This window comes from Nanorana parkeri, unplaced genomic scaffold (genome assembly GCF_000935625.1).
Source record: "Nanorana parkeri isolate BGI_ZX_2015 unplaced genomic scaffold, ASM93562v1 scaffold363, whole genome shotgun sequence".
Taxonomy (NCBI): Eukaryota; Metazoa; Chordata; class Amphibia; order Anura; family Dicroglossidae; genus Nanorana; species Nanorana parkeri.
The window spans coordinates 711,111-783,199 of NW_017306631.1; the positions used below are offsets into that span (position 1 = coordinate 711,111).

The 72,089-nt window shown below is 41.6% G+C and overlaps 1 protein-coding gene across 1 annotated transcript; it reads left to right on the forward strand.

The window, feature by feature from the left end:
- Positions 1-5,359: 5,359 nt before the first annotated feature.
- CUNH14orf169 (chromosome unknown C14orf169 homolog) lies at positions 5,360-41,296 on the forward strand. Its single transcript, XM_018558847.1, has 15 exons — positions 5,360-5,422; positions 9,129-9,332; positions 14,262-14,407; positions 17,380-17,479; positions 18,705-18,818; positions 19,860-19,966; positions 23,014-23,121; positions 23,747-23,781; positions 24,621-24,799; positions 25,483-25,587; positions 26,842-26,983; positions 35,759-35,879; positions 37,118-37,217; positions 40,117-40,203; positions 41,217-41,296. The coding sequence occupies exons 1-15, from the start codon at positions 5,360-5,362 to the stop codon at positions 41,283-41,285; spliced, it is 1,680 nt and encodes a 559-aa protein (XP_018414349.1). The 3' UTR covers positions 41,286-41,296.
- Positions 41,297-72,089: the final 30,793 nt, after the last annotated feature.

Genomic DNA, 72,089 nt, shown 5'->3' on the forward strand with positions numbered 1-72,089 from the left:
AACAAACGTTACAATGCTCCTGTTCGGCCAGAGGAAACAAAAAAACTGAGGTGGGTTTGTAGGAGAGTCTTTTTTATCTAAAGTGGATGATGTATTTCCTGTTTCAGGCCAGCGGGGCCCTCTCTAATTGGCTGTCCTGGAAGATGACTGGGGAAAAATTGTCTAGAGTTTAATACTGGAATATTCTGATACACACAGGTGTTGCAGAACAATAAAATTAACAACTGTGTGATAGATATGATATGGACTGCTGTATCTGCTTGACAATATTCTGTAAGGTATACCGTGATGCCATATATGCATACAACAAAACCTCAATAAAAACTTAAGTTTAAAAAAAAAAAAAAATTAACAACTTTGACATACAGTCAAATCTGACTTTTCCAGGGATGCAAGTTCACAGTATACTAGATAAAATAACAAAAAGCTGTATCTGTTCTTATCAGTTGCCGAAGGGGAAAGGATGCTGCCGTCTATTGGAGTGGCGGATATGTCCTAGTACCCTCTGGCGTAATTGGTGGGTGTCGGATGGGGTTCGGTCCACTGCTGGTTGCGTCAGGCCCGAGGTACAGGTAGACTCCAGACAGTGGGAGGGCCCCTGAAGGTGCTACCTTCTGATGGGAATGGAGAATCGCTTGGTCTGGCTGGAGGGTTGGGAGGCGGCAGAGCCCGTGGTGCTGTGCCCCCTGGGGGTGGCGTCCCAGATAATTACTTTGGGTGTGGGACCCCAACACTGATTCACTGACACGGCACTCATTGCATTCTGCACAACGCCTCTTGGACAGGCCTTCTCGCTAGTCCGGGGCAATGTTTTTGCACTCCGGCCCCTAAGGCCTGTCAGCGTGGTGCACTGGCACTTTAGCTTCATTTATTGCACTCTATGCCGATTGGCACTTTTTGATTGAAAATTTTGACCCACCAGATGACTGAGGGTGCAGGTACCTTCGGGGCCTTTTCCCGACGTTGGGGAGGAGATTCTGTGCCCTTATATAGGGTTCTCTGTCTTCTCCCACCAGTGGGGGGGTGTCTCTTCGGGAGATCCCCCCAACCTAGTACTATGTGGGACCTGTTTCGGCAGGTGCCCAGAGGATCGGGGTCAACTGGCCTTCGGGTTGGTGGACCATAGTCGTCTCAACCCGTCAGGAGCCTTGCGCCCCGGGGGGTCGGAAAATTGTGGCCCCTTCTTTATTGAAGGGCCAAGCACCCCTGTGCACGTTTTTGTGTGTTGTGATTTCACGGTTCACTTTTTTGTTCACAAAGGATTCGTTTTCGAGCACGCTCCATGGGCTTTAAAAAAAAATAAAAATATTATAGAAGAGAGAATAAAGCTATATCAATATAAGCAAAAAACATGGTATAAGGAAATACAGCAAAAAAAAAACCTTTATTCTAGATTCAGTTTATACAGCTTGAATTTGAATCCCACAATGTAATGTCCTACGACGTACATTACAACACTGATGCCCAACCCCAACACTCCTACACATATCTGCATTCATCAGTGAGAAAAAAATTGGAACAGCCCTGCTGTAAGATGGATTCTGATAGGACTAATTCAGGTCTGTAAGATCAAAAGTCAAACAATCTATCAGTCCTCAACTATACACTATATTACCAAAAGTATTGGGACACCCCTCCAAATCATTGGATTCAGGTGTTCCTTTAAATTTTCTTGATACTAAGTATTCCACGGTCACCTGTTAGTGGTATTATAACAAAGTGGAAGCAACTGGGAACAACAGCAACTCAGCCACAAAGTGGTAGGCCACATAAAAAGACAGAGCGGGGTCAGCGCATGCTGAAGTCCACAGAAGTCGCCAACTGTCTCCAGAGTCAATAGCTACAGACCTCCAAACTTCGTGTGGCCTTCAGATTGGCACAACAACAGTGCGTAGAGAGCTTCATGGAATGGGTCTCCACAGCCGAGCAGCTGCATCCAAGCCTTACATCATCAAGTGCAATGCAAAGTGTCGGATGCAGTGGTGTAAAGCACGGGACCACTGGATTCTAGAGAGGTGGAGACGTGTTTTCTGGAGTGACGAATCACGCTTCTCTGTCTGGGAATATATGCATGAGCTCAAGTTATGGCATACAGGGCATCTTTCAGTCTCTTCAAGCACTGGTAAGGATGTATTATGTGTGGGTAATATCTGTGTACCCTGTATGGAGATTCACAAGTTCAACTAGTGGGCAATCCCAGCAAACCTCACACTGCTACTCCCAGCACATCTCCCACCGCACCCCGCTACTCCCAGCACATCTCCCACCGCACCCCGCTACTCCCAGCACATCTCACACTATACCCCACTAATCCCAGCATATCACACACTGCACCCTGGCAATCCCAGCAAACCTCACACTGCTACAGGCTACTCCCAGCTCATCTCCAACTGCACCCAGCTACCCCCAGCAAATCTCATACTGCATTTGGCAACTCCCAGCACATCACATTACACCCCACTAATCCCAGCAAAGCTCACACTGCACCCCTCTACTCCCAGCAAATCTCACACTGCACTACGCTACTCTCAGCAAATCTCACACTGCATTCCGCTACTCCCAGCAAAGCTCACACTAAACACTGCTGCTGCCAGCACATCTTATACTGTACCCCTCTACTCCCAGCAAATCTCACACTGCATTCCGCTACTCCCAGCAAATACCACACTGCACCTGGTATATTTTCCACTACTCCCAGTGTGACAGAACCCAAGGCATAGTAGTAGAGGATGTCTATATATTTCCCCAACAGTGCTCCACTCCACATTTTGCGTGTAGCACAGCAGGGAGAGAAGCCAGTAGCATCATTATGTGGTGTTTCCAACTGTGAACACTGCGTCCTTAAAGATCCCAGGTCACACACTGCATTCTGCTACTCCCAGCAAATATCCCACTGCACCCCACTAATCCCAGCAAATATGACACTGCACCCCACTAATCCTAGCACAACTCGCACTGCACCAAGCTACTCCCAGCAAATCTCATTGCACCCCGCTACTCCCAGCACATTTCACACTGCACACCACTAATCCCAGCTAATATCACACTGCATTCCGCTAGTCCCAGCAAATTTCACCCTGCACACAATTACTTGCAACAAATCTCACACTGCACCCCGCTAACCCCAGCAAATATCACACTACACCCCACTAATCCCACCAAATCTCACACTGCACCCCACTAATCCCAGCACAACTCGCACTGCACCATGCTACTCCCAGCAAATCTCATTGCACCCCGCTACTCCCAGCACATTTCACACTGCACACCACTAATCCCAGCAAATCTGACACTGCATTCTGCTACTCCCAGCAAATCTCGCACTGCATCCTGCTAGTCCCAGCAGATTTCACCCTGCACACAACTTCTTTGAACAAATCTCACACCGCACCCCGCTAAACCAAGTAAACCTCACTGCAATCCGCTAATCCCAGCAAATCTCACACTGCACGCCGCTAATCCCAGCAAATCTCACTGTATTCCGCTACTCCTAGCAAATCACGTACTGCATCCTCCTACTCCCAGCAAAACTCGCACTGCACCCTGCTACTCCCAGCAAATTTCACTGCACCCCATCATACCTAGCATCTCACACGCTACACCCCACACACTTTATCCCGTTTCCACTGTTTATGGTAAACTTAATTTTGCACCCCACTGTACCTAGCATATTTCGCACTGCACCCAGCAGATCACATCTAGTCTCCATTCTCACAGTCCATCCACTATACCCAGCACAACTCACACTACACCCCTCTACTCTTAGCACATTTCACACCGCACATTACTACACCCCACTAATCCTGAGGATCATACCCTGTGGCGGACTATAGCGAACGTCCGCTGCGTCAAGCTTCCCCTCCTTCCGCTGGCTGTCAGATTTAAATTGTGGGTTTTGAATGGCTCGGCGTCCTGTTATTGTTGCAAGACTGAGCAATTCACCGCTCTAACACCACTGGCTGGCTCCTGGACTTCTCTGTCAGCACGGAGCTGACAGCCATTCTTCCCCTCACTTCAGCTGCTGCAGCCTTCCAAAACCTTAAAGAAGTAGATCCTCGATTACAGTGTGTGGGAAAAGCTTCAAGCCGCACTACATATACTTACCTTGTCTGTACCCAGGATTGGAGTTCTCTTGATCCATTCATAGTCAATCAACCTCTGCTGCAAACTGCAAGTATTCAGGCTTTACACTACTGACTTATGCTTTATGTGATCTTAAAACGATTACATAGACAGCCATAAAAATAAGCCATATACTCTGCTTTATTCCTGTGAAGAGAAAAACAGGATCCTAGGAAACTGTATTGTATAAGGCCAACAGGGTGTATGAAGTAATACATTCTAATTTGCCGGTCGTTACGGACATTCTAAGTTACAATTTAATTTTGCCTGATGCACGAAAAGAAGTTATAACACTTATTTGAAAGACGAATAAGTTAAAGTTATATTTTCATCATAATGAGAGGCATCCTCTACTGCCACATGAGAAGAGTGTTCTGACCTGCAGCTGAGATCCAAAAAAGGTAATAGACATTGCTCATAAAGTTGTTACAAATCCCACTGCACACTACAACTCCAGCAAATCTCCCACTGCACACCGCTTCTCCCAGCACATATCACTGCACACCGCTTCTCCCAGCACATATCACTGCACACCGCTTCTCCCAGCAAATTTCCCACTGCATCCTGCTACTTCCAGCACATCTCACACCGCACCCCGCTGCTTATGGTACACTTCATGTTCTACCCCACTGTATCTGATATATTTTACCCAACACATCTCATCTAACTCCTCCGCTCTCGCAGTCCATCCACTATACCCAGCAACAGCTGAGATCCAAAAAAGGTAATAGACATTGCTCATAAAGTTGTTACAAATCCCACTGCACACTACAACTCCAGCAAATCTCCCACTGCACACCGCTTCTCCCAGCACATATCACTGCACACCGCTTCTCCCAGCAAATTTCCCACTGCATCCTGCTACTTCCAGCACATCTCACACCGCACCCCGCTGCTTATGGTACACTTCATGTTCTACCCCACTGTATCTGATATATTTTACCCAACACATCTCATCTAACTCCTCCGCTCTCGCAGTCCATCCACTATACCCAGCACATCTCACACAGCACCCACATACACCTGCCACAGTACCCCAATACCATTTATGTGCTGCTCCTCCCCACTACACTATGTTTCGCTTTCCTATTTTAGTTTCTATCCCTTACAGCTCTAGCCTCTCGAATTGATCCTACCCACAGTTCAGTGGGCGGTCCCATTGCACGGCTGCTGCCTGGTCTCATGAGTGTGACGTCAGCAAGGTCCTTCTGCTGGTTGGCAGCTACATGTTATCACCATGGCTGCTCCACGTGTGTCTGCGTTTTCTGCCTTTCAGCAATTCCAAGACACTAAAACCCAGGTTAGTAGTTGCTTATAAGGAGAGCCAGATGTGAACAGGAATAAACGGATATTACAAATCATTTTTGGGGACTGTGGGGATGATTAGATAAGAGGTGCAGACTAGTAGTCTATTGGGATTAATACGATTTATGTTTAGTGTAATCAGAGGATTGTTTTTGGCTTTTCTTGTAAGCGCATGTGTAGATGGCAAACAGCAGATTACTTTTAGGTGTGTTCAATTTGTTCTTGATACGGTTTGGGATGATTCTGAGATCCTTAAAGCTGGCATAAAAACTTTCATTGAAATATATTCCTCGATATTCACAAACAATATAAATCCACTTTGTGGGTATGAAATGCCCTTGCAACCCCAGATATTACTTTGTCAAAGTAGTGGTGATATTAGTACTGTGCTGCACATGCATAGCCTTGGCAGAGAGCAGAGCTAAGCCCATCAACTACAGGCTACCTGCAGAAAAATTACAGGAGGGGTGGGTGAAGATGAGACCAGAGACCAGTCACTGTGCGCAAGGAGAGAGCGCAACAGTGGTTGGTCTGTATTACTGTAATCTTCCGCATGGAGTAATGTTTCACACTGGATTACTACAGAGAAATACACAAAACACACCAAGATTCAAGTAAGAATACACATTCTTGTATTTAAGCAATATTTGCTTATCCCAGAGTTCAACTTCGACCGTGGATTCTGGAGTATGTTGAGCTGCTTTTGCATTCTCATTGACCCACTATGGGTAGTAAAGCAGTCTTGAAAACCGCAAAGCTGTGTGCACGGGCCCTAATTCCATATTTAATCTGCACAACACATAAAAAAATGTGAATTGAGTCTTGGTGTGTTTTGTGCATTTCTGTGTAGTAATCCATTGTGAAACTTTGCTCTGTGTGGAAGATTACAGTAATACAGTGCAACCACTTGTGCAATATTGGATATATTGTGAATTGTTTTATTTAGCTAGGCATTATCACTGCATATGTGTTGAGTTGTAGATGAAAAATAAAAATAATAATATATGTATTACACACATGGCCGTATATCCTCCTTAAAGGGCAAAGCGTTTGGTGTGCTAAAATGTGACTATTAGTCTTCATTCTCGCTAATGTAGCAAGGGGAGGCATAGGTGTTCTGTGCAGCCGTAGTCTGTCATTGAGTTTAACAAGTGGCTTTTCCCACTTCTAGTGTTTACATCCATCCCTCTACACAGACAGACTGTGTTCAGAGCTGTGCATCTGTCCCTGTATGGATGTAAACATTGGGATGTGCATAAAAATCCGTGCAACCCCACGCCATCATTACTCTGTGTGCCCAGGTGAATAAGGAAAGCAATAAAGGAGAGTAAAACATACTCTTCCCCAATGCTTGGAGCTGGTTCAGGCTCTAAGACCGGGAGCTGACCAATTAAGTAACCGCTGATCAATCAGCTCTTGGTCCCTGCTCCCATACATACATGCAATCAGTCATTACCCCCTGCAGGGTTTCACCCTTCCATTCTCTGCTCCTTCAGCTCTGGCTGGGACTACAAACGGGGCAGGTGCGGATTGCTCTTGCTCTCAACCATGCAAAGAATGGCAGAGCCATCTGTCATTTAGGTGACTGTCAATATTGTCAGGGTCCTTCTCGTCTGCGGCGCAGCTCTGGCCTGGCAGCCGATAGCAGTCATTAGCCCCCTATTGGCTGATTTAGGTTCACAGGGTATGGCAATACATTTTTTTTTTTTTTTTAAGATACAAAGTCGTCCAGAGCATTGGTGCATGAAAATAATCACACCAAAAAAAATAGATGGAATTATCATGCATGTCCCAATTATTTCCTGGATAGAGCAGGGAAGGGCTGAAATCTCTGTTTATTTTTGTTGTCCTTTTGGGGAGATTTCCCTTCACTAGGCTTCACGTGCCTTTTAAAAAGTCTAACCTGGGGCAAGTATGCAGATTGAAAGTTTTACCTGGACTTGTTGCATGCTTGTTGCTCCTCAGCAACTCTCAAATGCTAAACCAAGCATAGGAATGGCACTTCTAAATTTTACAGCATCAAATACAAGTCAACGGCTGCATCTCCCTTATTTTTACCCCATCATGCTCCTTTTAAGGAGACCGGGTCACCAGAAAGAATACTATTTTTTTTAAATTAAAATAATTACTTTTGCCCCACTGGGCCATTATTTTACTTACAAATTGCAGAGTTTTGGGATGGCAAAACAATATGGTCCCAGCACATCTAAAGAAATTGTTCTGAAGCTGTTTGGAAGCTGCTGCACTGCACATAACCCCAGCAATGTTGTGTTTTTTTTTTTACATAAGCTTAGAGTATGATAAGGAGCCACTCTCCTACACGCATCCATACACTAAATCTGTGTGCAGGAAAGCAGCTCCCGAATACAGCCACAGTGTATGTAAAGCGACATCACTGAGGCTGTTTTCAGAAGAGTTCTACCTCAGCATATATAAACAAAAAACACTAAGTCAGTGCTCGTTAAGTCCATGTTCACATCTAGGCAAACATGCACAAAAATGCACGCCTTGATGCGCGTTCGTGGAATGCATTAAAGAATGAGCAATGTACTTGCAGTGTCATTACTTGTTAATGGCACACCAAACGTGGCCAAGAAAATGTGATTCCCCCTTGCATGTTGGCGCGTGTTAAAACGCACATAAACGTGGAAAAAACACAGAAAGCATGCTGTAGATTTTGCAACATGAGCTACTTTTCGTGCGTTTGATGTCAATGGGTATGCATGTCAAACGTGGGGAAAAATGCATGCGTTCCCAATACACCTAGGTGCCTTATACACAGCCTCTGTGGTGTTTGCTTACATATGCATAGGCTGTGGTCAATGGCTGGAGGAATCAAGCAGCTGAAGAGTGAACAGCCCGACACATGCAGAAGTGTCTGATACCAGTGTTAAAAATCAAACCAATCACTTTTAAACAACACATTTATTTGAAACAAGGGCTTATCCACAGGGAATTAAACTTCAATCTTCAGTGGAGTTGCTGCTCTGTTTGCAAAATGGTAAAAGTGAGTTGCTAGTGCTTAATGGTTGATCAGATGATCTGAGCTTTTTGCGTATGGATGGCTTCAACTGCGTGGCTCATTTCATGCTTTTAAGTTTAAAGTAGGGATGCACAGATACTTTTTGAGTACCAGTGCAGATACTTGGCATTTTCATGAGAACTACCAGGGTTGCAGCGGTTGCAGCTGGGACCTGGCTCTGGCACTCCCCTACTGTCCTGAAATCATTAGTCTGTATTGTTTTAGAAAAACTGTCACATGACAATAAACAAAAATGTATCAGTACTCGTACTTGTAAGTACTCGGCAAGTACCAGTACTCGTACTCGCCAAACTGGTATCTGTGCATCCCTTTATTTATATTTATAAAAACAAAATCGTACATTAAAACAGAGATGTACAAATCCCAGGAGCTCCATGTGCTCCTTACAAATGACAGCTGACTCCTTACTTTTGAATTTTTCTCTAGTGTAGTCTTGGAGCTCAAAAGTATCGGTACATGTACTCGTACTTGTACCGAGTACTGTACTTGGTATCTGTGCAACCCTAGTTTAAAGCATTCTAATATGGTAGAAAAAGCATACTGCTTGAAGAATAATAATCTGATTTTCTAAGTGATAAATTACCTTTTATTCTTTTTGCTTTTTTTTTATGTTGTGGATATAGAACCGATATAGACCTTTTTTTCTGTTGTCTTTTAGACTGGCTTAAAAAAGAAGCGTCATATTATCTCCAAGACAGAATACAGACTGTCAAAGAAAAAAAGAAAGCCTGTCAAGCCTGATCCTAAAGCATGTTTGAAATACACAAATGGAGTAGATGACGACAGGAGTGTGCATGCACCTAGTAACACAAACAGCTCGAACAAGAAAGACAAAAAGTTGTGTACCGAGGCAACAAATAAGGTACTGGGAACTTTGGAACTGACATGTATGTTTCATTACAGCTTAAAATGGATTTCCACCTTTTATGAAGAAATTGGGAACCATTTGTACTAAACCATCCTACTGAAATGTCACTATTTTATGTTATTTTCTTTGTAACACAGCCTACTGTGCCTACTTTAGTAGGATGATTGTGGACAAATTTCTTGTGTAGTGGGCATTATTTGTGCGTTCTTTTATTACCAAATGGCGTATGCACTAGTAAGTGTTTGAGCAGTGATGTGCCAGAATGCACACTACTTTGCATACATATTTATTAGGGATGCACCGATACCGGTATTTTGGTACCAAGTGCGAGAACGATATATTTTTTCCGGTACTCGACGATACCAAACACCGAGTTCCGGAAGTCCCATTCAGGAAGCCAGGCGGCGTGTAATGACTCGCCACCTGGCTTCCCGATTAACAAGGAAGCTGTCCCAAGCTTCTCGTCACTATGTGACGAGAAAGCATGGAGCCTGCTTGCTGGCCAATCATGGAAGCCGGGCGCCGTGTAATGACGCGGCGCCCTGCTTCCTGATTGGCCGGGAAGCCGGCTCCATGCTCCCTCGTCATGAGATGATGAGAGAGCATAGAGCTGGCTTCCCAGCCAATCAGAAAGTTGGCCTGCTGACTTATTCTTATATTTGGATTTACACGGTGCCAGTGGTTAGCTGGGGACCCACCCTTACAAATGGGTGACATGCAGTGCGCTTTGGTTTGATGTACTACAAGCCTGTGTATATCTGTTGTGAATTGTTTACATTATTTCTTTTTGTGGTTTTGTATTTATAAACCTTGCACTAGCTGAACGCTGGGCAATTTTCTGCTTTGCTAATTATCTACCTTGTAGAAAAGTAAACTGATTTTTGTTTTGGCCAGGACTGAATGTATGGGAAAATCTAAAATATTTGTCACCAGAAGATTAACACTTTCATGACTGAGGCCTTTTTTTCATTTTTTGCACCCATGTTATATTCCACATTTTAGGCCTGAAAATTACTTAAAACCCCCAAACATTATATATTTTCTGAAAGCCTAGACCCTATAGAATAAAATGGTGGCAGTTGCAAATTTGCACGCAATGTTGCACGATATTAGCGCAACTCCTTATCAAACCCCACAATTTAGTAAAAAATTTACTTAACTGCCCCAAAACACAATAAAATACCCATTTAAAAAAAATACAATATAAAGATGAGGTTACACCGAGTAAATAGATACCCAGCATGCCCAGGTTAAAAATTGTGTGCGTCCGTGAAACTGCGACAAAATTCAGTACTCCAAAAAGTCCATAGAGGACGCTTTAAAAGGCCCTACAGGTCATCAGTTTAGAGATATCCAAAAATACTGGCCCTAGAATTATTGCTCTCGCTCCAGTGTGCGCGTTCGTCGTTTTCATCCGTAGCCACACCTGATACGTGTTTACGTGAAGCGTACGGGGGCTTTATTTTTTTTATAATTTTGGGATTTATTTTATTTAATGTTAATTATAAAAACGTATTTATTTTTTTTACTTTGATTGCTATCACATAGGGGGCTTACAATCCCCCGTGTGATAGCAAATGGTGGTGAGAGGTACTCTTTAAGCTGATGCTGGGGGTCCAAAAGACCCCCAGTGTCACCTTTACACTCTAAATAAGCTATTGAAGTGCAGATCGCACTTCAATAGCTTATAGCTGGGCTTCAGGAGCCCAGCATGACAGCTATGGGTCCGGAAGTGATGCAATCTGCATAGCTCCCAATCCCATAGAATGGGGAGGGGATTGACGAACGGAGGTCCATCTCCTCTCCAGCTTCCCCCCGACACCAGGGAAGTGTAGTGTAAAACTGCTAGATGATCGTATATTCATAAAAATCAGAACACTTACATTTAAAAGAGTTTTTCAGCGCTGTAAAACTATAAAATCGGCTTGTATGAGCTCAGCTCTGTCTCCTCCACTCCATACACTAGCGTAAGCGTGTAGCTCTTCCCCCTGCGCGTTTCGTCCAATGGACTTTTTCAAGGAACTCTCTCAACTGTCTAATCTACTTGTCCCACTACATTATACAGCAAGTCCAGTTGTCTTGACTTATTTTTTACAGATATACCTTGACCTGGAGAAATGAGAACCTTCACAGACACGTACTAAATAGTGCATCTCATTGGTCAGCATGGTCACATGACCAAGCTAACCAACGAGTGCTCGCAACTTGCGAGCGAAATTCAAAATGCATAGCGCAGGGCTGCACTGGACAGCAGTACGGGGTACAGATTTCTAGGGAAAGGACTGTTCCTTTCTAAAGTATAGCGGGGTGGGGAGGGAAACAGGGCCACATTTGAGCGGGTAATAAATTTTCCCAAATTAACGTTAATGCACATTGTGCGTGTTAGAGAGCGCTGCTTTCTGGTTACCACAATATGGCACACAGTGGAATGGCGGCAGCACTCAACAGACACACACACACACTGTCCTATGTGTGCGTTTATTTACATGCAAATAGTGGAGGGTGGCAGGGTTGGTTTTAGAAAACTTTTTACATATATTTTATTATTTTTACTTCACTTTTTTTTTTTTAATTTTTTTTTTTTCCACGTCATTTTATTCCTATCACACAGGGGCTTAGAATCCCCTATGTGATAGTTTGGAGGTGACAGGTTCTCCTTATGGAACCTGCCCTCCAACACAGAACAGATCTTCTGTGCACTTTCTGACAGCTGAGACAGGTGGTGTGATTACAGTCAGAGAGTCCTTCAGGTGCTTTTTTTGCAAACTCCAAGCGGGCTTTCATGTGTTTTGCATTGAGGAGAAGCTTCCGTCTAGCCACTCTGCCATACAGTCCAGATCAGTGGAGGGCTGCAGTAAATGGTTGTCCTTCCGGTCTACTTTGAGCAGTATTTTTGCAGATGTGTTTGGACCGCAAGGTCATCTGTAAACACCCATCTGCTCTGAAATTTCTGCTTTGGAGAAAGCCTGATGATGTAGAATGATCATTTTGTGTCTATGCTTTTTTTTGCCATGTTTTCTCTTTCAATTAAACCTAAACCCAAAAACAAAAATGTAATATATTGCAGTTTACCAGTCCTTAGCTGTACTGGCTTCATTTTAGTTTTTTTTTTTTTTGTAGCTCATTCCCTTTTTTCAGCAGGTAATACTGTGACAAACACTTCCTGCCTTTGGGTACCTGCGCTCAACCCTTCAGTGTATTTGTGGAAGGAGCCATGGTTGTCACCCATGTTGGACTTAGAAGTATTGGGAGTGTAAAATGTAGCCAGCTGGTTAAATGTAGTCTCTTCAGCTGGTCATTCAGAACTGATAATGCTATTTGCATATTTGTAAATATTATTGGATGCTCCTTAAACCCTTCATGAGTGAAGCCTTTTTTTCATTTTTTGTTTACATGTTATAATTAAGTTGAAGTTTTTTAAAACCCCCAAACATATTTCCTGAAAGCCAAGACCCTATAGAATAAAATGGTGGCAGTTGTAAATGTTTGTTGCACAATATTAGCGCAACTCCTTAATAAACCCCAATTTGAGTGAAAAATGCCCCAAAACACAATAAATTACAACGGCCGGACAGCAGGTGGTTAAGCTGATACTGGGGGTCCGAAAGACCACTAGTATCACCTTTTTATACTTGAAATAAGCTATTGCATTGCTATTGCAGATCGCACTTCAATAGCTTATTGCTTTGCTCCAGGAGCTCAGCAATGACTGGTATGGGCCCAGAAGTGATGTAATCTGCATCAGTCCCATAGAGAGGGGAGGAGATTGGTGAACAGAGGTCTACCGGTCCGTAAAAGCGATCTGGCGATTGCTGAACCACCAGAATCGCTTCTACTGTAAAGCCGACAGTCGGCTTTACAAATGTAAATAGAATCCCGGTGGCTAGTCTGCTTATACGGGCCCAGTGCCAGTGACGTACGCTGTACGTCACTGGTCATGAAGGGGTTAAAGCCCAACTCATCCCGCTCTCCACCCCCGTGACCTCCAATGGCTGTGTTTTTGCTATTTACATTTTAATACTTTTCTGAAGCCTTCTGGCTGATTGTGTGACACTGCATGGTGCCCTTCACAATTTTTCCCGGCTGGGCATTCTCTACTGATGCAGAGAGCCACAGTGATATGACCTTAATGCTGCTCTCTGCACCGGTTTGGTGTGGATAAAGCTGGGTACACATGGAGCGAATTAGGTTTGTGGCTGATCCTATCTCCTCGACAGAAATCGAACAGAGAATGAACATGTTGGAAAACTGTTACTAAATCACATTATAATGTGCATATACACAAATAAGTAACACCTAAGCCAGTAGTAGCACATTTTCAGTACTTTTTATTTTCCTCATTCACATTTTTTTTCCACCATCAGTAAAAAAAAATATGATTGTTACTTGGGTAGGAATGCATGACTCCACTTTATATCAGAAAAAAAACCTAACTGGATTGACCATAGAAAGGAATACATTGTTATTGATGTGTTTCAGAGGTAAGTGTCATGGAAGCTTCTTTTCAACTAACAAGCTTTAAATAGTTTATCTCTAAACAGGTGACTTTACTCTCTGAAGGTATGTTATTTTGTAAAGTAATCGATAGCAACACATCGGCATTTGGCTACATTAAACAGCCATTGATCTCCTAAGTTGGAACTTTTGTTGTTCATGCTTATTCTAGGTCAGTATTATAACTTTTTGAATAGCGTCACAACCAGGCAAAGAGTGTTTCCATAAGTAGAGTTCAGCAGTGGCAGCTTCCATGTTTCTCTTGCACATGTTTGGTGGTTCTTGCACTGCTTATAAAGTAAGCATATCCATCTGTCTATTTTGAATGACTGCAGGGTATTGGCTATTTTGCCCTAGGAAACTGTTAGAATTCCAAGTTTGTTGTATATATCAGCTGCTTATTAGAGCTTTGTTTGAACATTGGTTTAGGATTTGGAAAGAAACATCAAGCAGCATGTTGGGCCTTCACTAGAGTGTGTACTGAAAAATCTGGGGAAGATCCAAAACAGCAAGGAGCGAGCTAAAACTTTATTCAAGTGGCTGATTTCTCCCATTAAGCCCAATGACTTCTTCAGGTAAATCAACCTTACTGTGACCTCCTTATGTTTCATTTAAAATAACCATTATAAAAGCTTCTGCATGTTGAAAGTTGTTGTGGAATCAGGTTGTGATACAGCTTTATTTCATGGTTATACAATACACTTAAACAAGAACTCCAGGCGAATGTAAATAAATTAATATAGAAATAATTGTGTTTACATACCTATGTTTGTACTCTGTGTAACAGCCAATATCCCATCCTTTTTTCTTTCTTTGATCATACCTTACCCATGCTATGTAAACTTATATTTGCACACGATCCAAATCTTTTTGTCCATTGCAGAGAAAAATATATTTTTTCATAGTTGGCTAATAAGGAATACAATAAGAGAGGGAGAATAATTTGTATTTGTATGACAGCTGTATGTGAGCAATTGTGCTTGATCTATTTTATTTTGATATCAATGCACCTAGAGAAGAAAGGATAAGAAGATAAATGGTAAACGTTTAGTTTTAATTTTTCTTTAAATGAGAGTGGACACCTCAATGCTTGTTATTGGCACCAACTTAAATTTATTGCTTGCCGCCTTTTTTTTCTTTTTCTTTTCTAGTTTTAATGAGTCAGCCTTTGTGCAAATTACATAATATACCTATCATTGCAGATGTAAAAGGCAGTATACAGCAGAACAGAAGCAACCTGTAAAAGAATAAGTTAAATACTTAACTATCCAGCATGCTGTGGGTTCTCCCACCGACCCCTATATCACTAGTGTGTTCTGTAGTAACATAGGGGTTGGCAGAAGAAACTGCAGCAAGTTGATAGCGAGCTGGAAAGTTAAAGCTTACTGGTTTTACCTGTGCGTGCAGGAAGTATAGTATCTTAGGCTGGCCATACACCTATAGATTTTCTATAGATTTAATTTTTTCTATCAGCCTATGATCAGATGGAAAAAGTGCAACAGATTCCTCCATCTACACTAAACTGTGTGGGTGGAGGAATCTCCCAATGGGCCAAGCTTCAGTATCTTGCTAGTCGGCCCCACTGGCTCTCAAAATACCTGAACAATGCCTGCATCAAATTAGATTGTTATGGTATTTTAAGCTATATACAGCCAGCTGGGCCGGCTAGCAAGATACTGAAAATCTATGTGTATAGCCAGCTTAAGAGAAGTCTTTTCTTTTGATTTGCTTAGTGTCAATATTTCTTTCGTTAACCGTACGTTAGGCCAGGGGTGCGGAATTTGTATTGCCCGATGCCCAGGACATGCAGTTCTGGGCACCTGGCAGGTGGTTTCTTTTTTGATTTAGCCCTGGTTTAATTTTTGTGCTATATTTAACACTATAGTGAACATAAGAATTGGAGTATTTAATACTGGCCCAGAATGAATGGACAATTTTGTATAACGCTGAATATAAGGATATGTTTTATTGAGAAACAATATTAAAATGATACAGAATTAAATGATAGGAACTGGTTTATTTATCATTATATTCTGTGTGTATCATTTTAATATTATGTCCAGGGGAGCGCAATTACTATCACCCAACACCATGAAGTTCCGGGCACTTAGAGTGAATAACTATTTGCTTACCAAATGTTACATTGGGGGAAAATAATTAGGACAGTATAAGGCTAGCCATACACACATAGATTTCTTGAGAAAAATTAATAAATTCCTCCATCTTGATGGACCCGTGTCTTTATTCAACCTCAAATACCAAGTAACTATGTAACATCTACTGTAAACTAACCAGCATAACTTAGGGACTCTCTTCTGCCAATTATTGTATTCAGGCATCCGGAGCGCCTGTGGCTGCAAATGATAGGATACGGTCACTGTATGGCTGATAGATTTTCCAGCCGGTTTAGCTGATTTTTAAATCCACTTTTGTCAAGCCAAGCGAGTTGCCACAGCTTAAATTTCAGCAGGAATCGGCTAAAATGGCCAGTTGAAGTCCAAATAGTGAGCTTGTTTATAGTAAATGTTGTGTGCTATGTGTAAGTAGGTGTTTTAGGTACAAATAAACAAGGTACTTAAAAGGTTTAGTCCTTTTTAGAATATTTTAGGAGAGAATATACACAATTAATTTGTAGGATCTGGAATGTGGTAGAATTTGTTTAATTTTATTCTATGGAACGGTGTTCACTTGTATTTATAGTTACCTTTTTGTTTAGCTTTTCAGTCTGATCATTTTGTATAATATTAGTAGAGGTGCACCGAAATGGAAATTTACAAAACGAAACCGAAATAAAAAAAATTGTCAGGCCGAAACCACACATTTTTTTTATTTAAATTTTTTTAATATTTTATTTTTATTCATTTTCTATAAAAAAAAATGTTTTTTAACTTTACTTTTAGGGGCTTCGGAGAAATATTAAGGGTCTAAACAGACCCCTGATAATCTCTTTTTCTACTTTAAAAAGGGAAATGAGGACACAATGTCCTCTATCTCTTTTTCTGTATCCCCTGTTATCAATGAACAGGAATCCACTATGAGTATTCCTGTTCATTCATAACTTGAGAACATTGTGTGTTTACTATAACCACAATCATGAATGAACAGGAGGTGATGTAGATCACTTCCATTCATTCATAATTGAGGATATAGTAAACATACCATGTCCTCAATTATCTACAAACACGCAGCGCTCGGCCGGCTGTCACAGTTTTTCTCCTCCCTGCTGGGACACAGAGCAGTGCCCAGCATGGAGGAAAGAAAGCACGGATGCGCCACTGTATCGGCAGGAAAATGGCACTTTCGCCGGCCGCTATATATATGTGCATCCCTAAATATTAGAAATCACCATGTGACCTGGATAAAGGTTACCAATACCATGTGATCATTACCTAGGTCAAATAAGGGAGTTCAGGAGCTGCGATTAATCATGGCAAGATTTTATTTTTTTTCTCTGAATTAAAGTTGGTAATTCAAAAAGTTTCTCGATGTGATGGATTTTGCTTGCTGACTGAAATCCCTAACTTTTTTTTTTTTTTTTTCCTTGCAGGAACATTTGGGAGAACAAACCTGCTCTAATTAGACGACACAACACCAAATATTATGATGGATTTTTTTCTACTTCAGAATTTGACCGCATTCTCAGAGAAGTGAGTGCACAGCAGATTTTATCACTGTTAATATGTAGGATTTTTCAAATAAATAATGGTCATTTGTTAACCAAATGGGGCATTTAAATGGTGCAGTCACATGATACATATGATTAGTTATTTTGTTAAATGGCCATTTAAGTTTACTGGTTTTGAAACATTATTAGTGTATTATTATAGTGTATTTAAAGCCTGACTCCAGTCATTTTTTTTATATCTTGTGGACTGATTCATAGATTTGCATTGTAAAAAGTACACGGTAAAGCATGAGCTTTGTATTGCTTTGCAAAGCAGAACCTGCATAAATAATGAGCAAATATGGCTGTTGCCTGCTGTCAGCCAGCAGAGGAGGACCTGCTGGAGAACTTTCTCCTTCAGTTCCCTCCTCTGCTGATTGACAGCAGGCAGTGAGCTGGTGCAATAGCCAGCCTGCTATTGGCTACTGCAATTCGAAATATTCAATAGCAGGTTGGCTATTGCTCCCAGCAATAAATTAAAAAGTTAAACTAAAATTAAAAAGACTACAAAATTTTAAAAAGTGAAATAAAAATTAAACATGCAAACAAAAAAAGAGTTAAATAAACTAAAATGAAAAAAAAAATGTTGGTGTTTTATTTTAAAAGGATTGTTATTTTAATATATTGGACCTAGAGTTTTACAATTCACATTATTTTAAATCCATGAAACGAATTAAAATGTCTAATATTATACATATAATTATTTTTAAAAAAAAGGCAATTTCCCTTGTTATGAACGTGCTCAGTTCCACGTTGCGGTTGTGTTGAAAAAAAAATGCATGTGGGCCGCAATTGTACTGTGCTGTGCCCGTCGAGCTTTTTTGAAATACGAGTGACATTTTATTCAAGTTCTAACAAAAAATAAATAAACTATGCGATGCGCCGGGATCAGCACTCTGCCTGGGAACACACACCAGCAGCTGTTGTAGTGAGCTGCTGTTGTAAATGCAGCACAAATGGCGGACCTCGGCACGGACACAACTACTGTCCAAATCACAATTCAGACCTCTGCCTGTGGCCGATTTAAATCTTTTTATTGTCTTCTGTAGGAGTGACTATTTTCTGGCTCCTTCAAAATACCCTCTGACTTTTAGACTTTTTAATAGTTGCTCAATAGGTGTGGAGTATTGCTTTTGCCTTGATATCTAATCTGAAGTTTTTGTTCTAGATTACTACCTCATGTTCCCAACCTTATGTTTCAAATCTAGGATAATGTGCAGTTTGGCGTAAACTTGGATGTCACCAGTTATACTGATGGAGTACGGGAAACCCACAATTCCCCTGGCAGGGCCTTGCCGCTGGTTGCATGGGATTATTTCAAGGTAAACAAAAGCAGGTGGTGAAAAAATAATTTTCTGTGCATGATAAAATCATCGGTTTCAGTGCATACATGCCTTCATTCTTCACCCTCACGGCTCTGTTCAACACCAGAAAGTAAAGAGAAATACTGGTACTTCTGGTGTGGAGAGCATGTGACTCAATGCCCTTCCTCACAAATGGCAGTGCTGACACTTGATTAGTTGCATACATACCCAGCACTGTCATATTAGGAGCAAAAAGTGACTCCTAAGTCCTGTGTAAGTTGCAACACCAGAATTCCTCTCATCACTGTGCTGCCAAACAAGCTGTGAGGGAGTGAAAGTAAGGTCGGTATGTTCAGCTGGGGAGGGTTGCCGTTATTTGATCCCTCCATTAAAAAAGAGCAGGTTCACTTTATGGAGGGAAACTTTCAAATCTTGCATTTTTTGATAACTCTCGATCTATTTTGAGGCTTTGCTCCAGTTTTTGCTTTTAATGGCAATTAGGAATGACTATGTCATCTGTTGAGTACCTCTAATTTTTATGTTGCTATTCACCATCTGCAGCAGGCTGCCCCACTCGCTTAATCCCTTTAACTGCCAATGGCCATCGCATGCTGAAATGCTCAGTTTTTAGCTGGTGGCTGGTGCCTGCTGGGTGGCAGCAGTGTCTTGCATTATTGCAACGCATGGCACTGTATCTTTTTCATGTAGGTTTTTGTTCTTTTTAATTCTTTTAACTTTATACTTTAACTTTTGTGCTTAATTTTGTCCATCCATATTGTTAACCATATGCGTTTTAGTAGTCATGGCTTGTTGCTTCTTATATATTGTTTGGTGGTCATGTCCAGTTGCTCTTTAAAATGTTATTGACTTATCCCTTATTATTGTTGGCTAATTACATATAGGCTAGAATACTTCAATGTTTTAAACTGGGACCAACATAGCAAAACAAAAAAACAGATGCCAACATGTTATCCATAAAGATAGAAATAAGACACTGCTTATAACCTTAGAAGTTCTGAAATAATATATTTAAAGAATCCTATGTTCTTTATTGCACAGAATGGATGCTCTTTGAGGTTATTAAATCCCCAGGCCTTCTCTGTCACAGTGTGGAATGTCTTGTCTATCCTGCAGGAGCTCTTTGGAAGCATGGTTGGGGCAAACGCGTATGTATTTTTTATGTTTGTGCAGACTGCATTGTGGCTCAGTTTGATTGACTCTTGGGACTCCGTATTCAGATGAAGAATCAGCCACCCTTCTGATGACTCATTCAGGTTCTGCTATAGAGGGATTTAGTCACTACTTATGAGTTATTAAAGTTGGTGTGTCCATTGTAGCTTGATCACAAAGCATGTAATCAAAAGGATTTTAATGGTAAAGTCCTCCTTTTTGAAAAAAAATAAATGCACACCCATTCATAATAGAAAAAAAATATGCATTTTTTTAAATTTTTTGCAAAGCATTTCAACCACAATCAGCGGATCATGGGTGCAATGCTCTGGCTCCTGCAATTTTTGTCTCTAGTCCCTGTCCGTACTGAGTTTCTGCTAAGGTACAGGAGGAAGAACAAATTGACTACACTTGCGGTGACACCACTCACCACTGCACTTGTACTCCATTGAGAACTACAAGCCCCTCTGCTGCGGTGGCAGATGGAAGTTGTAGTCTCTCCATTCTCATATTCTGTGAATAGATGGTGCAGCTGTGCGGACGGAGCCACGCACATGTGTGCCAAATTCAAATTGCGTCACGAGGAGAGAAGCACCCCACAATTCATTTAAAGGAGAACTATGAGGTGAGTGAAAATCACTCAACCTCATAGTTCGAGCCGATGTGTTACAATGAAACTTGTCACACGTCGGCTCAATAGATCGGGAAGTGAACGAACACATACCGTCGCTCACTTCTCGATTATCTCCCTGCAGTGACTGTCAGTCACTGCTCCATGCAGGGATTCCCCCCCTTCCCGCTCTGATCCTCCAGCGCTGATTGAAGGAACAGACGGGGAAGGGGGCGGGTACAGCTGGCTATGCCTTTTAGATAGGCAGAGCCAGCTGTCACGCAACTGGGTGGATCTCGACCGCATTGTCGGGATCCGTCCCGGCTGCGGCGGTCTCAGTATACCGCGAGCTGTAGCTCGCGATATACTGAGAACACTTACCCCATAGTTCTCTTTTAAGTTCAGGTATGCCAGCCAGCCTATTTAAATGGAGAAAAGTAGTGACTCTGCTGTTTGGTATCATTGGGTGCACCACAATGAACATGGACCAGAGAAAGCAAAGAGTGTTGTCTGAGGAGATCAGAAAGAAGATTATAAACAAGCATTTCATAAGTAAAGGCTATAGGACTATCTTCAAGCAGCCCGATGTTCCTATGACCACAGTTGAAAATATAATTAAGAATGTTAATGTCCATGGGAGTGTAATCAACCTCCCTGGACAAGGATGCAAGAGTAAAATTGAGCCCAGATTGAACAGGAGGGTTGTTCGAATGGTGAACGAAGAGCGAAGGAAAACTTCCAAAGAGAAAGAAGTTGAACACCAAGGTCGAGGTACATCTGTGTCTGATCGCACCATCCATCTCTTCTTGAGTGCCAGTGGGTTCAAAGGAAGAAGACCCAGGAGGACTCCACTGGTAAAAGTGAAACAAAAAAGCCAGACTAGAGTTTTCTAAAATGCAAATTGCATACCTCCTGGTCCTGTTAGTTCCCTTTACTTCCTTTTAGCTTTATGACCCACTTTGGGTCTTTCACTTCCTAACTAGGCCTACAAGGATGTCATGTTGATGCACAAGGTTCTTGTAGTCCAGTACTCAGACTGATGGAGACATCACCTTCCCAGCTCTGCTCTACTGAATTGATTGCAGTTCCTAGAAGAAGCCTCGCTGTCACAAGAGCAGGTGTTATTGAGTTGAAATTTACATCATCCTGCAGCCAGCATCTAGACTTATGTAACCATGCACTCAGAAAGATGGTTGAGAAGGGAGCCGAGAGGTCTGTTATGTAAACGCTGAATAAAACAATTTCTTGGTAATACCAGCTTTGTTTTTCCCCAAAAATATTTTTGACCCAGCAAAAGTGTGCCCGTTCCAAAACCGGAAAGGTGGGGGATATAACAATGCTAAAGAAGTGTCTTAGTGGGCAGTGTGTGCAGGGAGAAGTGTGGAGGGTATAACAGCAGGCAGTAAAGGAGGTGCGACATCGGGTAGTATGTGCAGGAGGGGTGTGAGCGGGGGGTGGGGTTTATGTGCAGAAGAATAGTGCAGTGGATGTTATGGGAGGAAAATATGTTCAGGAGATGAGTGCGGAGGGTATGACTATAGGAGGTGCAGTATAGGAGTTATTTCAGGGGGCGGTATGTGCAGGAGAGAATTGTGAAAGGTATAACAGCAGGTATTATGTGCACAAGAAGAGTGAAGGTTAGGACAGCAGCAAGAGCAGTTCATCTTCTGACTCGCAACTGGTGGTTATGAATTGTTCCATAATCTTGTAATAAATAACTCATAAAACTGAGTAATCGTAGAGCAAGCAACAACATGGAATCCAAACTCTTCACACAGAGAGTGGGATGATATGTGATTGGAGTGGGATACAAGTGAGAGACCATCTTGTGTCCTCACACATAGACAAACAGTCCTGGACTACAAAATGGACAGTAATGAGAAACTGTTGCTGAGCTCAGTGTGCAATGTGTATGGGGAGAATGGGAACAGTTTTCAGTATGCAGCTTGTGTGGCGGAAGTGTATGACTGCAGACTTAGGTGTCTGTGGAGGAGAAACTGGAAGAGTGTGTGTGCTGGAGGTGGGATCTCACTGGGGAAATACCAATCGGTGTCCTAGAAGTGTAATATCACTGTGGATGGACCAGGAAAGGGGTTGATGTTACAATAGAAAAGTAAAATAGTGTGTTTTGTTACTTCATGAGTTCACATAAGCTTTAACTAAATAATTGCAAGTGAGTTCCATTATGATCTGGGGCAAGATATACATGTTCAGTTTTATCTGGGACCCTCATAGCAGCCTTTATTCCTGTGAAATTGTTTTGCCTGCCTGTATTATGCCCAATGTACACATAGGAACTCTTGGAGAAAACAACTCGTCTGTCTTGCATATTGTTACCTGACATTCACATGTCATCTTAAAAAGTTTAGTATACAAAGATATAACTCTATTCGTCTTGACTAACAGTTTGGCATTTCTGATTTCTTGGTCTAGGTATCTGACCCCTCCTGCCACTCAGGGTTTTGCACCACATTATGATGACATTGAAGCCTTTGTAGTTCAGTTAGAAGGCAAGAAGCACTGGCGAGTCTACAGTCCTAGGTTAGTGTTGATGTGTGTAAAAAAAAGTATATTTGTAATGTTACTGCCTGCTTGATTCTGTTATGTTTAATGTTTTATATTTTTTAAATGCTTCAAATATAAGGTTACACATTGTCTATCTTTAAAGGGATTGTGCTGGGAGAACAGTTTATTAAACAAAAAACACTGTGCTCTCTAATATTATAACTCTAAGTGCATATACTTAGTGACAATTATACAAAAATGTTCACTCCAACTTATAAGTAGGAATAAACTGAAATTTCAGCCGCCGAAACATCACGGCCGAAAATTATACATTGGGGAAAATGCCCTGTGTTGCGCAGCGGGGATCCGAGGGGACATAGACTGGTGCCGAACGGGGTAGTGCAGGGCGGGGACAGCTGTCACTGGAGGTCGAGTTCTCCTCCTGCACTGCCCTGTTAGGCTCCTGTGACAGGCAGAGAGTCAAGATGGAGAGCAGTAAGCGGTCAGGAGGTGAACACTTAAATAACTTCTAAACAGTCCAGCAGTAATCTATTTGGGATATTGCAGCATTAATACACCTCTCATAGTGATCCATTTAAGATCTCTATTTTTATACCTATACTTTGTTTGTTACAGAGTTATATTCTCTTTTTGATTGTAGGAATACATCAGAACAGCTTCCTCAGTTCTCAAGTGGTAAGGAGATTGCTGTGTTTGTACAGAAGTAGCTGGTGATTTATAAATTTTCAGAGAGCTGGCCAGTTGTGCAGATGTATGTTTGTCCCAACGAATGTTCTATCTTCCTAAAGCAGTGTGAAGTGCTGTAGCCCAATCACAATTCTTTTTTTTCCCCCTATAGTAGATTAACCTTTAGGGCCCGTTTACACCAGACTGTGCACATTATGCTCTGTATAACACACGTGCGCTGGTGTGCATTGCTTAGAGTAGTGGTGCTTGTCGTTGCAAAGAATTACGTTACAAAGAATTGGAATGTCACAAAATGGCACTTCATTTAACTCTATATACAACAGTGTAACTCTATATACAACAGTGTAACACTGCCCTTACTGTTGATATATAATGTAAAGATAAAGGAATTGGATGTAATTCTTTAACAAGGCTATTTAGCTATTATTCCAACCACAATTGCTTGCGTTTACCTACTACTTACTACTACAAACTCACTCCCGTAATGGACTACAATCTCATGTTTAGTTTACTTATTTGTATTGAAGTTATAGTCCATCATGGGAGCGAGCCTGGATTGGTGGCTTCTTTACAACACACACAGGAACCATGGGGAATAAAAGTAGCCACCCTCTAGAAGTAAGGACACTGTCGGCACGAATTCAGAGATGATTTGAGGATCTATAGACAAATGATACACAAATAAGCTACGTTTTTGTTAATAGGGTGCTTGAATGCATTTTTAGGATTAAACTCCTGAGTTTAGTTTTTCTTTAACAGCCACCTTTTCTTTCACTTTGCTTTGGGTGCACCCAAGTGACAATGTTAATGTGTTTAATTTTGAGCAGCTAATTTCAGGGACTGTGATATTGGAGAGCCTATTCTGGAGACAATTTTGGAAGCTGGAGACCTTCTTTACTTCCCTCGAGGGTTTATTCATCAGGGTGACTGTCTTCCTGATGTCCACTCCTTGCACATAACTATATCTTCTTTCCAGAAGAATAGCTGGATTGACCTACTAGAAAAAGTAAGAAAACGTTTTCTTAGTTTACACTGGGCAAAATGGACTGAGGCTGTTGCATTTTGCATGTTCCATGATAAAAAAATAACATACTACATTTAATTTTCTGCTTCTGACATAAAAGCACATAATTACCCTAATAGTGTTAAAGCATTATAACGCCTGCCCATATCTTTACATGCCTCCTTCTGTGAACTGAGTGCCTTAAATTCAGGCATGCTGTAGTGATGCAAAAAAGTCAACAGCTAGGTGGGATACATTTTGGAAGAGCACTAAGGGGGACTCTTAGCCACATGACTAGATCTAAAATTCAGTGTTGGGAAAGCTTAAACAGCTGGCTGCCATGTCTGTTCATATAGTTATCTGTAAAATGTGTATCATTTATAGGATAGCATCTCTGTTACAATCAGTGAAACAGTGCAGACAGCAAAAGTGATGGGCAACTGTGTTTTAAAATCCATAGAATTTTATTTCAAATCATTGCTTATCCAGAGTGTACTAAATCTGGTTGCTCTGGATAACTGCACTTATGGCTACAGAGTTGGCTTGTTTATATGTGTTGTCCTAGAATCTCCTATTTATTTTACACATTTCCTTTTTTTTTTTTTTTTTTACTGCAGTTTCTTTATTCACAGTGTTAATGTGGAAAAATATCTTATTTTTTTTTAACCTTAACTTTGTATCTTTAGCTCCTGCCAGCATCCCTGCAGATTGCAGCTGAGGAGGATGTTGAGTTTCGAAAGGGGCTTCCTCTAGATTACTTGGAATACATGGGTGTACAAAATGCAGACTCGGTAAGCAAGATTGTGCATTCTATTACCATTGAGTCATATATTCACTGTGTGGGTTTAATTATTTTGTATCTGGTACTTTCTTCAGCAGATCAGCAAGAAATTGATAATCTATTACTCAGATTCCATTAGACAAATAACTTCTAAATGTGAAAATAAAAGTTGCTCTTTAACCCCTTCGTGACTGACGACGTACAGTGTACGTCGCCAGCATCGGGGCTGTTTAAACAGACTCCCGGCGACTTTAGCCGCCGGGACTCTGTTTAAACTTGTAGAGCCGACTGTCACACAACATGGCAAATGTTACCATGGGGTCGCGGCCCTAGAAAGGTTGAGAACCACTGCTCTAATGCTCACAAAGAGTCACCATAAGAAGCAAATAGTAAGTCACCATAAGAAGCCGCAGACAATTGTGTTTTAAGATTTCCACAGATTCTGCTGCATTGCTGGCAAACATTAATAGGTACAGGGTTTAAGTGGAAATCATATAGGTCTACTGATGCCGACCCATTGGTTATTATAGAAATCAATGAAATCATTTAAATGCAAGCTGTGAAAAGGTCCAAGCGGTTAAGGTTCATCTCTCATGTGAATGAATTTTGTGCATGAGGCAATCAGATATGGCTATGATAATATGTTCAGTTATATGGTGTTTGTCTGAATTGTAACACTGTACCTAATGTAGTCATTTCAGTCCTTTTTATAGTGGAAGTAAACCGCTGTGTGTAGGCTACGTTTTTGCCCTAATGTACAAGTTTGCTGTGCACACTTGCTCATTAGGCACACCTTCCTTACAAGTGTGCCCTTCAGTGCTGTTGGTTCGATCTTTCGTCCCCTGCTCTGTCCTCCACTGCAGAGACTTCCGGGTTCCCAAGCATTCTCTTCGACCTTTGGGTGGTCACTGATGGTGTATCTTCTGCGGTTGCGCACAGGAATTTGAGATGCCGTGAATGGGCTGAGTGCATACACTGCACAACACATGCACCATACATTGTACATAGAGAAACAAAATTGCTAGGGGAGAGAGGAAAAAAATTTTAGGAACTACTCGCCACCAAATTTTACATATTTAAGTTAAATGAAGCTGGATTCTTTACCTACCTATACAGTCAGACCTTGTTCAAATAGTTTTGGTGGGACTACCTAATGTTAAGGAGCCATTTTGTAACTGCTATTATGAGATGTCCTGCTTATTAAGTTGGGCTGTATTCTGGTATGTTGTACCAACACAGTTATATCTGTTATGTTACCTTCAAGGAGGATCCACGCAGAAGCACATTTATAGAGAAGGCTCACTCACTGATGAAGAAACTGACTGAGTATACTCCAGTTGATGCAGCTGTAGATCAGAAGGCCAAGGCGTTTCTGCATGACTGTCTGCCTCCTGTACTTACTCCTGGTATGTGGGGGAGCTTTGTGTGCCTTATCAATGTGCATGTACTGTATCTTATCAATGTTTTTTTAAGATTTTTTTTTTTTTTCTGCCTGCAGTATCTTTATGATTCAGTTAAGTAAAGAAAAATGGGGCTTCTCTATTCTGACTGCCAAATGTTCTTGCTAAAGCTGGCAATAACAGCGGTTGTTCATCAGGTTTTTTTTTTTTGGTGAAAGTGTACACTAAACACCAAATAGTAACTATACACACTTGAGCCACCAAGTGGTAATTGGCATCTTCATTTTTAGTTATCCTTTAACCGTTTTCGCTGCGAATGCCTCTTTTTTTTTCTTCAATTTTTGCACATTGTAGGCCTAAAAATTACTACAAACCACCAAACAAAACCAAGACCCTGTAGAATAAAATAGTGGCAGGTGCAAATTTTTATGTTGCACGATATTAGCGCAACTCTTTTTATCAAACCTAAACATTTAGTGAAAAATGCATTTGAGTAACTTTTAGTGCCCCAAAAAAGAATACCACGAGTAAATAGATACCCAACATGCCCAGGTTAAAAATTGCGTGCGTCCATGAAACGGTGACCAAATTCATTACCCCAAAAAGTTCATAGATGATTCTCTAAAAGCCACTACAGGTCATGAGTTTAGTGATGCACATAAATATTGGCACTAGAATTATTGCTCACTGGCATGCGCGGCGATACCCAACATGTGTAGCGCAATCGTACGTTGAGGTACCCAATGCATGTTTATGTGAATGCACGCTCACAGGGGGACTTAAAAAAAAGTTGTTTAATTGCTATCACATGGGGGATTACAAGCCCCCTATATGATGGTATATTGGCAGTGACATGTCCTCTTTAAGGTAATATTGGGGGTCCAAAGGATGTAGATCACTTCCCATTCATTCATAATTGAGGATATAGTAAACATGCTATGTCCTCAATTATTTACAAACACTCAGCGATCGCTGAGTGTTTGTACCCGCTCTTCATCCTGACAGCTGTCACAGGAGGCGGGGCGGTGCGGGAGCAGAGCTCAGCCTCCTGTGACAGCAATAACAGCTGTCTCTGCCCACACCGCCACTCTCCATCCTGGATTGGCTGTCACAGGAGGCTTGTTGGGGCGATGCGGGAGGAGAGCTCAGCCTCCTATGACAGCAATGGCTGTCTCCACCCCCACACAGCTCTTCCGATCTGTGACAGGAGGCTGAGCGGTGCGGGGAGGAGAAACGTCGGCCGCTCACAGCGCTCTCCTCCCGCAGAGCTCAGGCTCCTGTGACAGTTTCTCTCCCCTCTGCTGGGACACAGAGCAGCGCCCAGCGGGGAGTAGAGAAAGAATGGATACACTGCTATTTCGGCCAGAAAATTGCACTTTCTGCATTTTGCCAAAAGTGCCATTTTTGACCAATATGTTCCGGCGCATCCCCATTATTAGGTTGAGAGACCCAATTGCTCCTGATATGACACTGTTACCACTCTGTAGATATCTGAATAAACATACCCTGTTACTGTATGTACTGTAGCAGCCTTTCTTCTTCCATTTCATTTGTATGTGTTTTTAATTAAACTCTAATTTCCACAACCTCTGACACTTCCAGGGGTGTCAATGGCTCTTTGCGCCTGTCAGCTGCATCTTCTCCCCCTCCCAACCCTGACATCACCAGCTGCTAGTAAAGCCTAGTAGGAACTAAAAAAAAAGGGTAGCGTGCCTGCTCAAAATCACTGACAGCCATCTTTCCTTGTTATGCAGCCATAGTACATACAAATACCTTTCAGACAACCCTATTTATTATCCGTATTGTGTCTTTGTTATTTCTCTTTACTATTCAGTCAGTCCAATGATATTTCACTAGGCTTGCGTTTCAAGGTTTTGTCAACCCGATGCGTTTCGCATTTGTGCTTCCTCTGGGGACCTAGGGATTCTAATCTAACATGAATGCATAATTACTTACTATTTCAAGAGTTTTTCCTTTTCTTTTTCAAAGCATTTTTGAATTGAGCATATGGTATTTGCAAACAACGGTGTTCTGCCACTTACCTAACACAATGTGTCAGTGGCAGATAGAGATCTTACTTGTAGAGGAAGGGCATATTCTCGCCTACCCTCCCTCCATCCAAATCACGGCGTGGACATCGGGATCAAAGAGAACGGGGGGCTCAGTTGGCCTGTACTATTCTTATGTTTATATAGTGCTTTGTTGTGGGTGGGGGGATGTTTATTGAATTTGTCTTTAGATATACCCCTTTGGATTTAATAACCTAAAAAGACTAGCCCAAGTAGCTATTTAATTAATGGAGTAGGGCTTTGTATCTATTTTAGTTTTTTAATTGTATATCAATATGTATATATTTATATATGCTCCTCTTTTTGAAAGGAGTGGAAAGAAAAGCACTATAGAAACATAAGAATAGTACAGGCCAACTGAGCTCTCCATCCTCCTTGATCCTGATGTCCCCGCCGTGATTTGGTTGGAGGAGGTGGGGAAGGTAGGTGAGAATATGCCCTTCCTCTACAAGTATGAGCTCTATTTGCCCCTAACACATCGTGTTAGGCAATACAAAAATGCTTTGAAAAATGAAGAAAATAAAAAGTCTTGAAATAGTAAGCAATTATGGATTTATGTTGGATTAGCCTCCCTAGGTCCCCAGAGGAAGCACAGATTCGAAACGTATCGGTACTACAAAACCTAGTGAAATAAGAGAGAAGTAACAGACACAATACTGATAATACATATGGTTGTCCAAATGGTATTTGTATGTACTATGGCTGCATAACAAGGAAAGATGGGGAGTGGATTCCATTAGCGGTTTAATCTGAATATTAGTAACATGTTTTCAAATCTGTATATGTGAAAATAAAATGGTTTTTTTTACCAATTTATGCAATGGGTATGCACCTCATTAAACCCCATGTTTTATATTTTGTATTTATAAAGTGACACTAAACTCGGGAGATTAATCATAAAAATGCCTAACTATTACAAATGTAGCTTATTTGTACATCACTCGGGTGTAGATCTTCAAATCATCTCTAAATTCCTGCTTACACTGTCCTTCCTTCTGGCTACCTTTTGTTCCCCATGGTCCCTGTGTGTGTGTTTGTAAAGCAGCCACCGCTCCAAGCTCACTCCAGTTTGTATTGAGATTGTAGTCTTATCATGGGATCAAGCTTGGAGCGGGGCTACTTTACAAAACACTCGTGGACCATGGGGGAAAAAAAGTTGCCACCCTCCTGAAAGAAAACCGTATCAGCAGGAATTCAGAGATGATTTGAGGATCTACAGCTAAGTAATACACAAATAAGTAGGGATGCACCGATATATTGGCCGCCGAAACATATCGGCCGAAAATTGCACTTTTGGCACAATGCCGAAAGTGCCATTTTCTGTCCTATACAGCGGTGCATCCCTGCTTTCTCTCCTCCACACTGGGCACTGCTCTGTGTCCCAGCGGGGAGGAGAGAAACGGTCACAGGCGCTGCGGGAGGAGAGCTCTGTGAGCGGCCGGCATCTCTTCTCCACACAGCTCAGCCTCCTATCACAGATCGGCAGAGCGATGTGTGGACGGAAACAGCCAGCGCTGTCACAGCAGGCTAATTTCCTCTCGCTCAGCCTCCTGTGACAGCGTTTCAGGAATCAGAGCGAGTACAAACACTCAGCGATCAGTGATTTGTACATAATTGAGGACATAGTATGTTTACTATATCCTCAATTATAAATGAATGGGAAGTGATCTACATCACCTCCTGTTCATTCATGATTGTGGTTATAGTAAATACACAATGTTCTCATGTTATGAATGAACTGGAACACTCGTATAGGATTCCTGTTTATTTATAACGGGGATACAGAAAAAGAGTGAGTACTCTGAGTGTCCTCAATCTATTTTTCTATTTGAAAAAGAAAATATCAGGGGTCTGTTTAGACCCCTATTTCTCCAAAGCCCCTAAAAGTAAAGTAAAAATGTAATCAATAAGTAATAACAAATATAAAAAACTAACAAGTTCATAAATAAAATATTTGAAAAATTAGAAAAAAGTTAAAATAAACATTTTCGGTTTCGGCCTGACATTTTTTTATAATTACGGTTTTGAAATGTTCATTTCGGTGCACCTCTACAAATGAGCTACATTTTTGTTAATAAAGGCGAGGTACTTGAATGCATTTTTAAGATATAACTCCTAAGTTTAGTGTCATTTTAACCTGCTTTGACCGTGTAGTACCTTTTTAAAGAGTCCCTTGTCTATTTATAAATGTAATGCTGAACTTGGAAAGTTCATATGCAAATATAAATATTGTCTAAAGTTCAGAAATGTAATTCACACTCCAATTTTGGCACAGTAATAACTTCAAATGAACCTCCTCTCTTACCACCTCCATCACGCACGCACTTCATAATCATATTCTGTCCACATTTCTTCTGGACAGTGTGGAGAAAACTTCAAACACAAATGTTTTATTTTCCCTGTATAAACAAAATCTTACACTCTCTGCCACCACAGATTGGTCAGGTCAGTATGTCTAAATGTACACTACACTAGCACACATCCATCCCTTTCAAAGCACCCAAACGTGCTCAAACCTCTGCTTGGACACCGAATATTTTGTGATATAGATTATTTTCCCTCACTGTTGCTTTAATGGGTAGCCCAGCTGTGGACTGAAAGACAAACATTTTCAGGCTTGGCACCAGCTGGTCAAGTCCAAATCTCAAAATTTTCTTTTAGCTACCAGGTGTAGGAACCCAGTTGAGATATCTCCATTGTGACTCATGGGCGCAGTCCGAACCCAATGTGCGTCAATCACAGGTGACTATACACAGTTCTGAACCGAGTGAGCCGTCACAAGGACGTGGCAATACCACTCTCAGCCTCACCCTGCACAGAGATTTCCCAGCTCGCGGGACAACAATCTCAGGCAAGCAGACTGAGAGCAATCATCACTAGGGTTGGTTAACTCCACAGTTACACACCAAACGATTGTTGCCACCATGTTCCCAGATTGTTCCCTGCAAATGCTGTGACAATTCAAAACACTTAAACAAAGCCTATGATACTACTGTTCTCTCGGACAGGAATATGACAGGTCTCACTATACAGTAGCACTCTTCACAAAGGCAAGGATACTTTAAGCTCCTAATTAGAGCATAGGGATAAGCTTAACGATTTTTAAGATCATCTTTTAATAAAGAAACAGTGCAGAAAAATATACATAAAACCCCTTAGTGACCGAAGCATTATTTTAATTTTTTTGTACCCATCTTATAATCCACATTTCTCTCCCGTTCATTGAAGGACACAGGCAACAGATCATAGATCCTGAAGCTGCGCCTGCAGGCCCCTCTAGATCCCCTCTTTGCGCGTCCTGTACGCCTGCGCTGTTTTGCCAATCATCCGTGCTTCCCTCCGGTTCTTCAGGGGGGGTGGGTGGTACCGCATTGTCATCTCATTTAAACAAGGCCATGGTTATCCCGGTGGAGTATTCTCCGTTCTTTACGGATCCCTCCGATAGGAAGCTGAGGCGCTTTAGCGGTCCCTTTACTCTGTCTCCGGCGCTCTCATGCGTCTGGTCTTGGCTTCGGCTTTGGTCTCTCGACTCTAACTGAGTGGGCTAAAATGTTACATCGGGGTCTTGCGGAGGAGAACGTCTCCCCCGCCTTTGTGGAATTGGCGGACCAGTTGGTGCTGGGCCTGCGTTATGTCTGTGATTCGGCCTTGGATGCGGCGCCCTTGGTGTCCAGGGTGTCGATGTCAGCGGTGACGCTTCGCCGTTTGCTCTGGCTTCAGTGCTGGTCGGCAGACCAGGCTTCCAAGTAGGCTCTTCAGGAACTGGGGACCGTCTGTTTGGTTCCACCTTGGATGAGATCATTGAGGATCTGACGGGGGGGTAAGAGTACTTTCCTCCCCCAGGCGCGCAAGAAGGAACAGCGCCGGAAGCCTAGTGGTGGTGGCTTCCATCCCCCGTCTTGGATGCGGGGGAAGTCTTTTCTTGCAATTCGCCTATCTCTTCTTTATTGGTCGGCCCGGCTCCTGGGTCTGGAGGTCCGGGTCCAGTCGGACGACGCCACCGCGGTGGCATACATCAACCACCAGGGCGGCACGAGAAGCGTGGCCTGGGTCGAGAGGTGTTCGGGATTCTGTCCTGGGCAGAACATCGAGTTCTGGCTCTCTCGGCGATCTACATCCCGGGAGTGGACAATTGGCAGGCCGCTTGCCTCAGTCGGTGGATCCGGGGGAGTGGTCTCTGCACCCGGAGGTTTTTTAGCAGCTCTGTCGTCGCTGGGGGACCAAATTTAGTGAAAAATTACCTTAAATGCCCCAAAACACAAATACACATTTTTGTAAATCTAAAATAGATACCCAACATGCCCAGGTTAAAAATTGTGTGCATCCATAAGGCTGTGGCAAAATTAATTCTCTGTTTGAAAACCCATTCTTGGTTTTAAGTAGCTGGATCCTGAAATCTATTTATCTTTTTTGAAAGTATATTGGGGGTGTGACCCTACTTCCACTTACTAGTAGATGGAATACCCCCACCACCACCTCATAAGAGGCCAGAGGTGGTTGAAAAAGTCTCTTGAAGGTGATGATGGAGAGGTGACAATCCTAACCCAGTTAGGAAATCTGGAGAGGGAAAAGTCCCCCACATGAAACTCCTGCTGCTTGCATCAGTTCAAGGATTAAGTTTCCCTTATTAAACTTTAAGGTGATAGAGTTTGAGACAAACCTGTCTCATTTCCTGGGCTTTAACCACTACTTCTGTCTTGTTTGCCAAGCTTTTGTGCCACAGAGTGGTATGTGACACAGCTTTAGCAATGTCCAGCTTAATTCTGTTTGAGAGGCCTTAGAGGCAGTGAGTTCAGAAAGGGAGAGAGAGCTCTCCATTAGGTTTCAGCATGATTATAGGGGGAATCTTGATGTCCCTATATTGTCCGATGTTTAAGGACTCGGCCTCATCCTAACAGGAGTAAGGTGAATAAAGCAAGTTATCATCCTGGCAGTATCAAGTTCCAAGTATTGTATGGAGGTACAATACTTGGCTGGCAGGAGTACCCCTATGCTTGGAAGCTCAGAATTCCTGTTAGAAGAAACCTGAAGAAAGGGGCAGGGGTAAGTTTATTTTTTTTTTTTTTTTGGGAGGAAGGAATTTCTATGATCTTTTCTAACCAGAATGTCCTTGCAGGAATTCTGTATCTGAAAGAGAGAAAACCTAAGGGGAAAAAAAACAAATGCTAAAACTTCCATGTCTTAGTATTTTTCCTCCCAATATACTAGGCAAATACTGGATGGGTTGCATTTCAAGTAAGGGGATAAGGTGGGGTGTGACTCTTAGGGGGTGATTTACTAACCTAAACACACGCACGCACTAGGTGCGTGTGATTTTTACACAGCAAAACGTATTTATAGTGTTAACCCCTTTGCTGCCAAGCCCTCCGGAACATTTTGCAACTAAGCTGGCCACACCATTTCTGCAATTTTTCCCATTGATTTGATTTTCAATTGCTGCGTTGCTAGCGATTTGTAAAAGACCACCCGAACCGTATATTTTCTGAAAGCGCAGGCCCGGCAGAATAAAAAGATGGTGCTACTAAATTTGTAGGCCCTTTCGATAATTGCGCAAATGTTTCTCAAATTAATAATAAACCGATAAAAATACACAATTCAATTGATAAAGCCCTAAAATCAGTATCGGTACAGAAAAAAAATATATTTTCTGACTAGATCTAAAAGATAAAACTGTATTGAGTTAATAAATAACAAATATGTTGAAATTGGGCCTTTTTGCGAAAAGGTAAAATGAAGGAACGCAAAATTGTAAATAAGCGATTTATGTCAATTGTTTTTGTGCTGTGTTTGTGTTGTGATAAAATGATACAGGCGTATATTTAATTGCAACGCAAGGTATCGCAACGCACAGCAATGTGTCACAAAGCTTTGCCATGCGCTGCCACAGTTAAAATAATGTTTTTTTTTAAAAAACTAATGTTCTAACATGTTCGCACTGCAGCGCATGGCATGCACCACAATATGGTGCACGTGTATTTTATGTGGAGGGGTTGTGGTTTTTTGTTCTATTAGTTTTGTTTTTTTTTTACAAATGTTTTATTTATCTGTATATTTTTTTTTTTTTATTGTGTGGGGGGAGCATTTTTATTATTTTTATACATGTATGTTATGTGTGTGGGGGGGGGGGGTTTGTTTGTTTTTTACATTTTTTTTATAATTTCTTACTGTTGGGGGCTTCGGGGAAATATTAGGGGTCTAAACAGACCCCGGATATTTCCCTTTTGAAAAAGAAATTGAGGACACAGAGCCCTCAATATATTTTTCTGCAGCCCCAGCACTAAATGAATAGGAAGCACTCAGTAGAGAGGCTTCATTCAGAAACTGCTATGGGGTGCTACTCCCCATTCAGAAAATCATGAATGAACAGGAAGTGATGTATATCACATCCTGTTCATTCAGACTACCGTATGTGTCCCTAGTTACAAACACTGGAGTGATCAGACGATGCATAATGCAGCAGTAAAGAGAAAGAACACAAGAAACAAAAATAGGTTGGAATTGCTCTTTAATTTGGGTTTCAGCATATTTATTGCCATATGACCATTCTGACATTGTTTGAAATCACTGTAATGTAAGCTGCAACCCCAGGACAGGGAAAGTAGTTGCTGAGGAGCCTATAGAGTTGAAACAGTCCTACAGTAAATGTATCATAGCAAGATAAATACTTACATGAGTGGGACTTCATCTGTTCACTTTTTTGTTTTTCTTTCAGCTGAGAAAGCTTGCAGTGTACTTGGCGCCCCAGCAAGATGGGAGAACGGAGGTGTAAAAGACTGCGAAGTGCAGCTAGAAAAGGACTCGCAGATAAGATTTCTGAGAGGCAATATTGCAAGGTTAGTCCTGCTCATGGCTGCTAGCATTAGAACACACACCACTATGGAAACCGAGGTCTAATCAAGGACAGGGACTTGCAGACAAATTTATGTAAGAAACCTTTAAACTCAGAATACAGTTGCTGGAGAAACAAACATTTTATGTGCTGTACAGTTAAAAAAGGCTTTTACTTAATATATGGTAACATAAACAACATGCATCATAGCTGTCCTTAAAGAGATCTACAGGCAGTAGTAGAAAATCTGTGAAGCTAATTTGCATTCACCAGGCCTTGTATAATAATGTAAAACAGTATTGTGCTTTAGCCTGTAACAAAAGGTATGACATATTTATTTTTACAGAATTATTTTTTTCTGTAGTTTTTTTGATCAGATAATGCATAGGGTAACCACAGGAACAACAATCTCACTCCACCAACACCTCTTCAGCCTCCTTAGTCCAGTTTGCCCTGTGAAGTGTTGACACCCCTCTGCTATCTCATTTCCTCTCCAATTATTACCTGTTGTTCTAATGTTGAAGTATGTGTAAGATAGCCTTGCAGTCTTAGAGGTGGGGGGAAAGTCTCACTGCCATAGTGTGAAGATAGAAGCAAGTGTCACTTGGCGTATTCAATCTAGGATGATAATATTTCTGACATATTGGAGTTCTGACTAAAGTAGGTCAGTTTTATAGCACTGTGATGATTTCAATATCTCCTGTGAAGAGAAAAGGGTGCTACATAAAGTTAGAGCAGTGTCTTTTTCTTTTTTTTTCTAGGTTAAATGGTACCTTTTTATTTTTAGATCTACAGGGTTAGTTGTGGAGAAAAAAAACGACAGATATGAATTTTTGTCCAAAAATAAACATTTTTCTTACTGAATAAACACTGGTTTAACGGGGCTAGTCTTCTTTCATAAATGAGGCACTTTAAGGCTAGTAAAACTCTCAACCTTCCTTTTGGTGGTAGTGATATTAGACCGATGAAATATGAACAGTATTTGCTTTTATAATGATCATTGTTACCAGTGATGTATAATTACTCCGTTCAACCCAGGGAGAGTTGCCAGTATAAGAGTACACAAAGGTCCCTTGAGAGAGGTCAATAATGTTATTCAGGTATATTTCTCATTAAGTTTTAACTTGTGAATCCATCTAGTTGCTTGTTTTTTGTATTTGTTGATGCTTTGTGCGCTTGTCCTGTGTTTTCATACAACTGTAAAGCACTGCAGAATGTTGGACAATTATTTTTCTTCTGCAGGTTGTGTAGTGAAGGAGAATCTTGCCTGTTGTATTATTCAACTGACAATTCACGGATATATCATCAGGAGGCGTCAAAGTTCATTGAAATAGATGCTGAGGTAACGCAGTATAACTAAGTACTTGTTTGATGTAAATCATCGACTGATAATTCCTCCACATGTGCTACTACAACAAGCGGATCACTTTGCTTAGCAGTTCACTATTTCAATACTGAGTTTAGTGGGGGGTTTATCGTTGTACATTGAAGCACTTTTGAAATTATGTACCATATTTCCTTTCTTTTGTTCAATATACAAATTTGTAAATTAGCCAGAAGAGCTAGATCATTGCTTTGTTAAAGCCATGGGTGAGTAAATTATTACTAAAAAGCTGTGTTTTATATTGCCCAGCAAAGCATTGCTTTACTTTTAGTGCCCAAATACTTAGTTATGTTTCTGAACAGCTGCTTCCAAGTCTCGCAGCTCAGCTTTCCAGTACAAGATCACAAGGGGCAGAGCAGACTCCAGCAACTGTTTATCTACTAGCTTGGAGGGAGGAGGAGAAGGGGGGCCAGGGGGAGGGAAGTAGCTTGATTTGCTGTGTTTGTGGAGACAGACAAGGGTGACTGCATCTGGGGTGTGGAATTCCTATCGCCCGACGCCCAGGACATGCAGTTTCGGGCGCCGGGCGAGTAGTTTTTATGTACATTTAGCCCGGCTCTGGGCAAGCAGAGCTGAATGTACATTGTGGAGCCACCACTCATTTAGTACAAGTGATCTAATTAGATCACTTGTATCAAATTGAGCAGCGGCGATTGTGTCTGCCCGCACCCCCTGCCGTGGTTTTCGGGGTCCCAGCGCTCTCCTGGGGGACCCCGAAAACTACGGCACAACGGCTCAGCCGTAGAGCAGACGAAGAACTGTCTCGGCTGTCAGGATCTGCACAGAACATCTGTTCTGTGTTGGAGGGCAGGTTCCATAAAGAGAACCTGTCACCTCCAAACTATCACAGGGGGAATTTAATCCCCTATGTGATAGGAATAACATTAAGTGGAAAAAGAAAATAAATTAAAAAAATAAAGTAAAAAAAAAATGAAAATCAATCCCGCTACCCCCGCAATCTGCATGCAAAAAAACGCATGCGTAGGGCATAATGCATGTGCTTTGAGATTGCCGCCGCCATTCCATAGTGGTAGCCAGGCAACAGAATTCTCTTACACACACACACACACACACACACACACACACAAAATGTGCATTAAAGGGTAAGTTCATTTTCCCAGGTAATATGGAAAAATAAAATTACCCGATGAAATCTGGCCCTGTCTCTCTCAAACCTCCATGCCCCTGGCTATACTTACCTTTCGGCGAACAATCCCTCCCCTCCGCCAGTATGGGTGTACTATCTGTCCCCCGTACTGCTGTCCAGCGCAGTCCTCCCCTATGCATTTTGAATTTCGCTCGTAAATTGCAAGCACTCATTGGTCAACGTGGTCAGATGACTGCGCTGACCAGTGAGAAGTGCTATTTAGCACAGTCAAATATGTTTTGATTAGGGATGCACCGATACTAGTATCATTGCGATACCAAGTATTTGGGCGAGTACTCGTACTCACCCAAATGCCCCGATACCTTCCATGATATTGGAACTTACGTTGAGATGAAAATTTCCTCTGACTGGTAGTGTTGGAGGGGAACATGAAGCCAGCTTCCAGTGCAATCAGGAAGCCGTGACGTAAGTAATGAACTGCCTCCTGGTATTCTGATTGGCCGGGAAGCCGGCTCTTTGATTGGCTGGAAAGCCGGCTTCCTGGCTAATCGGCAGCGAACCAGCTTCCCGGTCAATCGGGTCATTACTTGCCGCCCGGCTTCCTGATTGGCCAGGCAGCAGATTTCCCGGCCAATCACAATCAAGCAGGCCAAACAACATGGAGCAGGCTTCCGTGGCAATCAGGAAACCGGGCGGGATGTCATTATCTGCTGCCCGGCTTCCTGATTACCAGGGAAGCCTGCTCTATGTCAGTGGAAGCACCGGTATTAGTATTCAGTGTCTGTGAGATCCGAAAGCAAAATATCGGTACTCGATACTGAAAAACCGGTATTGGTGCATCTCTATTTTTTTTTGTATCAGGACAAGTAGATTGTCATGAAGGACAATTGGATTTGGCCTCCGCTTTAGCCCTTGGACAAGTAGTTTTTTTTTTTTTAAATGTCCACACCCCTGTGCATAGTACTCTGCTTGAGAAAGGAGTCACTCTAAACAGGTAGTCAGGTCCAGTGCTCAGGGGACCAGCTGGTTCTGCAGGAAACTAAAACTTTTAAACATCAAGAAGCATCCATTGTTAGTGATTTAATCAGCATTTGAAATAATTTAAAATCATTTTGACTTTATTACTTTAAAGCTGAACTTCAGGCAACCAGATAAAAAAAATACACATTGTTCTGTCAAAAGATTTTTGTAATTCTGTGAAACCAGTTTTTACCCCTTTTTAGCCAGATCCTAGGCATCCACTTTAGCAATAGCACCCTTTGGTCAAAACACACGCATTTGCTTGTTGATTACAGGAGCAGGAACTTATGTTCACTTGGAAAGTGTATATTCAGTGAATGAAAAGTGTGCTACTTTAGTAAATTGCACCTACTACTACTAAAACAAAAAATGCTAATCTGACAAGTGTGCTAATAGTTTTGCTTGAAATACTAGTAATTCCCAATCTCTTATGGTTTAATACAGATGAGCTAACAAGCTATAATTTCAAACAATTAAAATGTTTATACCAAATGTGGAGAAGTTTTACTGGACACTACACTGCTGTTGAATGAATATACTTTGTACTTAAAGAGAAAGCAGTCTGTGAATTTTTCTACCTGCAATTACAAATTCATTCTGGAATGATTTAGCTTTATGTGTGGGATTAGGGTGAGGGGAATAGTTCTGAGTTATTTCTGGGTTCACTACAGGTTTTTTTATCTGTATTTAATAAACTGCTCATTCTTCCTCTCCCATTCTGATTTTAAGCATGTGGATGCCATAGATTTTCTTCTGCATTCCTACCCAAGTTACGTGAATGTTGACGACCTTCCCTGCGAAACAACTGATGACAAGGTAGGCAGTGTTTTTATATTTCTCCTAGGACATATAATTTAGAAAACGAGAATTAATTTTACATGTATTTTTATATTGTGCCAATTTACACAGCACTTTACATATATTGTACATTCGCGTCAGTCTGAGGTCCCTACCTCACATGGATTCATACACATACCAGGGCCTTTGGAGTGTGGGAGGTAAACCCATGCAAACTCAATGCAGATAGTGTCCTGGTTGGGATCTGCACTGAGCACCCTAATGTTTTTGGGCAGGAGTGCTAACCACTAACCCACTGTGCTGAATTCATGGCAAATATGTCACATTGTTCAAATACTCTAGAGGTATACTCTACAATTTTTAAAACAGATGTTAGTGTCTGCATTATTATTTGAAATAAAATGATTTCACAACACAGTTCCTCTCCTATCCTGTACAACTCAGAAAAGCTGTTACACTCCTTCAGCTGTAAGTGAGTGTTACTCTGCAACACCCACTTAAAAATCTTAGTCACACATTTGTGCAAATTATATACTGCTTATGCCGTGAAACTCTTCTAGTCTACCAAAAGTATACTGCAGTCCAACCACCCTCTATCCTCTACTGACATGAAATAGCTGACAAGTAAAACAAACAATAAGCAACTAAATGTTGCTGTACTTGGTATCCTCTTTGAATCTTGCATTGCCACTCTAAAAGGGCAGCTTTAGGCAGGTTTTTATATTTCATCTAGTACTGCAAAAATATTAAGTCTTAAACTCTTGGAAAGCCTAATTTAGACAGTCTTACCAGAAATGGATTTCTCGTTTGGGTGGAATAGGACAGGGCTCATTTTTACTCTTAGTTCTGTCTACTGTCAAATGCATCGCCTCGCCCTGACCTGCTTGTGTTATGCAGTGAGTCCAGCAGAAAAGCTCTTCCTCACTCTCTTAAGAGTAAAAATTATTTTGGGCAGAGTTGCTTGTTTTTATTTTTGAATTATTAATACTCTATAACTGCCTAACTTGTTACATTGTATTCTCATTGTGCAGGTTGCCTTGATCACTATGTTATTTGAAAAGGGCCTACTGACCACCAAAGAGCAAGTTTCATCTCTCTAGAAGTTCTGTAAAACAAAAACGGACTGTTGAAGATCATTGAGGCAAAGACATTTGTCCTGAGTGCCAGAAAATTGTGATGACACATTTACACTTTAATCTTGGTTCTTTGTGGTAATTTGTGCCTCTGGCCACTTTTAACTCTGCAGCCTACCTGGAGGAAATGAGAAGCATCTTAAATCCATTTCTAAAGACAGTATTTCATCTTGGATGAATTGATATGTAACAGAGACATTTGCCTTGTTTTACTCAATAACTAATAAAATAATAACAAATGCTATATGAGGAAAGAAAAGTGCTTTTACATGAGAACTATGAGGAGTGTTTTTCACTCACCTCATAGTTCTAGCCGACCTGTGACAATGAGACTGTCACAGGTCGGCTCAGTAGATCAGGAGGTGAGCGAACACATACCGGCATTCGCTCACCTCTCGATCCTGTCACAGCCCTCTGCCGTGACAGGGGAGGGGCTGGATGCTCTGATCCGCCAGTTGCTGACTGGCGGATCGGGAGGGGGCGGGTACAGCTGGCTCTGCCTCCTATATAGGCCGAACCAGCTGTCACTCACGCAGCTGGGCGGATCCAGACATAATTGTCGGGATCCGCTTCAGCTGCGGCGTCTCAGTATACCGCGAGCTGTAGCTCGTGGTATACTGAGCTTAGCGTGACGGGAGGGCGCTAGTTTGTGTCCTCCTGTTACCCTAAGGAGAACTATGGGGAAAAGCCTTAACCCCATAGTTCTCCTTTAAGGTCAGATTAGCCATTGTCTCTGTGCTGTAGATTACAGGTTGGTTGATCAATTCATCAACAAACAATTACAGTGCAAAGATGACGGCTAGATTTCTTTGATCCTTTGCTGATTTTTGCTGCTGTACCATGCTCATTATTTTTCTTAAACAATCCACCATTGCTGGAAATTAATTTTAAGTGAGATGTTATTGACTAGGTCATAATGTCCATGTGTCTGTATTTATTTAATTGTTGCTCAGGCTTCATTCACTGATTTGTGTTTTGCCTCTATTTACAAAATGTTAAACTAAAAAAACTGCTTTCAAAAATAATTTGTATTTTCTGAATGAACACGGTATTTTGGTTTTCATATGTTTTTGATATAGATTTTATTTATTCAGATGATCTGATGTAAGAAAATGTGATTGTTGAATTATGGTTAAGGCTGTCTTGGGGGAACCCTGATCCGTCAAACCCATCAGAAGGTGTACCCTGAAGCTGGAAAAAGAATGCAAATTCATTTTAGCAGTGTTAAAAAGCTGAGTAATGAGGAAAATGGGAACCCTCTGGGCTAGAATAGTGAGATTTGCTGCATGAAAGAGGGAGAATTAAGTGGATGCTGACTATAGCAGAGGATCTAGCATTTCAATTTATATCCATGTCACTCTTCCTCTCACTTTGGCCCCAATTTTCAGCAAACCCCAACCATGGTTCCCCAAAGAGAGGTTTGCAGGCACAGGCCCCCAGAACTATATCTCCCAAGAGCCCTTTCACTTCTCACACTGTGTGGGCAGACCCTTGGGTGTCACAGCAGACAAATTGTTTTGCTGGGGAGGAAATTATTGTAAGTATGTGGAATGGTCCAGAAGAGGGTGGGAAAGGTGCGGTTCTGTATTCAGCAGGAAGGGCTGGAAACACTGGTCTAAGCAGCAAGGGCACACTGTATTTTTGACGGAAGATGTACTGAATGACTTATTTAATAATAATAATTATTATTACATAGTTACATAGTATTTGAGGTTGAATAAAGACATTAGTCCATCAAGTCCAACCTATTAGGATGTCATTCTAGGAGTACCCCTGTATATTTCAGTCCCTTAAGAAATCGTCCAAAAGTTTCTTGAACAATTCAGGGGATTGGTAAACATGTCTCATTATTATTCTCTTACATACACTTTAACCCTTTCAATTGCCACTCATATACTGATTACTGCTCAGAACAGTCTCTGTGTATCCAATGTCCTGTGTGCCCTCTGATCTCCCCGCTTCCTGTACAGGTTTGCTCACTGCAGAGGGAATTGTATTGGGGGCAGACGGGAAAGGAGTGGATCTATTCAGGATGGCGAGCAGGGGATTGGTAAACATGTCTCATGTTTACCAATCCCTTCACTTTACTGAATATACTGCTCAATACTGGAAGGATCAGTAAACATGGACTTCATGCCTACTATCCCTTCAGTTTGTGAATGAACATTGAAGTGTTTAGTAGCAAGTGCTGAAAAGCAAAGTAGGACTGCTGAACAGCAAAGTAGGACTATGTGCCCTCAATCTTTCTCTAAATTAAATTGGAAACATTAGACCCCTGATATTTCCCCAAATCCCCAATTCACACCCACACACTTAGTTGCAAACAATAAAATACTGCTTACAACATGAAGACATACTCATTTAATTGTATGTCTGGTAGCGACCAAATGAGTAAAAGGGTAATCCCAAGCATCCTCCCAATCTTCATCAGAAAGCGTATGGACTTACATAAGCCATTTACCTTTACACAAAGAAGATGCACGAAATGGGGCATGATAATCGGATAACGGTTTCCGTAAACATTCACTCCTAAGTAAATTTTTCTAAAGGTGACATCAACAAGGAACAAACATTGCCCTCGAATTGCCACGGAAAGGCATGTCTGACCTGTAGATAGCGAAACAAGTAAAAATTAGGGAGATTATACTTCGCTTGATCAATCGATCAAAATGTATAAGGAAATTAGTTGAAATCCCTTACTATTAGTTGATACCATTACTTTGCCAGATATGATCAGGTATGGTAAGAAAGTGAGCCAAATGTGGGTTCATTCAGAGGGCAGTATGGGGGGGGGACTAAAACATCCCATCTGGATATAAAAATCTTACAGATAGAGGACCATGCCAGAATGGTAGCCTTCTGTGACTCAGTAAGCCGGTAAGGAGCCTTCAATCCCCTAAAAAGCTTTGTAGGAACCCAAAGAGGCAGCCTCAACCACCACAACAGTGTCACTATCATTCCTAGTTAACCATCGATGTATCACCACAATCTGGCCAGCCAGGTAATATTTTTTTAAATCTGGAAGGGCCAACCCCCCAGGTCCAAGGCTCCTGTAAAACACTAAGCTTAAGTCTAGGAACCTCTGATTTCCACAAAAAGGTGCTAATTAATTATCCTTGTAAAAACAGAGTTGAGGAACCCTCATTTCCTAAGGAAGTACAAAAACACTGGCAAAATGTTCATTTTGATAAGGTTAACTTTACCAAGGATGGATAGTGAAAGATGTTTCCACGATTCCAAGCGAAATTTAAGCATTGAGAGCAGAGGGAGGAGGTTCAGCCAGTAAAAGTCCCAAATGGTTTTAGTTGTTTGGATGCCCAGGTAAGTAATGTTGTCCTAAAGAGAGCCCGGTGTAATATAAAAGGGAGTTAAACCACAGTAGTCATAAAGGGTCGGAGTCGCCACTATATTCAGTAAAAAAAACTTTATTACGTTTTGCACATGAAAGAAAACACAGCGTACCCACTTATTGGTGATGCTAAAAACAACAATGTGGACAACGTTGTTTCACTTTCACTCATCAATCATTCATACGAACAAGCTGATACAATTATTTTGTTTGCCAGTGGATCTCAAAAGAAAAAAAGGTATCCAATTAGTTGCCAATTAAAGTGCACAATGTATTATTTTTGAAACGGAGCAAGATTTTTGAGTCAGGATGTATTTGTGGCAATATGATCAACACACAAAATTGCTAAATGTGTGAAATTAGATTAGATCTACTGTACTTCTCCATTTATATAAGGTGTTGAAAGATCCTCTCTCAAGATACTGGAAGGTGCAGAAAATGATCGAAGATTACGTGGATATACTTTCACTTGTGTGTCTCCACATACAGGAAATTATCTATTTCTCCAAATCTGCCTCTCCAAGTGTGAAAATTGTTGAAGGGCTCCCTCACTTAGGAGACCGGAAGGTGTGGAAAAATAAACCGGAACTCTGGACAACCTCCACTTAATATATTCTCACGGGTGCAGGATAGACCTTGTTATATAGCCAAACAGGTGGTAGATGTGTCAGAGAATTCAAAGTTCACTAGATAGTCCAGTTGCACCTTCACAGTCCAGTACTATTCCAAACTCAGAGAATAACTTTAAATAGAAATCCTGTATAGTGAAATAATCGCATAGCATTCAGTGGGCAAATTTTATATTCAAGGAAGTATAGCTCAGAGTGGAGTCCAAGACAGAGTGGGAGGGTACTCACGATTAAGAGTCTCAGATTTACGGCTGGAACCGTCAATAACAGTCTTTTTTTTTTTTTTGTCCATGCTGCAGCTTTCCCTGTAATCCTAGGATTGACATGCCATTTAGACAACCTGAATGCTCCCTTTTTTGTTTTTTTTTTGTTTTAGTTAGTTAGCCAGTTGGTCCTTAAATTTCAAATTTTGTTTTGTATTGCGGCTCCTTCATCTGGCATCGTAGCCTGACAAGCAGGTATATGGTCAGCTGTCTGTCATTTGCTTAACGTGATGCGTTTCGCCCTGCCTCTTTTCCGGGGCTTCGTCAGAACGAGTCAAGAACAAGGGTCTTTATATAGGTAGTAATTATTGCGAATTGTTTAGCCCCTGTTGCTCCAGAGTGCTTAAAGTGAAACAGCTCATTCATTCCTAACAATTATTGAATATGAAAACATTTGTGAAGGTAACAAAATTACAAAATTAAACTAGAGTAAATACATATGAGCACTGGATCTATTCACCTAACACAAACAAATGTTTATTAAGGGGACAACTGCGAATTAGGAGGCGTACCTAAAGAAACACTTGTAAATTACATTCGGTATTTAAACCGTGTAGTACCATAGTGTTAAATTTATAAATCCACATTTTTTCTTTTTGTAAGAGTACTGTGTTATAGTCCCCTCTGTCCATCCACAAACGATCTCTTCTGAATTTCAGCAGAAAAATCCTGAAAACGGCGAACTTGAGCGTTCTCATGAGGTTCACATTTCTGAACCACAGCCAGGACACAGTCACAAGCCCAGTAATTGAGGAGACGGGCCAGAAAAGGGTTCTGGGGCTCCCAGGACAGACTTGCCAGTGGGAACTATGAACCCTTTCCACAATAAACGTCGGAGGGAACTCATCCAAGGCAAGAGCAGACTTAAAAAAGGATTCTGCAAAAAGGAGATTAAGTTCTGTGTCAGTAGTGTCACAGGTGCATTCACTGCAGTTTTCTGCCACTGCTCTCCTCGCAAGGATCACAGGTTTACCTCACTTTGTCCTTGCTGTTGCCTAACAGTGAAATGTTCACCTCTGGCCATATACCCTATCCTACTTCCTATTTGGTGTTTATGGTGTGTATTAATTTGCCTTAGTTGTACCACAGTAAGTTAAATCCTAAGTGCAGAGGGGGTGGTGCCACAACCCCCTCCAGCTCATGATTCTCTAGCAGCCTCGGACAGCTTGCAGCATTTTTCCCAGAGGACCTAATACCAATATCTTGGATTGTTGTCCCCTGCTTGAGTCTACACACCCCTTGGAGTCTTCTGCAACGCCTGCATTACACTATACATAATTATGAAATAGACCATTCAAAACAATGAATAGAACAAGTAGATTGGCAATTGAAATCACCAAAAGAACTTCCTCATGTAAAAGGTATATTTTCAGGCCAAAATAGAATGAAAAACAGACCATGCCTGAATCCCAGTATTGATAATGCACAGCAGGCCCAACTGTAAAAAGTCCCACGACAGCAGAAGGGCCAGAAGGCCAGAAAAGGAAACCTGAACAGATAGAGCCCAGAGAAAAGAAAGTACACAAGAGTATATGAGTATATAAGAAAGACCCTGAGATAAGAAAAGAGGGGCCAGAAGAAAAGAGTAGACATGTGCGATTAGTTTCGGAAATTTTCATATTAAAAGTATTATGACACAGCATTCTGGAGCTCACAAATAGCATTCAGGAGCTCCCGAAAGCTATGTGGTATACTATTTGACAGCTAGCCCCTTGACGTCACGGCTCACTCCGCCCATCTGTTTACTTTCATTTTGCGACGAGTTTTCATCTGGTTCGGACGGTCATTTTTTTATTTCGGCAGGTCGGCGAGCGCCGTGCATCGTGATTGATGCTGGATTACATCGATTGAGCGATTTTTATTTTAATTAAAGAAATAATCAAAAATGTATCCTTTGATTTTTTTTTTTTCAATTAAAGGATTTTTTTAAAAAGTGTGGTTTGTTTATTTATATTCACTTTTAACCCTTTAGTAATTGAGTAGGGGTAAAAGTACCCCTTACCCATTCACAAGGTGGGGCCCCATCTGGTTGCCCCCCTTAATTAAAGGGGTAACCCGATGCAAATAAGCCCCCTTGTCCGCAGACCCCCCCACAACCACCGGGGTCAGGGTTGTGGGTAAGAGGCCCTTGTCCCCATCAGCATGGGGACACCCTTCCAATGCCAAAGACACGTTGGCTGATAAGGCGCAAGGAGGGGGGCCCTCGATCGCCCCCCACCTTTCCTGCCCTGTGCTTGGATCAAGGGTCTGGTAGGAATGTTAGGGGGGACCCCATGTTTTTGGGGGCTGGGGTTCCCCCTTGAAATTCCTACCAGACCTAAAGGGCCTGGTATGGATTTTCGGGGAACCCCAGACACTTTTTTTGTTTACATTTGGGGAGTTCTCTCCTACCAGACCTAAAGGGTCTGGTATGAATTGGGGGAGAACCTCACCCTTTTTTTTCCCCTCTTCTGCAGACTGTAAAAAAAGAAAAGTCACTAATGTCACTTTGCTGCAACGAAAATGTGTCCATAAACAAAAATTTGTACAGACTACCACTAACGAATTTAGTCCGAATCCCGAAACGAGTTGACTTTTGGACTCGAACCCCTAAACGAAATAACGCAAAATCTGAATCGAAACGAAACTGAATGAATTTTTTGCTGGTGCACATGTCTAGAAAAGAGAGAGAGGAAAGGGGATAGGGAAATTCCCATGTTTAAAGACCTAGTTGATAAACATCTAAAAATCTTTTTCAAGGCCTCGTTTTCCTTATCAGGCCCTGCCCTACAGCCTACTATTGCTGTCATGGCAATTTTCCAAACCCGGGGGTGTGGTCTAAAGAAATATCCCAAAAACCTAAAACCATTGTTACTGATCAATTAGTTGCAGCTTATGCCTGCTGGATTGCACTATTGTGTTGATGGGTTAGTGGATATTGTCTGTCTCATTTTCAGAATGAGTCTCCTGTCTATTAACATGCAGAGGTGTCTGGTTAAAATGCTGGTCTGTAGAACAACAATGTAAAAACTGATTGCTCCACATGCCCTTCAATGAAGAACCTCTGTTCATTAATGAAAAGACAACCTGTTTAAAGTTATCACTGGTGAATAATACTCTCTTTTGCCCCAGCAAAAAAAAAACCTAAGCTTCATCCTAGATAAAAATAATTTTGCCCCTAAAGGACAAAAGAGCTCCTTTTGTTTCTTCCAACACTCTAAGTCCAGGCCCAAATCTGGAACTTTGTTCAGTTGTAAATCCTAGCTTACAATGAGGGGACACCCCCACTTCCAAAGTGAGGGATGTTTGTTAGAAGACACAGGTGTGCCAAGCTTGTGCCACATCGGTGGCATACATCAACCGACAGGGAGGAACCAGAAGTCTCGCTGCAGAAAGAGAAGCAAACCAGATTTTCTCTTGGTCAGAACTTAAAGAGTAACTCCACTTTTCAAAGCTAAAAATGAAAAAATCTAAAAAAAATGAGTACAGCATATATGATTATCGCACAAGCCATTTTGTAATCTAATGTTATTAAATACGTTACCATTTAAAACTGCAGCAGCTGTAATGTTCTAAATCTGTCAAAGAAATGAAATGCAAAATGGTTACCTGGAGGTGTTCCGTACGCAGTTGGCATAAGGAACGCCCCCAGAAATTTTACTTCTTGCTTCTGGGATTGGCTGACTGATTTTCTCAGAAAGTATAATTTTTGTCTCTGTCCACCATTCCGACCCAGTTTACTGACATCCTGCTTAGCAAACCGTGACACCTGAATAGAAAATGGGATGTTATGTCCCTTGAGTCATATGTACAAGCGAACATAAAGCATCTCCAGGAGTGAAACAAACCCAGTATCACACAGGTGGCCCGAATGCCAGCCAGAGAGTCACAAGTTGCTAAGAGCTCTTAGCAACTTGGGATGCTTTGGCCAGAAAGAGGACCCAATGAGATCCCATGTGATACCGTCTGGGGCAACCACCTCAGGCTGCCTCATTAGAGTGACAGCCCTGCTACTTGGGATTTAAGACCAAAACAGGTACTGTGTTGTTGGCTCAAACAGGATGATAGGTGCACAAAGAGTTTTTGGCAGATGATGATGGTAATGTTTTTAAAGTATAAAACATGAAATGTGAATGTATTGTAGGAATATGCTAAATATGTTTTTTTGCTTCAATTTATTCTGACATAACTGGAAAATTGTATTTCATACTTACTGACATAATTTTCCAGTTTTCCCATCAGCTCCATGTCAGCACATTAATGGGAAATAACTAGCACACAAACAGGGAGGGAGTGCTCAATTATTATTTTTATTCACCCCTAGAGGCGGAGGCAATAACACTCCTACCAATCTCCACAGTTGTCAAGGCAGTAGGTTCTATACAATAATGAGATACAAAAGTGTGAACAGGAGACCACGTAGCGACCTTGCAGATCGTCTCCAAGGATACCCTGCTGGCGGCTGCCCAGGATGTCAGGACACTCCGCGAAGAATAGGCCGAAACCCCTTCCCAACCCATTTGATTTGTAGGCAAGTGATATGACCTTCACTATCCAGGAGGCTATAAGCCTGCTTGAGGCCTTGAGCCCTTTCCTATTCCCCGATGGAATGACAAAGAAGCTGTCCGCTCGCCTGAGATTGGCGGTAGTGTCAACTTACGCTTTTAGCTTGAATAGTTGAGGGTAATGATGGAGGAAACTCCCTGAGAAGAACCGAAGCTCTGAAATATTTGCCAAACCCTATTATAAGTCTGGTTGGTACTACTTTTCCTAGCTTTCAGAAGACTTTGCTGTTACAGCTGTTCAAGACTATTTTTGTCTAGAATCCTCACAAGCCAGAAACACTTACAAGACTTCACATGAGGAGGCTTCAAGAATCACTAACTCTGAATTATTCTCTGAACTATATATTTAAATTATCTATTTGTTTATACATTTTTTCTATATCCTTGTATACTATTGACTTTACGCTGTATAATTATAGTCACAAGCTTTCATTCAACTGGGCGTTTTTTGATGAAGATTATAATCACCTTAAGACGTAAAGGTCAAAAAAAACATAAGTGTCATTCAAGAAAGAATTTCTTACATGTTAATGTATGCTTTCTGAAATTCCCAATTCGCTCTTAAGGCATCGCATGCCGACGCTTGAGAGCAGGGAAACCTCAAGAAGAACTTCGTCAGTTTCGCATTCTCTGGCGTTGCAAAGAGATCCACCTCCGGGCGAAACGTCTGGTCTATCAACTCTTGAAAAACCAGAGGAGAAAGGGACCACTCGTTGTTGTTCAACTGGGCTCTTGACAAATAGCTTGCCTGGATATTGAGGGAGCCTGGAATGTATACTGCCGACAAGTGTAGAAGATTGGATTGGGCCCAAACCAAAATTGGGGTCAATTCCTTCAAGAGTGAACTCTTGCGGTCCCCCTTGCTTCCTGATATAGGCTACCACTGTAGCATTATCCAGCCTTAAGAGCACTGCTTTGTTCTGCAACAGAGACTGGAATGCTAATAACGCTTGGAATGCTGCCCGTAGTTCCAGGAGATTGGAGATCATTCCCTTCAATGGAAAGGTTCACTGACCCTGAACTATTGGACCTGAACAATTGGCGCCCCATCTAAACTTGCTCGCATCCGTCGTCACCACAAACTAGGATACTGGAAGGACAATGGCAGTGCAGAAGATTTCGATCCACCAGCCACCATCTGATACTTTTCCTCATCGGTATCGTGATCTGAATGGATTAATTCAAGTATTCCGTCCACCATTGATCCAAGAACTCTTCAGGCACTGTGTGGCTGACAGGAACCTCTTCATCAGGCCCGCAGACACCCTTTGTCTGATGACTGGAATCTTTTCGGGGGAAGTGCCACTGTATTCTGTACCGTGTTTATCCTGGCCCCCAAGTATACCAGCTAATGAGTTGGAGTGAGTTGACTTTTCTCTTGGTTGATGATCCAACCAAACCTTTGCAGAGACGCAATCACTACCTCTCGATGGGCTAGTAACGAGTCTAGGCTCTGATGCAGAAGCTGAATGTGATCTAAGTAGTGATAAATGTGCACTCCATCTATGCAAAGCAAAGCTACTAATGCAAGAAGTACTTTGGTGAAGACCCTCGGTTATGTGGTAAGACGGAAGGGGAGACAAACAAACTGGTACTGTAGTTGACTGATAGAAAAGCGCAGAAACCATTGCAAGGTTTGGTGGATTGGAATGTGGATATACGCATCTCTCAAGTCTATAGAAAGCATCCAGTCTGATGGCCGGATGACTTTCAGTATCGTCTGAATAGAATTCATCTTGAAATGTTCTTTCAGTATATACTTGTTTAGACATTTCAGGTCTATGACTGGACGCCAATCCCCCGACCTCTTTTGGACCAGAAAAAGGGGGGAATAAACACCTTTGAAATGTTCCTGGTGTGGTACTGCCACCACCGCACCTTGAGCCAACCGATTGTTTGCATATGAAAAGAGAATTTCCCTCTTTGTAGCACATACTGAGATCTTTGTGGGAAGAAAAAGTGGAGGAGGACTCCTGTGGAATTCCCAAGAATGGCCCCCAAGAAGAGTGTCGAGAATCCATTGATCCAACACCGTGTCCGCCCACACTTGCCAAAATTTGGACAATCTCGCCCCCATTTGGCAAATCTGGGCAGGCGCAGCTTCAAGAAGACTTCTTCGATTCCTGCACTGGACCTGAAGTGTTTTTCTTGGACCTAGGACAGTTAAACAGAGGCCTCCACGACCTCCTAAATTCCCTTCCTGGTCTGTAAGACCTGACTTTCTTGTTTCTATCCTGCGCTGTTCTCCTGAAGAAGGAATTTTTATGTCTTAGCAGCTTTTTATCCTGAGGAAGGAAACCAGACTTGCCACCAGTGGCTTTGGCAATAGCAGTATCAAGTTTATTGCCAAATAACGACTGGCCTTCAAAGTGTATTCTGCACCACCCCTGCTTAGAGGTAGGATCCGCTACCCAGGGCCTAAGCCAAAGGTCCCTCCTGTCAGTAACAGATGCCAGCATCATCCTAGACAGTGAGTTTATCACGTCAATGGATGAAAGTGGCAGACAACCTAATGTTCTTCAGGAGTTCTAATATCTCAGATTTACTGAGATCCCAGTTAAACGCTGATTCTGCGTTATCTACCCAAACCTCCAGGGCCTTTGAACTTGCGGCCATGGCTACTGCTGCTTTTCCCGCACCGCCAGCTAAAAGATAGATCTTCCTGAGATCTAAATCAGCCCTTCTATTCGGAACGCCTTTAAATGTCACTGCATCGTCTAAAGGTAAGGTAACATGTCTGGCCAGCCTCATCACCGCTGCGTCAACCACTGGTGACTCCTCTAGATGTTTACCATCTTCTTTCCTAAACGGGTAGAGTTTTGCAAATCTATTCCGGAAAGATGACTTCCTTTCCACCTGACCGCATTCAATCCATGATGATGCCTCTAATCTCCTCAATAAACGGAAAGGAACATACCTCTTTCCATGTATGTTTGAAGAATTTCCTCTACTTCTCTGGCTGACCATACAGCAAGTCAGGGAAAATCAGTGGATTTAGTGGATTAAAAACGCTTAATAGATATGCACCAATTTTCAAGAAATGCAATATACATGATAGACTACAATAAAAAGCACTGGCTAAATGTGTGAAAATAATTAAGCTTTACTTATATTTTGTATTTAGTATTACAACATTTTGTATATATTTTCATTAACTAGATGATTCATTAAAATATGTGTGTTGGCTTAAAACAGCAGCCAGTGATGAATTGATCATGATTTATGTATTTAATGCACGATAAGCAATTTACAAGGAATATGTCAGGATAGACTCATAGTACATAAGGTCATTTTTTTTTTATATTCTCGGTTTCAACTTTTGGACCCTTTTTCCTTTGCGGTTTTGTCCAAAATTGTGGTTGGACTTGCTGTGCGTTTTTGTGAGTGCATGTACTCAACAAAAGATAAAAATCCATCTTTATCCAGATCATCTTCTTTTAGAACCTCATCTGTCATATCTGCATATAAACAGAAATAAAATGTTTTAGAATATTTGTATGTTCAAGGCACAGTTCTGTTCTTAATGGAAAACAGTCACAGTTAACCTGCCCATACACAGGCATATTCAGCATGTTGGGGATATCTCTTTGTGCTGTCACAATAATTGTATAAAACATCACACAATTCATAGCCATAGTTAATATTCATATTAAAGGAGAACTATGAGGAGTGCTTTTCACTCACCTCATAGTTTTAGCCGACCTGTGACAATGAGACTGTCACAGGTCGGCTCAATAGATCGGGAGGTGAGCGAACACATAACGGCGTTCGCTCACCTCTCGATCCTGTCACAGCTCTCTGCCGTGACAGGGGAGGGGCTGGATTCCCCCCTCCCCGCTCCGATCCGCCAGCGCTGACTGGCGGAATGGATGGGGGAGGGGGCGGGTACAGCTGGCTCTGCCTCTAGATAGGCAGAGCCAGCTGTCACTCACGCAGCTGGGCGGATCCCGGCATAATTGCCGGGATCCGCTTCAGCTGCGGCGTCTCAGTATACCGCGAGCAGCTCGCGGTATACTGAGCCTAGGGCGACGGCAGGACGCTAGTTTGTGTCCTCCCGTTACCCTAAGGAGAACTATGGGGAAAAGCCTTAACCCCATAGTTCTCCTTTAATGTGAAGTGAGAATTCATATAGTTAATTTTCCTTAAGGCCTGGTTCACACCTGGGCGTTTTGTAGCGCCTTCGAACGCTCTGCAAAACGCTCAAACACCGAAATCCCATTATTTCCTATGGGTATGGTTAACACCTGGGCGTATTACAGGCCGTATGAACGCGCTCCAAAACGCCCTACGCACAAAGAAGTACAGGAGCTTCTTTGGGGCATTTTTGCAGTAAAAACGTGCGCCACACACGCATATTCGATACGCCTAGGTGTGAACCCAGCCTAAGCCATTATCTGTGGTGTTAGTATAGCTGATTATTATACTGCCATCTTGTGGTCATTTTGGTTATCGCACCATGTTTTTCTGCATTTCCTCCCCTTGTGCGTAATGTACCGCCCTTCTTCTCCAGTAGTCATTTAGTGTCATGGCTGCCAATGACAGGACCACATGTACATGCTAGCTTGGAAACATTATCACCCTTGACCTTCAAATACCGTCTATTCATTCATCTGCTGTAACCTGCTGCAAGCAAAAAAAGCAATTCGTGGATGAAAAGGTGTTTGGTGAGTTCAGCTATCTGATATGGATTGTCCGCACTGATTATATCTGCTTTTACCAGCCAGGCATAGAAGTCTCAGCAAGGGATAAATCACTAATACAACATTGACCACTTTGCAGTATAGTAGCAATAAAGTTAGGTGAAAAACAAAATAAATAGATTTAAAAAATGATTTAAATAAATCAAAATTTAAAAAAATAATATGAAATAACAAATAAAAAGGTGATTAAAAAGTAAAAAATAATAAGAAACAATAAAAAAATAAACAATAATAAGATAAAAATTATACAAAAGTAAATAAGATAAAAAAAATCTAAAAAAAATGAAATTAAAAAAATAATTAAATAAAAAAAAATAATTACATAAAAAAATAAAAAGTGATAAAAAAGTTTAAAGAAACAGTAAAAAAAAATTAAACTAACCCCGCCGCCATTCTCCATTGATAGGGAGGGGCGGGGTATATTGCAGAACCTGGCCTTGGGGCGACAGGGAGAGTAAATCCGGCCTTGCAAGGGACCATGGTGAACAAATGTAGCCCTGCAGAAGGAAGGACAGTGTCAGCACCGATTCAGAGATGATTTGAGAATCTACAGCCAAGTGATACACATATAAGCTGCATTTTTGTTAATGGGGTACTTAAATTCATATTTAAGGTTTAACTTCTGAGTTTAGTGTCACTTTAACCGCCTCCTGGCTGGCCGTTGTAATTAAACGGCTGGCCGGGAGCTTCTTGGATGTAAGCAGGTGGGTAAATACATTCCGCCCCCCACTCAGGCGCGCCCCTGAGCCGCTACGGACAGTGCGGTTTCCATAACAAGGTATAGAGTCAGTGAAATCTGCTCTATACCTTGTGACGGAGCTGTGACAAATCACAGCTGTCAAAAATGTAAACAATGGCTGCGGTTTGCAGCCTTGTCTCCATCTCCTCTCTCACACACAGTTCGGTTATGAGAGAGGAGATTGAGAGCTTCAGAGATCATCCACAGTAAGCAATTAAATTGACATACACACACATTAGTACACTGTCAGTGCAGATCAGTGTCATCAGTGCGATTCAAACTGTCATTTGATTCAAAGTGTCATCAGTTGGATTTAAAGTGTCAGCAGTACGATTCACAGTATCGTCAGTGTAATTTACAGTCTCAGTACATATCGCAGTGTTATCAGTGCAGATCAGTGTCATCAGAGCGATTCACACTGCCAGTGAGATTCAAAGTGTCAGCAGCGTGCATCACCGTATCATCAGTGAGATTTAAAGTGTCAGTGCGATTCACAGTGATCTCAGATTCTGGATCAGAGTACAAACCTGTGGAGAGCAGGGGTTCAGTATCCTCTGGTTCAGAAGAAGAAGCTGTCCCAGCTAAAAGGTCCAGGCGTGCTGTCCAACATCCAGCTGACATGCAGCAGGCAGCCACCAGTAGTGCAGTGGCAAGCACCAAACATCAACCACAAAGAATTAGGCCCCAAAGAGCACATACTAGTGTACTACTCGAGGCACTTTCAAAACCCTTGTGGCTACCCTCTAATTCTGCAACACCAGTCATATCCCCATTTACTGCCAATCCAGGAATCCAAGTGGAAACAGAGAATTTTACCGCAATCCAATTTTTTTATTAGTTTTCTTTTTACTGATGACCTCTTCAGTTTAATTGTCGACCAAACCAATCTTTATTTTCAACAGTTCATTGTAAGCATTCCCCATTCCTCCTATGCCAGACCATTTCAGTGGAGACCTCTGACTTTCTCGGCCTAACACTGAATATGGGACTCACCAAAAAAATGAGCTGAATGCGTAGTGATCTTCACACCCAATCCATCACACGCCCCTGTATTCTGCAATGATGCCCAGGACAAGATATAAAAAGTATATGAGATTCCTTCATTTCAGCAACAATTCAATTCACCCTCCCAGACGTGACCGCACATATGATAGGCTCCTAAAAATTAAGCCATCAATTTTTTTTTCGGCCAGATTTTCAGATATTTATACTCCAAAGCAAAATATTTGCATCAATGAATCCCTCATTCATTTCATAGGCAGGCTTATTATAAAACAGTATATCCCCAGCAAACGCACCAGGTATGGGGTAAAACTGTACAAGCTTTGTGAAAGAGGCACCGCATACACATATGACTTCCATGTGTATGAAGGCAAGGATAGCCATTTGGAGCTCCCTCGATGCCCATCGTTCATGGGAATCAGTGGAAGAATTGTGTGGGACCTACTGTCACCCCTATTCCAGCAGGGATACCACCTCTATGTGGACAATTTCTACAGCTGCATACTCCTGTTCAAATACCTCTTCCTCCAACAAACCCCAGCCTGTGGTACAGTGCGATCAAATCGGATTGGCTTTCCCCAAAATCTAGTCCATAAGAAGCTGAAAAGGGGGGAGTCAGCAAGTCTGAGGAATGACAAACTTTTGGCCCTCAAATGGGAAGACAAACAGGATGTTTATATGCTTTCATCCATCCACCCTGACACCCCTGTGGAAATCCAAGGAAGATCTGGCCTGTCCCAAAAACCACAACCACGAGTGTCGACAAATACAATCTATATATGGGTGGTGTAGATTTCCAGGTGATGCAGCTCTACTTGGAAACCAGAAGATCCATTCACTGGTATAAAAAAGTTTCCATCTATCTTTTTCAATTGGCTATGTACAATTCATACGCAATTTATAAGTCTACAGGAATAGCTGGCTCCTACCTCCAATATCAAGAAGACATAATTACAGCCCTGATTTACCAGGAAGTCAGCAGGCTGCACGATAGACACTTCCCCGATAAAATTCCTTCCACCCCAGAACACTGGACACCCCAAAGAAAATGTTGTGTGTGTAGCAAAAACGGAATAAGGAGGGACACATGTTACATGTTACATGTGACAGTATCCATACTGTCCCTCAAAACCTGGCCTCTGCATCAAAGACTGCTTCCGCCTCTACCATACCTCACTACAATATTAGTGCAGGTATGGTGAAGATGTTTATGTGCTTGACTAGATGCTATTCACCTGTGCCCGATCTCCCATGTAACGACTTCTGCCTGCTGCCCTAATACTTTGCCTGTATACCGACCACGTCTCTGCATGCTTCCTAGACTGATTCTTGCATGCTTGTCAACTACATCTCTGCCTGCCACATGGATTGATCCTTTGCCTGCATACTCACAACACCTCTGCCTGCCGCCTTAACTTATCGCAGCCTGCTTACTGACCACGCATTTGCCTGCTACCTGAACTGACCTCAGCCTGTTTACTGACACCGTCTCAGCCTTGCGCCTGGACCAACCCATTGCCCACATACTGACCACGTCTGTGTCTGCCGCCTGAAGTAACCTTGGCCTGCATACTGACTACGTCTCTGCCTGCCATCTGAACTGACCTAGGGCTGTTTGTCAACCACTTTTCTTGCTGCCTGTAGTGACCCATCTGCATCTCCAACTGACAATGTTCCAGCCAAAGCACCAGTCCCAGTCATCCTCTGAAGACAGCTGCACTTCTGGAATCACAGGTACTAATTTGTTTACCTTTTTGTCCAGCTTCCTGTACTCCATACCAAATACTATGGAGCACTTTGAAAGCCTCATGGTGCTCCATGGTATTTACACTACTCTCCCTTTGGCTAGGCTGTGAAAAAGTCTCACAGGTGTGGTATCCCCATACTCGGGAGTAGCAGCAGAATGTGTTTTGGGGTGTAATTCTGCGTATGCCCATGCTGCGTGTTAGTAATAGCTTATTAATTTACAACTTTTTCATTTTTTTTCTTCATTTCCCAAAACTCGTGGCAAAAAAATAAATCTGCAAAGCACTCACCATGCCACTTATTAAATACCTTGGAGTGTCTGCTTTACAAAATGGGGTCATTTTGTGGGTGTTTCTATTATCCTGGCACTACAGGGCCTCCACAAATGTAACAGGTAGCCAGGGAATCAGATGATTGATTTATGCCCCTTGAAAGCCTTATGGTACTCCTTGGATGTTTGGTCCCTCTATGCGGCTAGGCTGTGAAAAAGTCTCATATGTGTGGTATCTCCATACTCGGAAGGAATAGCAGAATGTGTTTTAGGATATAAATCTAGCTATGCCTGTGCTATGTATAGGAAATATCTTTTTAACTGACAACTTTGTGTTTACATTTTTTTTTACAAAAAATGTCTTAATTTTCTAAAAACTTGTGCAAAAAATCGACATCTTTAAAACACCCACCATGCATCTTATCAAATACCTTTGGGTATCTGCTTTCCAAAATGGTGTCATGTTGTGGGTGTTTCTACTCTTGTGGTATTTTAGGGCCTCAAGAAATGCGATAGGCAGTCAGGGCACCGGGGTTGATACATTTCAAATATATATACCATAGTTTTGTAGTTTTGTAGACTGTATAACTGTAACACATTCTAATTAATTTACACTTATTTGGATTTTTTTTACCAAAGAAATCTTTCTTCATACATTTAGGCCAAATGTATTCTGCTACATTATTTATTTGCAATGTTTCACTAACATAATACAGTGATACCTTGGTTTACGAGCATAATTCGTTCCGGAAGCATGCTTGTAATCCAAAGCGCTTGTATATCAATAATGGAAATAATGGAAATTCAGATGATTCGTTCCACAACCCAAAAATATTAATATAAAAATGATTACAGTACTGTAATATAATACTGTACAAAATATAAAGAAAAATAAACCAATTACCAGTACCTTCGTGGCTGGTGTGAGGGGGACGAGAGAGGAGGATTATTGTGTAGGACGACTTTCACTATCACTAACGGAATCCCTTGACTCAATGGAATCTTTTTCATTTCGTGAAACCTTAACACGGTATCTATCCAATGTGACATTGCATTGTTGTTAAAAAGACTCATCGCTCGCACTGCTACAGCCTTATTCGGTGGTGCTTTTCTACAAAATTTTGCTCTTATTGCAAGGCATTTTTCAGAAATGTTTGCTTGTCTTGCAAAACACTCTCAAACCAAGTTACTTTTAAACCAAGGTATTACTGTATAAGGAAAACAGTTTTTGTTTTCTAAAATTTCGGTATTGTTTCCCTAATGTAGTAAAAAAATAAAACCCCCAGTGGTGATTAAATACCACCAAAAGAAAGCTCTATCTGTCCCAAAAAAAAGGTATAAAAGTATAAAATTCATTTCAGTACAGTGTTGCATGACGGAATAAATGTCAGTCAAAGTACCTCAGCGCTGAATACTGAAAAATGGCCTGGCCAGGAAAGGGGTGTAAACACCTGGTCAGTAAGTGGTTAAAGTACAACTGAAGGCAAAACTATTTTTTTTTTTATAGATATGGATAGAGTAGACAGGACTTTATTGCTGTCTGTGTCCCACGTCTCCATTATGTAAAAACACTCCCTCTAATTCTCCTGATCACCAAGTGAGGGTAGAGGGTAGATCCAAATTTCTGAGATGCCACTAGAACAGGAATAAAGGAGAAATCTTCCAACGGGGAAACTCCGTGTGACAACTGTCTAGGAGAACATTTCCCTCACATTGGAAAGATATCCTCTCACTTCGTGTCTGCAGGACAGTAAAGAAATGGAAATCTGCCTAAAAGGACACAGATAGCCAAAAGAAAACAAAAATGACAGTGGTTTTAACCCTTGCCTACTCTATCCCAAAAGAAAAAAAAAGTTTGGGGTTTAGATATACACATGAAATTGATTCCATACTAGTTTTCTATTTATAATACTGGTGTGGTAATGCCGGAAACATTTGGAGTATATTTCTCCCAGTCTGTATCAATGTAGTAAGCCCCTTCCTCCACTCTTTACAGTTGACAAGGAGCTCTCATTTTCAGTATGTCTTGTGAGTTGTTGATTAATATGGCTTATTGAAAAGGGAGATGGCCAAAGTTGCAACACCATACTACTTATGTACTGTATAAGTATATCATTGCATCAGTTTCTGTATTCTGTATTTGCATCAGTTTCTGGCTGGTACAAGCAATCTTTTTGCTAGTTGCCCTGCAAAGCTGATAAAAATACATTCAAGTTATATCTTAGAATTAATTATGTTTTTTTCTCAGATGAAATGATGTAATTCTACGAATGATCTCCTGAGCTGACTAAAACTGTAATCCAGAGAGAAGTACAGTGACAGCAGAAACTCTGTAGGAACTGACAATTTGTCTTTGATCTTCTTTATCTAGCACAGCTCCAACCTAGTTTTACATCTCTTTGAACTCCACTTACTTTGCTGTTTGACTTGGATTTTGAAAATCAAGAATTAACTATTAAGAAAAAACTAAATTAAACTTCGGAGTTCAATAAAACCTAAATTTTGTATTAATTAAATGTATGCAAGGACAGTGAAGGCTAGTCATGTCATGTCAGTCAGCTGCCTTTGCTGATATTTCTGTTAGAGAATGCAGGTGACTTGCCAGTTATAGTGGTCCAGTGGTTTGAATATTTTTTTAATTATTGGCCTAGAATATATATGCAGATCAGGAGTTCTGTGTTCACACGGACTTCACTTGCTGTGTACTTGTTACAGGTCAGTGATTCACAAAGTATTCAAGTAAGAGCATCCAGGCAGTTAGCTTTTTCAGGAAATCAGCAATGGCAACCTGCATATTTATTTTGATTCAGATTTTCTTAAAGGTGTGCTTCTGATCAAGATAATTTACTTTATGTAGAAGAAGTGGGAATAACTGTCCCTTTAAAATTAGGTACGACACTGGGCTTCCAGCCGCTCATGTGAGGAGCTACGGCTACGCAAGATGAAAATCTGCATTAAAAACCTGCCAACTCCTTTCATTGGGTCGTTTCTGGGGACAGTACACCCCATACCTTCTCCGCAATGAAATGGACAAATTTGTAGCCCGCTCTCATGGCTGTTCCCGGTCTGCCCACCGCTCAAGGAAAAAAGGCACGCAAAAGTCAGCAGATGCCATGGAGGCCTAGTACCCTGCTTTATCAGACTCGGTCTGGCCAGACTTAGTCAATGACTCAGCCTCAGATGGGGAGTTATCTAGTGACTTCTCGAAGATAGCAGCGGCAGTTGGTAAACTATTCAAGCTGCAGTGGACTCAGCGGTCTTCAAGGGAATACAATTCCTACAAGCACAACGCATCACAGAGGCAGAAAACAACATCACTCTTTGTCCACAAAACTGGATGATTTGGAAAATCGCTTAAGGAGGAATAATCTGCGTATTATGGGCCTACCAGAATCGTAAAGCATGCGGCCCTGTCTGCCATCTGTCGCACCTACTTCTTGACGCACTGGGCATAAATCATGATTGTACAATTGAAAGAGCTCACTGTGCAGTGCCCCCTCTGCCTTCACCACAAGCCTCCCCCCCTCACTGACGCTGACGCTTATCCCAGGCTACGCTGTCCACCACGCGGGCCTGGGACCAGCACAACAGCTGTTTCCAGTGATAACATAGGAGAGATCAGAATTTCTCCACTGCTGATCTCTCCTCCTCTCTCTCTCTAAAGGCAAAAATTTGGTGTGTTACATCACTTCTGCTTTTAGCTGTCATTTCTCTGGCTGCTATAGCCAGAGAAGAAGCTGGTGAAGCAGATCTCTGCTTCATCAGCTTCTTTGAGGGTCCCTAGGTAAGAGGGGTCTCAGAGACCCCTAATGTCTCCATAAAGAGAACCTGTCATTGTATATTGGCTATCACATAGGGGGCCTGTTATCCCCCTATGTGATAGCAATAAAGTTAAGTGTAAAAAAAAAAATATGAAAGTCACATATAAAAAAAAAAGTAAAAAAAACACACAAAAATATTTTAAGTCCCCTGCATGCACGCACACATAAACTTAAATATGTGTCAGGTGCGGCTACATGCAAAAACAAAGATTACACCACACGTTGCATATCACAGTGAACGTTGCCAATAGCCAAATTTAGGTATGATAGTTTTTTGTGATTTCTCACAATTTTAAAGCTTTACATGTTTGGGGTCAATTTACCCGACGTGATCCCATATTTTATATTTTATTAAAAATGTGAGTAAATAAAGTTTTTTTGAAAAAATGTTTGGTACTTTTTTCATTCTATAGTAAAAAAGAACAAACCCCAGTTGTGATTAAATACCACCAAAAGAAAAATCTATCTGTCCTCACAAAATGGTATACAATTCATTTTGGTACAATATTGCATGACTGAAAAAATGTCAGTCAAAGTACTGCAGCGCTGAATAGTGAAAAATGGCCTGGACAGGAAGGGGGTGTAACACCCTGATCAGCAAGTGGTTAATAAAGTGTTAAAAAAAAAAAAAGCTACAACGCTGAAAATTTATTTTGTATGTATTCATTTTGTAAATGGACCTAGCAGAAAGGTTTGTAATCTGACAATTGTCAAGTTATCTTCTAGTGCAGCTCTGTATCTTAAACCAGGGCACCCAAAAATGCAGAAAAATAATTCCGCTAGGATGCTGATGACTACTTCTACCTCTTCCTACTTCCCTTTTGGCCCACCAATATTATTGGCAAAGTCAAATTCTTAGTTGGTATTTTCATATTAGAGTTCCCTAGGTCCTCTAGAAGAAACCTAGATCCACATGGTCAACTAAAGGTGCCGGCTACCTCTTACACGTGGCAGTTTAGGTTTAGCATTCAAAATTATTAAACATTATTAAATTATGTAAAATAATCAGTTAAGTCTGCAGGAATCTGTACATTGTAATGCTCTGCTGCTCTTTCTGTCACATACACTGTTTAGCATCATTGTAAGGTCTCCGCTTTCTTAGAAGTATGAAAGTGTATTAACATCAATAGTAGAAGGTGGATTAAACCTCAGTTTGTCAGTATGTTAAAAGGCCATAATTCCATGCTACCAAAGCATTGCCATATCACCAGAATGACTAACCTGATGCCATACTACTTCAGACAGATGGTACCATGTTCCCAAAATTGATGTCATAGCACACATTACCTGAGTTGCTATTGGATATACTAACACTGGCCATAGAGCAGTGGTTCTCGACCTTCCTAGGGCCGGGACCCCTTGGTAACATTTGCCAAGTTGTGGTGACCCCCAACAGTAAAATTTAGGGATGATGCGGCTGCTGCAGCGACATCTGGCGGTGTGGCGGGATCGCTGCCATAGAGGATACATCCATAGAGCTTTCACAGGCATACCTTCCATACGAAGTTTTATTCCTGTAGTAATGTGTGAGTATAATAATAAGAATTACCACACCATGTCAGCATGCTGGTGGTGTGTTAAATATTGCTTTTAATTTCTGATTGACTTACAAGCTCAGATGCTCACATGTTTCCCTTCTGGTTCCCCAACCTTTTTCATGACTCATTTTAATTTCAACATATGATTTGTTGAAGCTTGGCCCTTCAACCCAATTGGTTATCTATTGAATTTTTCAAAGTATGCAACATGGAGTAGGAAATAACGCATTGTATAATCAAAGATGAGACACAAAAGGTAAATTGCAACACAAATCTCAGTATATCGAGAGGGTCAATTGTTGAATGTCTCAGGAAACCAAAGAGGAGCAGAGAACAAAGGGATATAGTGAAGGTTGGAAGAAACCAAAGTCTACATAGATTGACAAAGAAGTAGGGCCCAGAAGAGAAGAAAAATGGGGTGGCAACGGGGTCTTCAAAGTGTTCAGGAAGTGGGTTCAAAAATGTATAAGGCAGATAGACTATCCAAAGATAGAGAGGGGTGGGCATAGTCGATCCATGGTTGCCAGATTTTTGTAACTTTTTTATTAGAATCCAGAAGGATGCTTGTTAGATTTTTCTGAATGCAAAACTATCTGCCTTTTGACTTCAAATGATACAAATTGTTTTCCTGTCAGCTCCATGGCAGCACACGAATGCCACCCTCCTCCCCCTAATCAGGATCGTAACTCATAAAAGCTGAAAGAGTCCCCTGGCTTGCCGTTCCTTTTTTTTGTTCCTCCTACATGTCAGGATCAGAGCAGTGTGCCCACCTAGCAGGGATAAAGTTCTTGCTGTCCGCCTTCTACTTCTACCTACTTGAGTTGGCGAAATCTCTGTGAGTCCTTTCCTAAATGGTGCAGGTCCATGGGAGCCCCGCTGGCGATCCTCGGGGCCTGGCTAACAAGGTGTAAGTGCACTGCTGTTGCTCATTATGGGTGGAGGAGATATTCCTACTTGGTCTGGGCGCCTAAAGGTGCCCATAAACCTTACAGTTATCTGGAGAATTTTTGTCTTTCAGCAGAAAACGTTTGTCTATTTGGATGAAAATTGACAGGTTAGTGGCGTGGTTGTACAATAAAAATCTCTAGCTGCAAACTGCACATGCTCAAACGAAAGTTTGTCCATTTGATCAATGTAAATCAGCTAGGTGGCGATGCTGACAAGCGTTGTTTGTGAACTACATTGGTCTGCGCATGATGGGTTGTACAATGGTTGTAAGTTGTATGGCCACCTTTACATATGTGATTCTGTGGTGCTGCTAATGCCTAAGCTGACTCTTGCAGGTATTTACCTGAAACACCCATTAGCTTGCTTTCACATGCTTTAACCCCGCAGGTGCTTGCTGAGTGCAGGCTGCTGCCAATTGTAGCTCTGCTACTAAATCTTTTAACGGGATCTTATAGAAAGGTGTTTGCTAACTCTGTCAGCTTCATCTTGTGCCCTAACTCTTGGGTGCTTTCTTGTGAGTATTTTGCTGTTCCCCTGCATTGGTAATGTTTAAAATGTAACTTATGGAGTTGTTGCTTCATTGCAGGCCTATTCTGCCTGTTATTCGGTATTCTTTCTCGTGTATTTCTATGTATTGTGTTAGTGACAAGAGCCTGTGGTGCCATAACCTGTGTGGAGCCGGTGTTTGTGGCTCCTTGCTGTGCTGTCTGGGGCCCCCAGTGGCGGTGTTGAAATGCACGCTGTGCGTTCCACTGATGTAATTTCCGCCGCCGGGGAGCTTTTGGCCTCTCCATTGTAAGACTTGCGGCGGCAGGTGGAACGCACGCTATGCGTTCCACCCAGGGGAGAGTGGATCGAAGGCTATACGTTCCAGTGCGGCTCCACCCCCGGCTGGGCAGTCTGCATTCCTTCTGGTGGAGGAGTTATTAGGGGGGCTATTTAAGTCACCCAGCCCTTTAGAGATGGTGTCTGTTTTGAGCCTGGTGGTACACAGTCAGCCGAGCCGCGGCATTCTTGGGATAATAAGTGCTTATATTGATCGTTAGCTGATTATTGTAGTTGCTGTTGGTTGTGCTAGCATTTTTCATGCATGCACAGCATGCCTCTAGACATATCCCCACCCGTCAAAGATCGCCAGTCACAAAGAAGGTAGGCGCCTGCTCCTCATCGTGGTTTGCTGTCAGCTTTTTTTTTGTATCATATACCTACCCTGTGTTCGGTTCGTCAGTGAGTCCTCTGCGTCTAGTTGAGGGAGATCACCGTCTCCAGAGCAAGACACTCATCGTTCCAACAGAAGATTTCGCAACCAGTTTCCATCTGTAAATCAGCGGATTCCGTCAGAGCATCCGGGCCCTCCCACCATCCTCAGCCCCTTCAGGGGCTTATTGGGCATGTACCAATGTGGCCTTACCAGAGAAAACGGCATGTGAATCATGTTTTCAGAGGCCACTACAGACAAGGAGGCAGGTATATGCAGGTTATTTATTTACTGCAGAAAGTCTTTCAAGATACCCTCAAGAAATGTTTCTTCTGCATAGGGTCAGTCCTTAAACCAGCCTACTGTAGATCCAGCTCAGGAGGCTAGTCCAGGCCAAGGGGGTGCACGCAGTGGTGCTCTGCTGGAAGAAGTCTCTCCTATTATGACCTGGACTCAGATCCATCTTCACTTATCGGCAGTGCACGTGTCCCCTCCATCACAAGGCTTTTGATACGGTACCTCATAAACGCTTACTATACAAGCTGAGAGCTATGGGCATAGATGGAAGGGTGACAAACAACTAACTCTCCCTGGCGCCCCAGCAGCCTCCCGCTCCAGGCCGCCAAGGAGAGAAACAATGCTGTGTCTTTTTTTTCTTTATTCTGACAAGAGCGATGTCAGAATAGAAAAAAAAAGTTATCCCATTGAAAAGCATTGGGACATTACTATTGGCTATTTCAATTTGCAATAGCAGGCTCAGTCAAGCCGATCGCATATGCATCAGCTCGGCTGAGCCGTGGAGAAAGCCGAAGCTGGCCGAGCGGCCGGCCATTGGCCGGCCGACAACTATGTTACTATGCTATGTAGATGCATGTGTATTGCGTATGTGTATTGAGTGTGCATATATATAAATGGGGCCAAGCTGCCTCTGAAAAAATCCTCATCAATTTGTAACCAGCTCATTATGTAACACTGTTATGGTAAGTGAATTCAGCACACACAAGCTAATATACTTTGTATTCATCATTGGAGTAAACCCGCTGGTATTACTGTCAAGCTTTGACTTCTCATAGATCAAGCTGTTTGTTATACCAGTTAAGGAAGCCGTTTAATTGGAGGAAGAAGCTGAATCTCCCTGAAAGATACTGCAAGTATTTCCCACATCATAAAATGATGTTGCTAATCTCTTTGAGGTGGCTTCCTTCAAAGTTTCCCTGAACATAAATATAAAGCTGCATCTGAAAAAAAAGTGTAACCATCTGCTGGTGCAGTCTGTTGTGCAGCAGTTACACAAAGTTTAGTGGCCAAGTCCGTGTTGTCCTGGACCAACAACATTGGGGCTGCTCTAGAGACCAGTGTTTATACTAACAGTATAATTGCTGCCCCTGAGTAGCTCAATTGGACTGTATCTTTCCCCCAATACCCCAATCATGAAAATCCTTAAGGCTGGGTTCACACCTGAGCGTTTTTTTTCAGCTAGTTTTTTTGCACGTTTTTCCGTTCAGTGAAACACGCGTTTCACTGGCGGTAAGATTTATAAATTTTTTCCCCTTTTTTTTCTTTATTTAAAAAAAAACAATTTTCTTTTATTTAGTATCACTTTTAAACTTCCCACCGGCTCTGCCACCCTGCGACGCGGCCGCTTGCAAGGGACGGACCCCGGAAGTCGGCAGCCGCCGGAAGACACAGCGGGGATCGGGGAAAAGGTAAGACCTGTACGCTGTATTCCCAAATGTGGCTCGGGGTTACCGCTTTGTTAACCCCGATCCACACTCGGGAATACCAATGGAAACGCGCTACAAAACGCCCCAAAGAAGCTCCTGTATTTCTTTGAGCGTAGGGCGTTTTGCAGCGCGTTCCTACGTGCTGTAAAACGGCCAGGTGGGAACCATGCCTAACAGACTGAGACATGGCCACAGAGGTTTTGCTTTCTGAGAAGCCTTCTCTCGAAGAATCAATTCCTGTATCGTTGTATGACCTACATGATGGCTTCAACATTGAGGGCTTGTTCACACCAAATGCAGACCAGAGCTGCATGAGTTTCTGCACATGCAGTGCAGTGTTTTTTTGCTGCGTTTGTTTAGCCTAAAATGTGCTTTCAGTGCGTTCCAGGGCATTTGCATGCGTTTGGGTGGGTTCAGAACAGAAAAAATAGATCATGCTGCAGTTTTTCCACATGCTCTGGAACTGAACACTCTGGTGTGAACTAGAGCCCAAACTACCAATGGAATACATTGGACGCAGTTTTGATCTGTTCTGTAACTGCTCTGAATCTGCTCTGCGCTTGGTGTGAACTAGCTCTGAGAGGCCACAACTTTTAGAATTAGATTTTTCTTAAAAGGTAGTTTATACACACCTACTAACACAGAATTAAGATGAAATTCATCATGTTTTTGTCCCAGCTTTGCTTTGATCCCACTCCACCTAATGTCTCTCATGTTCTAGAGTTTCTGCAGTCTGGGGAGGACAAAGGTTTGAGTTCCATCACTACTATACTTCTGGTTTTGTTTTCACAATTTATGCCTAAAGTTACCCCCTCCTTTGACTTCCACCTGGAAGTTGTGCTTCCTACTTTTTCAGAATGTTATAGTGTTCTTCATGCAAAAGACATCAGCTGCATTTTCAGGGCCTACCTAGATATTTCTCACTCTTTCAGCACTTCTGAAAAACCTATTTTCAGTCTGTCTCAATAAAAACCTTGTTTGCATTTTTTCTCTTGTACTTTGGGTATTCTAGTAAAATCTCATTGGATGCTGCCATGGTGCACCAGGAAAATGGAAAAGTTTTCACCTATTGGAAATTTTCCTTTCATGGTGCATCTTCATGAAGCATACAGAATCCCCACCCTGTACGCCATGATAGTTACAATAATGTTGGTCACTGTTGAGGTCAAAATGTATTCATTACTGATCCTATATTGTCAAGGGCCAGAGCTACAACACATTATATGCTGTGATGAATATGCAGTAAGAAATAAAATTACCAATAGGCAAGTATACAGGTTTATATTTTTTTTAAAGCCATTAATCACAAAGAGAGCTTCTGATAAGGTTGCCACCACAGTTTACCTTTCTCCCCTGCAGTGATCTCACTGATACCTGCAACGCCAGCTTCCAAACGGGATGTTCTATTCATTACTATTTACATGTATACAGTTTTATTACGCCATGTATGAAGTTCCAAACATTGTCAAGGTAGTTGGGGTTTTACATTAAGAATACCCTCAGAATTTAATGTATTTTTTTATAACAATCTAAATTTAGTTTTATAAATAACACCATCACATAAAAAGAGGAACATACCTATATAGTGCTTTATCTTTTCATCCTTAGTGAATGCATTGCCTATGTGTTCATCAAGGGAATCATGCAATGCTGCCATAATCTCCAGCCCATCTAGGAGTTTATTGTGATCAAAGTCATGCATCCTTCACAAGATAAAGATGAGAGCATTACACATCTTAATTAGAACTTTACAGCACAGATATACAAAAGGTCATGACAACTATGTCATTAGAACCATACCAGCAGGACCTAGTTACCCATCTTTTGTTCCTTTGTACCTGCCTCTCCTGGATTTACGGATGCTGGAGCTGATGTAAACAATGCACCAGCCCCATACTGGCATAAGAACTAAGTTATAATATGATTATTCATAGAAGCAGTCTATTCATAGAAGCAGATGGCATTTTCTTCTTTCCAGTACATAACACGGTGCAGCTTTCTTAGAACAGTAGGTTTTCACATGTTTCATTCACATATTTAAAAATTAAGAGGCTTAATCTTCATCTAAGGATAGTGGACACGGCCAAGCTAATAATTTCTTTATGCCCCTTTTCCCTGTGCATCCACAGCCGCTGGTGTATAGCATAGCTAAAGCCTAATATTATAGAGCCATTTTTTGCAAACTGCATACAACTGTTTCAGGCCTGTTGGCCATCATCAGTGGAATGCATGGAAAGAATATCTTCTAAGAAAATTCATATATCACATTCCACATCCCAAAAATAACAAGATCATTCCACACTTTAGGACAGTGGATAAATTATTCCTTTATGTCTTCTGACTAACCGTGCATCCGGAACTGCTGGTGTATAGCTTTTTTCTTCCCAGTACACACCTGAACAATTACAGTCCTGCATGTTTGGATGAAACTTTAGCTATCCTTTAGGCCTTGTTCAGACAGGAAGCAGGCTACACTGTCCCTTTTAAAAAGCAATCCACGGAGGGTGCTAAAGCAGTGGCTTCCTGGTTTTCAGGAGGTAAAACTGCCGCCTTACTAATGCCGTTTGTATTTTTTTTTGTATGCCAATGGGGATTTCCAATTGCAATAGCTCGACCCAGCCATGTACCCTCACAGTTGCAGCGCATTCCCATTGATTGCAATGGTCGCCTTTGGCAAGCGGCACCACCTTCCAAACATGACATGCTTTTTAAAATCTGTCCCGTGTGAGCAAGACTCAAAAATCAGTATGTCAAAGACCTGGTTTGTTATGAAAAGATACATAATCACAAGTCATCATGAGTGAAAACTGCATGTCCAAAAACTCAGTCGGTCCAGAGAGAAAAGCTGCAGAATTATTTGCTAATTATGATGTTTCCTGTTATATTAAACTTGGCTCCTCCTCTTCACCTATAAGGGTTTTTAGAAGATGGGAGGGACAGAGCCAAGCTTAACTTTTACAGTAACAAATTACATTTGCATACAACCCAAGCTGTAAGTAGTAGTACACGTCACATAAATAGTTGACTTTTTCAAAATTTGTATACAGACAAACATTAGATCTTTAACACTGCCTACACATAAAGGCGATATACTTGAACAAATTACATAATATGTCATGATTAAACTAGCTCACTAAAGCCCTCAGAAAGATGGTTGTATGAGTTTGAGTTTGGTGAGGGATTTAAAAAAGTAAAAAAATGATTTGTAATCAATCATTCCACTGTAAGGAAAGTAATTAAAAAGTGGTGTAGATTTAAAATGGCTGCTTACTTATCAAAGACTGACCCACCCAGCAAATTCAGCCAAAAGCTGATAACTTGATGATAAAAGAAGAGTTCAACATTTAACTCTGTGATTTGCAGGTAACTCCCGCAACAGTTGGTGTCAAAGTGCACGCATCTTCAATCAGAAAGAGATTATACTAATGCATGGGAGTTGTGATGCAAAGCACGCTAGCACATCCACCAAGGAATGGCTCAAAAAGAGAAAAATTGAGGGTTACGGACTGGCTTAGTCGAAGCCCTGATGTGGAAATTAGCCTGGGGTGGGTAGGGGAAAACTTACTGTTTTTCTATATCGTTACCTAATGGTTCCATATAAATTTTAGTGAGTTGCTTTGGCAGGCTTCCTGGGGAGCCTGTGAAAGTGAAAATCGGAAGAAACAGGTCTTATTAACCATGCAGCACAAAAATATGTAAGCCACATGGTAGGTACCTTATACCACGGTGATTGGATTGAGGTATCAGTTACCTATGTAGTTATAAATTCTGGGGTATGCTTCTGACATTATTTTGAGCCAAGAAAGCCACTTGGATGAGTGGAAAATTGTCTTTAACATTACAGAACAAATGCAGATGAACATGGCTAACTACTACTAGCTATACCCGATATTATATACATATATAGTAAAGTATCTGTTTGGATTTAAAAAAAAATCCATTGCTATCCACACAACATTCCCAAGGCCTTTATAATAATAAATTACACTTACGTAAAATAATAGAATTCAAGTTCATCTTCTGAGGCTTTATCCAAATCGATTTCTCCCATTTCGTGTTTTAACTCATCTTCTAAATGACTAATCAGTGACAGGAATGGATTATTATCAGTATCCATTAGTACATTATTAAAAATAAAATCCAGACACCAAGGAAAATCAATGAAATGCTAATGCTATGTGGAAAACATTGCAGCTATGTTGCATGTCATAAAATCACTGGTTTGGATAATCCATGGCAGAAGAAAAATTGTAGTAAATGGGATATATTCAAAGCGGGTTAAAGTTATTACTGGTGTAT

Excerpts from the sequence above, each read along its gene's own strand:
- CUNH14orf169 (XM_018558847.1), top strand. The coding sequence starts at position 5,360 with ATGGCTGCTCCACGTGTGTCTGCGTTTTCTGCCTTTCAGCAATTCCAA. Across the intron at positions 9,333-14,261 it reads GTACCGAGGCAACAAATAAG|GATTTGGAAAGAAACATCAA; the intron begins GTACTGGGAACT and ends ACATTGGTTTAG. Across the intron at positions 35,880-37,117 it reads CTGAGAGGCAATATTGCAAG|GTTGTGTAGTGAAGGAGAAT; the intron begins GTTAGTCCTGCT and ends TTTCTTCTGCAG.